Source organism: Marmota monax, unplaced genomic scaffold (genome assembly GCF_021218885.2).
Source record: "Marmota monax isolate L192 unplaced genomic scaffold, Marmota_monax_Labrador192_F-V1.1 WCK01_AAM20220418_F8-fsc00044, whole genome shotgun sequence".
NCBI classification, from domain to species: Eukaryota; Metazoa; Chordata; class Mammalia; order Rodentia; family Sciuridae; genus Marmota; species Marmota monax.
The window spans coordinates 9,585,437-9,646,384 of record NW_026695198.1 but is presented as its reverse complement, the minus strand read 5'-3'; the positions used below and the strand labels follow the sequence as shown (position 1 = coordinate 9,646,384).

The 60,948-nt window shown below is 38.4% G+C and overlaps 1 pseudogene; it reads left to right on the top strand.

Annotated features, from left to right (window-relative positions):
- Nucleotides 1-22,207: 22,207 nt before the first annotated feature.
- Nucleotides 22,208-23,270, top strand: LOC124082151 (small ribosomal subunit protein uS2-like; annotated as a pseudogene).
- The last annotated feature ends 37,678 nt before the right edge of the window (nt 23,271-60,948 follow it).

The window sequence follows — 60,948 nt, the reverse complement described above, 5'->3', positions numbered from 1 at the left end:
CAGATCTGGTGCCCCACTCCTACTCTCCACTTGGTATGTGGGCGTGTGATCAAGGCCCTGGATACTATAACAGTAACTACCCATTGGCAATCATTATTCCATGATTGAGAACCTGACCCCGAAAGCTATTCAGAATTCATTTTCTGGGCTGATATTTAGACAAAGACAAGAAGAAGAGAGAAAGTCCCTTTATACCGACAATGCCAGGTTGGGATGTTTTGAGTCTGAGGTTTTATCCTGGCTTAAATCCTGCCACAAAAAAGTAAGCATATCTTCAGGAAGAGAGAATCAGGCCAACATACAGAAGAAATTATGGGAAAAGGGAAAAACAGAAAAGCTGACTACATTGTTTGAGTTCATAGATCCAGCCTTGCTTGAAGATAAGGTTCACTTTTGGGCTTCCTAAGAACCCAAACCAAAGAATTTCCTTTTGGAGGTTGAGCTCATTTAAGAGTCTGTCTCTTGGGTGGCTCAATGGTAGAGCACTCACCTAGCACGTTCAAGGCCCTGGGTTTGATCCTCAGCCCCACACAAAGATAAACAAATAAAATAAAGGTATTGTGTCCAACTACAACTAAAAAATAAATATTTTTTAAAAGACAGTCTATCTCTTGCCATAATTTAAAAAAAAAAATTGACTCAGATGATTTAATACAGTGAAAAAAATTAGAAAGCCTAGAGGTAAATAAAAGCATATCAATAGATTAAACTTTATAAATTATAAGATGGTTCCATTCAAGACAAAATGAAAAATTGTATACTTATTTATTGCCAAGGAGGAACTACATTTTCTCCCTGGATGTTTCTGTAATTTCTAGTTAAAAACCAAACCAAGAGAGAGAAACAAACAACAAATAAAAAATAGCAACAAACTATAGGAGGAAAATACCAAAGTGTCAGACTATTTTAAAATGCTGTACATTCAGACAGATAAAGATTCTGTTTTTATTCTTACCACTAGCTTGAAGTCTGTAGAGAAGGACCGCCTGAGAGGGATTAATTATCATCCCCATACCCCAAAAGGCATAGCATAAAATATTCAGATTATTTTAGAAAGTGATTTAGTAGTGGGGGTTATGAGGACAAACTTCAAAACTCTGAAGGTGAGTTTGGATCTCATCTAAAATACAGCCAGAACAGCAGCTTGGTGAACCACATCAAATTAATAAGCAATTTCATACAGGTGATACAGGACCAATGTCTACATTTTAATTTTTGTTTCTTTTCCCACTGTAAAAAAATGCTATTAAGGAATGTTGGTAGCACCTAATGATGTAGATCTCGATCCTATAACCAGATAACAAAATCAGTCAGGAGACAATTTACCTTTTCTTTTTTTCTTTTTCTGTAAAAACTAGCTTTTTAAATAGATCAGACCTTAAAAAGAAAAACTGCTTTATGACATTCAGCCTTTTGCACAGCATTTACTTACCTAATATGTTTGAGATTTTGGTAGGCACATAGCAAGGATTCCAGATTTCCATTTTGAATATTTCATACTAGCTGTATTTTCCATTGGAGGGCTACTTTTAAGACTTGGGTAGTACAATGTAAAGATCAATAAATTTGGTCCAAAATAACCTGCTTTAGGTCAATTTGGACCAACTTGGTCTTCAACACCTGGCAGGAGAGCATTACCAAAGCATAGTCATACATGGATATTAAAAGGAAAGGCAATTTTTTAAAATGTTACTTAAGATGTATACTTGTGTCATTGCTACCAAAAGTAAGTAAAGCTGGAGGCCACGAAGAAAAAAGTTCCTTTATGGGAGTGCCTAATAATAATAACTATCACAAAGGACTCTAGAGTCACAAGTTTGTTCTGAGTCAATTTGAGCCTTATCTCCTAGACCTGCAAATCTTCCTAAACTCCTACATAGATAAACTTGATCTGTTTTTCATGGTATGATTATGAGTGACTATCTTCATGGTTTTCAGAGACTGGCTGAAATACTAATTGTTTTTATGCTAATTGTTTACAAAAAAAAGAATGCTTTACTGTCTTGTTTATTATGGTCCTAGCATGATCCTTGCCGTACTTATTCTTTGTCCAGTCACATGCCAATTGCCACCATACAGAATACTCTTAACTGTCCATGCCCCACCTGACAGAGAACAAGGACTTATCAACTTTGCCCTCTCAGCAGGAAGCAACTTGGAGATGGCGCCTGTTTTTCCATAGAAATGGATGTAGAAATTGACAGTGGGGAAACGTAACAGTGATCCACTGTATGCTTTGAATAGAGCCTTTGCTGTTCTGCCATTGCAACTTATTTATTTATTTGGTTTGGTACTGGAGATTGAATCCAGGGGCAGTTAACCACTGAGCCACATCCCCAGCCCTTTTTCTATTTAAAGACAGGGTCTTGCTGAGTTGCTTAGGACTTCACTAAGTTGCTGAGGCTGGCTTTGAACTCTCGGTCCTCCTGTCTTAGCCTCCAGAGTCACCAGGATAACAGATGTGCGTCACCATGCTCAGCCTGCAACTGATTTTCAAAACAGATATGTTTCTCTTTCTTTTCCCCTACTCCTCCCTAATCTCTCCCTCTCCCTAATCTCAGGAAACAGGATTATCTTTCTTCCCCATTCTAGGCAGAGTTATTTGTCTTCCAGCCCATAGGCACATACTTACCACAGGAAGGAAGTAATTCATACTTGGAAGACCTTAGAAATGACTATTTTTCAACTTAACAAGTAAATTACAATGGAGAACACCTTTGAATCACCTTTTAAAAAACACCCTTGTTCTTCCTGATGGGCAGAATCACAACCTTTGGGACAGGAGTCCTCTGTGTTTTTCCTTTGCTAACAAAGCAGTAAAACTTCTTTTTCCTTTTTCTCAAAAAAGAAAGAAAGAGAGAGACAGAGACAAAGGTGTGATCTTCACCTATAGCAGCTTCAGGTACTACATGTATAAAATTATAATAACATTGTATATTGTCTATAGAGTCTAGTTAAACTGTAACTTTCTACAAATACAAACACTACCATTAATCCCAAAGAAGATGTGTATTCTTGTTTGCGTAGAAGTTTCTCACTCTTTATTAACATTTCAGCATAGTTCCGGCATTTCATAAACATGAGTGGTTGTTTTCTTGGCCTAAAAAATTGTGATAGTATTTATAAAATGTGATTTTATAAAATATAAAATTTTACAAAATTTAAAAAATTGTGATTTGTTTTTATAAAATGTAATATACTTTTCCTGCCATCATTCCAAGGAGAAATGTTGACATCCACTGATTTGACTTAATGGCAAGACACACGAAGAAAACGGTAGACTTGAGCATATTTAAGTGCATTTACAGAAGCTCACTAAACTCTGATTAACATGGATGACTTTCTGCATGCTAATTATTTAGTAATGACTCTTACATACAGAAGTTAGTGGTTGGTACTTTAAAATCATAGGTAGAAGGGGATGCTGAAATATTCTACATCGTTTTTTTCCAGTGACTTTTGAGCTGAGGAAATATAAAAATTGCGAAGAAATTTTTTATCATGATCACAACCAGAAAGGGGAAGGTGAATCACAAAAAAAGTGAATTTGAGCAATTCATCTGTTAACTCCTTGGTGCTGGCAAGTTCCTAGTCAGTCAAAACCACTCTGAAAACCACAGATTTGGTATGTTTTGGAGATTTTTAAATAAGCTACATGCAAATGAGAATTTTTCATAGCTTAATTAATTTATATTTATATTTATTGTATTTGAACACATATGAAATCATGTGTTCCTCAAAGCAACCCTATGATTCAGACACTATTATCATTCTCGTGGTCCAGATAATTTAACTGAAGGAGAGAGACAATGTATAACTTTTAAAGGTCAGGAGTTTACAAGGGGCAAAACCCAACCATGAAGCCAGGATGGGCAGCTCTCATATCACGCAAGTAGCCCTGCATGGTGCCTCTCACTGTGAAAAGGACAAGGACTAAGATTTACTTTAGTGTCTTATATTCTTATTTCAGTTAGATCATAAGCACTTGTTATGGGTTGGACCTAGAAATGTTCTCCAAAATGTCCATGTAAGCAATGCAGCAACGTTCAGAGATGAAAATATTGTATTTTGAGAGCTGTAACCTCATCAGTGGATTAATCTGCTGAATGCATTAATAATTTGAATGGACTCCTGGGTCATAACTATAGGCAGGTGGGAATGATTGGAGGAGGTAATTCATTTCGGGGTGTGCCCTTGAGGACTCTGTCTTTTGCTTTGTTCCTTTCTGTGTCTCATCCCTCTCTGCTTTCTGGTTGCCCTTAGACGAGTAGCTTTCCTCCACCATGTCCTTCCACTGTGATGTTTTCCTCATCTCAGGCCCACAGCCATGGAATCTGCACTCCATGGACTAAGGTCTCTGAATCCATGAGACAAAAGGAAATTTTCCTCCTCTAAGTTGTTCTTATCAGGTGTTTTGGTCACAGCAATAAAAAGCTGATCAACACATTACTTTACAAGTTTTATATGAATAGATTAGAATGTTTCCATGGACGGCTGTTAACGGTGGAATAATGCCAGAGAGTTCTTGTTTTCTCACAGGAAGTCCTGCATGGAGGAGTATCGCGGAATCTGGGTAAAGACGTTCTTGTACGTGTAGGAACATTTGTGCTGCTCAGCTAATAGGTAGTAGGTAAACAAAGTATCCTAGTGACACTGGAGGACTCTGGTGGGTAGTAATTCATGTTTTAAATGTCAGTTTATGTGAGTCAAAGGTATAAATGTCTAGAGGTGGGGCATTCTGTGAGAAATTGTGCTATATTTGTTAGTTAAGAATAGAGAGTAAGTCAAAGGGGAATAGATGTCACATATACAGCTACATAAAGCTAAATTTTCCTTCACTAATAAAGAACTGAGAACAGTTAATGCACACTGCTTCCCAAGGGACAAGGTATCCAGTAAGCAGATCATGGTAGCAGAGAGTTGTACCACGATGGCGGTCCTGACCACAGAGGGGCTGCCAGGTCAGGTGAAGGTCTGAGATGTCATCTTAGATGTATAAGGTCTAGGATGTCAAGATACAGAAGAGCTAAATACCAACAGAATGCTGAGACCTGCGGTCAGTTTCGATTTGCCTCAGAGTTCATATGAATCTTTCTGGGCAATTTCACTAATCATTTGAGAGCTAATGCCTGTAAATAAACTGTTGGATGAGAGCAAAAACTGAAGCCTTGGGATGAACCAGTTCTACTTGCAACTTGTATGCTGATCCAGGTGTGAAGCTAATGTAAGACTGCGGATTCAATCAGTAGCCATTGCTGTAAAGTGAACTGAAAACACAGGAATCTTTACTGTACTTCTAAGTCTGGGGAAGGTAGAAGATAGATAGCAGCTGGACATGGGGCTATCAGAGAGGGTATGACTTTTCCTTTCTTTCTTTTCCATTTCTTCTTTTTGAAGAAGGCAGTATCAAAAATAGCAACAAGCTCAGCAAACAGCATCTACAGCTGCTAAGGAAAGAACAGCCTTCATTCAAATGCAATGCAGAAAGGACAGCTGGTCACATTGGTCTTTTCAGCCTTCCTCGTGCACATATTTAGCAACATAGTCAGTGGCCATTCCTTTGAGTATAAAAGACACTGATAGACATCTGGGATAACTCCAATTCAGTTACATCTTGCATAAAGAGAACTTACCAAGTCCTTTTCTATTAAGCTCACATTCAACTCTCTCTAGTTGTCCCCAATTCTTTGTTTTAATATGGAATGTCAGCCTTTAAAATAGAAAGAGGGGCTGGTAATAAAATATAGAAAAGTCAGAGCATTAAGAGTCAAGATCTTGGCTGGGTCAGTTTTGTGACTGCACCAAATAGATGGGTGACAGGATGTTTTGTGTATTGGTTCATAGTTAACATTCTGTTCTTTAAACATGAGGAATGTTCTTTCAGGGATATCAACTGACCATTCTTAACTTTTAAGTAGGATAGAGGATGAGATCCCCAGCCTTTTATAAATTTGACAAATAGACTCAGTGATTAGCAATTTAATGTCAAAAAGCTGTGCAACTTACAAGGTTAGGGTTTGCACAGGACAACAGATACTGGAGATATCCACCTTTCCCCTAAGAAGGTAGCAACACTCAGACACACACACAGAGCTGGTGCACAAAAAAACTTATACAAGGTGTAGTGGATTAGATGCATGCGCAAACACATAAACATCCTAGGTGTCTAGGAAGAGAAAGAATGTATATCAAGGAGAACTCAAGAATGACACACCTTGAAGAATTTCCAGAGTTTTTATAGGACAAGATTTTGGAGCAGGGGCATAAGTTACTGGGGAAACTATAATGCCATTCACTTTGGATATGAAAGAAGAGGCCGAAACAGAAGACGGAGCCTTGTAGAAAGGGATCTGCATTCCAGTTTGAAGGGATCTAAAGCAAAAAATTGATTCAACTGAAACTGTAGTTTCAGCAAATGCCCAATACACTTAGCTGACTTTCTATCAGTGTTGCCCTCTGTACCTAGGATGACCAGAGTTGTAAAATAGAACATATTTTATTATGATACTCATGTACATCCTGTCTTTTAGTTTTGAAATATGAGATTATGTTTCATCATCTCTTGGTAAAAAAGACAATAAATCACAAAATAAAGCCTTTCTTTTATGGCACGATAAACATATGGGCAGGAAAAAGAATTATGATTCCTTGGAGCAAGTCAATAATAATAATTAGTATAAACAATTCTGAAAAATGTGGGGAAGATTATTGTTGATCTTTCAGAATGGGAAACTCAAGTTTGGACTTCAGATGTTCCACCTCAGTCCGGGCCCTCTGCCTTTTGCTGACTTCCACATTCTCCATTTAAACTTCCCAATGCTCATTTATGTTCTTTCCCAGACTCATTTTGTGGTAGTTTTTCTACTGGGCTTTTGACATCTTAAAGAACTTCAACAGGTTAGGAAGCCCTTCACAGCCTTTATCTCTCTGTCTTCCTTCTTCCTGAGTCAAAAATATACCTCTCAAGGTGAACATCTCTTGTTAATGAAGAATATATTTTAAAATCATTTTAAAAATTTAAATATGATAGCAGAATGCATTACAATTCTTATTACACATATAGAGCACAATTTTTCATATTTCTGGTTGTACATAAAGTATGTTGACACCAATTCATGTCTTCATACATGTCCTTTGGATAATAATGTCCATCACATTCCAGCATCATTTCTAACCCCATGCCCCCTCCCTTCCCCTCCAACCCCTCTGCCCTATCTAGAGTTCATCTATTCCTCTCATGCTCCCTCTCCCTACCCCACTATGAATCAGCCCCCTTATATCAGAGAAAACATTCAGCATTTGATTTTTTGGGATTGGCTAACTTCACTTAGCATTATTTTATCTAACTCCATCCATTTACCTGCAAATGCCATGATTTTATTCTCCTATTGCTGAGTAATATTCCATTGTGTATATGTGCCCCATTTTTTTATCCATTAATGAAGAATATCTTGAAGGATTTTGGACACAATTAGTAATGTAATGGTAATGAAATGGGGAGGGAGAACAAGAAAATGACTCCAGGAGACTGTCACAGTGCTGTGCCCATCCTAGGCACAGTATCAGAATGGAAGTAGCAGGAGGAGAGAAGATATTAAAAGATTTTCGTTTGCATCTGAGGAATGAATCACCCCAATATCCTAACTTGATACTCAAAGTGTCTCCCTTTTCCTCCAGGCTTATCCTTTTCCTACTCCCAGGTAGATAATGATATGGAACGTACTCTGAGTCCTTAAATGGGGGAAAAGCTGCTGACGATAAACATCAAGTATTACAAAGATTTCCTTTCTATTAGAAGAGACAGTGTCTTTTGTGAATCGTGCTGGAGAGTTTAATACAACAGGCTTATCAAAACTCACCTTTCCTGTTTCAGAAGATCTGAGTGGTCCTGAGATGGGGAGCCACAGAGGCTCAGGTAGGCACCAGCATTGCTTCCTGTACCTGAGCATCGCCTGCATACCTTTTCTTTTAATGCTCCGACATACTGCTTGTCACCTGGGAGTTGACAATGATTTCAGCACGAGAGTCAGCTCTGGTTTTTGTCTGTTGTGTTTTGATTTTTGTTTGTTTTTGTTGTTTGTTTGTTTTTTTTTAATCAATAATGGAAGAGCTGAGACTTCTTTCTTGACTTTCAGGCTTATCGACATTCATAATGAACTTTCTGCCAAGTAAAACAATATAAAAATAAGTTTTGTCAGCACTTTAGAAAAACAGGTTTAACCCCGGTAACAAGATTGGAAGTTTGCCTTCTCTGCTCCCCTTGTTTTTCTGGGGGGATTACCCATTCACCCACCATGAGAAAAATGAACTCAAACTTACATTTCTAGACTTGGTAGATTTCATCCCTCACCTTCCTTGGCCAATTTGTCTAAGGAAAGGACTGGCTCTTGGCATGTGGGTGGCAGGAGGCACTGCTGTTTCTGCTCAGCTGTCAAGTTCAGAGTCCCCTCTGTCTCTTGAAGAAATATTCTTCTTGCTTTTCAAGCAGTGGCTAGCATCCTGGGCTCAGCATCTGTGTTCAGACTCCTACATGCTAAGGTAGGGATGATGGAGAAAGTACATTCTTTTTAGGACTATCTTGATTAAAAAAAATAATGCTCCGTAAAATAAGTGATTACTTGGAGCCTGTGCATCTTTCAATTGGAATTCCAAGCACAGGGTGCTAAGGTTGGGTAGGGTGCATGGGAGTAGAGGATCTCATGGGTAAGGTGGTGGTGGCGAGGTTTGGGGATTTCCTATTAGCCATAAATCACAGTGCCTCAGTTTATGATTAAGCCCAGCCCTCTAGAGACCCACAGAACTTGTTCATTCCTCGTTTTCCTTTCAAGGGGGGAATCTAGGAAGGAGATGAAGCAAGGGTCTGGAATTATGGGCATTTTCCAATCCAGCTCTTACCCTAACTGGCTCTCTGATTCAGTTTCTGGAACTGTAAAGGTAATACTTTTTGATGTAATCATGACAATGCAAATTCATGCAACTAGTTACACATTCTAATTCAGGTGGAAGTTCCAGTCCCCTGCCCACGCCACTGTGATCTTTCCTATCTATTCTGTCCCAGGTAAGAAGAGATCTGATACAGTTCAAGACCATGGTAAAGCCCTAATGTATTATTTCTGCCTAGAGGATTGTTTGGTGGATCTCAGCCCTTTTATATCTTGGGTTTTAAAAATTTTTAGTAAATTTCTTCTATAGTTAAAAAAGGGACTATAATGGAAAGAAGAGAGCTTTCCTACAAAACTTGTCCACCTTAAATAATGAGAAAGAAGAAAAACAAAGAAAAAGAGGCCAGTGAACAGTTTTTTTAGGTCTACTCTTAAATTTAGTGCCAGATTGTAAATAGGTTTCCTCTTCGGTGCCAAAAATTATGGAATGAGGAAGGCTCTGAAGCCACATCTAGGTCACAAAGGGTTATTCGTGTCTGCTATGCGTGCTTCAGGAGGATCCAGAGCAGGTAGGTCACGGTTGTCCCCTCCCTGATCTGTTTATAAGTTACTCAAACTCACAAGGGTAAGAGATCAGGTAGAAAAGTGAGGCCAAAGGTATAGGTTGGTAATATAGAACAAACTTTTGCTATTTGTGTCCCATAGTTTGGATATGTTTAATTATGTCACCCAAAAGTGCATATAATTGGACGTTTGGTCCCAGAATGGTGGTGTTTGGGGAGATGGTGGAGACTTTGAGAAGTAAGATCTAATGGGAGGTCCCCAGGTCATTGTAGACATGCTCTCAGAAGGTAGTTCTCTTGCAATCCCTTGAGTTCTCACTCTTCCCCCCCCCCCAGTGTATTTATACCTAAATAAAGCTTTTTTAAATCTAATTTGGAAACTTGCCAGGCACACATGAGACTATTCTTTCTAGTTGAAAAGTAATGTATAATCTTTAATGTCTGCTATAAACCTTTAAATGAATACCTAAGACAATGCCAAAATAAAAACTGATACTGACGCCCTTCATGAATGTCAAATATATCTTTTAAAACAATTATAAAACTGTTCAACCTAACTGGAATCTTGGTACTATCAAATGATAAACCAAGCGCTTTGACACTTGGAGCAAGATCCCTGATAGATGTCTACTACCACCCACAACACCACTTACTAATTACTATAAACAATTTTTTAAAAATTAAATCAAGTGTTCTATTAAGTTGACATAAATATTGACAGTTAACATAATTTTCTTTTGTCTCTCAAACAACCTTTTGACCTATATTTAAAATAGTTCCGACTAAAGGTACAACAGCTCACCCTAATTTACCAATATTGTATGTTAATGTTATATATGCAGAAAGAATTATGTAAATAATCATATAGTTTAATCACTTAAGTTTTGAGCCATAATTTATAGGCACTCAATGCTGGGGGTGGGAAGGATGGACTAATAAGGGGAGTGGAGAGAGATGGGAAATACCCAACACAAATGACAGAAATAGCATTAGTCTGAGAATCAGATACCATGTCCGACTCCCAGCTCCATCTTGGTTCTTTAGATAAATCATATGACCTCATTTTTTAACTCAATACTCAGTGTAGGCCTATGCTGTCCAAAACAGTCGCCAAGAGCCACATGTGGCCTTGAGCACTGGAGTGAGTTCTCACTCTTGAGAGTGTTGTTATTAAAAAAAAAAAGCCTGCATGTCCCTAAATACAATTACTTGTGTGCTCCTGCCATTGCCGCCATCATGAGATGATGCAGCCAACAGACAGCCCTCATCTTGGAGCCTGCACTATGCCTTTTGGACTGGAAACTCCAGAATCTATAGTCTAAATAAACCTCTGTTTCTTCATAAGCAGCCTGTGTTAGGTATTTGTTTTACTGATGAGAAGCTAATACAAATCCTATAGTCTCTCTTTCTTTCTTTCTGGAAATTTTGGGGCTGTGACTATGTATACTAGCCAAGGGTTTGGGATCCTGCCCAAGTCTCTTTTTCTTAACATAATCAATGTCTGCACACTGCTCAGCAAACTGAAGTTGGGTGGGTTTGCAGGAGACTGGGTCTCTCTAGAGCCTTATACTGAAGAGAATATACACAACCAAGGGACATATTTTTGTTCAAGAGAGCAAATATTGGGAGAGGCTTTTTTTGAAAGAGCAAGAGATCCTGAGAGACTTCAGCTAGGTCTTTTGGACACTGGTGGATGAAATAATGACTGTTCTTCCATTTCCACCCCTTCCTCGGAGGATGCAAAGGCCTGGGTATTGCTTGGAGAACTTGCTGTTACCAATGCTCACAGGCAGAAGAGTTGTCTTAGACCAGAATTCTTATTCAATACAGAATTAAGATTTCCGAAATGTAGAGTCTAAAGAGAAGGGAGAAAAAGCATTCTGTAAATATGCATTAAGGATGCTAAAAAGAATAAGAAAGCCTTGGGGAAGACCCAAGGGCTAGTGTTGGCAGTAGGTAAAGTTTCTAAAGTTAGAAAAGTAGTGTATCTGGAGGCATTCTCTAGAAAATAATATGATCTATATAGTTGTGGAACTCCTAGTTCTGCAGTTAACCTATTTATGGTTAACTTCCCCAAAATGTATGCTTAAAAGCACTGGTGATGGAATCCTGATAAATGGTATTAACAGAAATGCAGCATAAAATAGCTTTACCTTTTGCTCTTCTCCTTTTTCTCTATTTCCTTCTCTCTGTTGGAGAGAATCGCTGTCTCTGTTCTCTTGTGCAGTTAATAATGGCATATAGATCTAGATGACAGCATGGCTTGACTTCTGGGAATAGCCCTTTTGCTGGGGAGACATTACTGTAAAAGGCTTTTTTTTATGCACTGGGGATATTGGCTACTGCAGAGGTGTCATTAGGATCTGGGATTTGGTGCTTTTGACATCTTGTAGATGTGGCTGCAATCCACTGCTGTGTTAAGTTGGCTCCTGATCCTGAAACAATGAAGACATGCTGGTATCAGCACTGGCTTCTTTCCTCTTTGATGGCTCCAAAAGACCTGGATAAACTCCAGTGGAAGCTGACCTGAAATTCTGCAACTGGACAGAGACCCCAGATCACCCCTGGCTTCAGAATGGAACCCCTCTGCCAAGACTGAGCCAAAGGCAAACGGAAGCAAAGGAAGAAGCTCAGTGTGTGACTTGTGACTTTCATTTTTCTAAATTAATCAGAGAATCCAAAGATTGAGTTAACAAACAGAACTAAATATTTATCCAATGATAAAACCACTTATATTAAAGTTCTTCTACTTCGCGGACTGTGTTAATTAAAATCCAGTTCACATTATTTAATTGCATCTGCTGGACTTTGTTGATGCGAGTTAATATAATTCAAGATAACAGAGAACATGGTTCTCTCAGCTAGTATATGATGCAAGGGTATTTTTGACTCATCAATTTAATTTCTTACATAACCAAATGTAGTAATTGCACTGGATTTTACAGTTCTGTGAGTATTGGAAATATATGTGTCCATGTAATTGAAATATAGAATAGCAGCCTAGAAAGTTCTTTTGTTCAACTTACCCCCCACTAAAGCTCTCCTATAGAGGTGACCACCCTTCAACTTTTATTGCTATAAATTAGTTTTATCTCTTCTTGAAACTTCTCTGGGATGGAAACTTTTGTTTCTGTATTCTTTATTTGATTAGTATGGTGTTTTTGAGATGTATCCATGTTATTGTTTCTTTTTATTACTGAGAAATATTCCATGTGAATTTATCATATTTCTCCATACTCCTGTTGATGGACACCTGTGTTGTTTTCAACTCAGAAAACCATGATAAGAAAGGCAGTATGAACATTATTATGTAAGTCACTTGCAGATGGGGAGCATGTGGCCTTGTTAAACACAGGAGAGTACTGTGTCTAAATGTGTGAGGGTCTGGAAAATTGTTTTCTGAAATGGTTATATCATTGTACGCTAGCAACACCTGAGTTCCAATTACTCCACAGTTATTGGCATTGGCCTTTTTAATTAACTATTCTAGAGAGGTGCAGAAGCACCCCCATGCAATATTTATTTGCTTTCTCTAATGAACAATGACATTGAACACTTTTCAATATGCTTATAGGCCATTTATAGATCTTCTCTAAAGTCTAAGTCTTTTACCAATTTTTATTGATTTGCTTTTCTTGTACTTTTGATTTAAAGTTCTTTTTGTATGTTGTATTCAGGTCCTTTGTCAGGTAACAGAATTGCAAATATTTTCTCCATTCTATTAATTTTTGCCTTTATTTATTTATTTATCTATCTATCTATCTATCTATCTATTTATTTATTTATTGATACCAGGGATTGAGCTCAGGGCACTTGACCCATAAGCCACATGCCCAGTCCTATTTTGTATTTTTATTTAGAGACAGGATCTCACTCAGTTCCTTAGCACCTTGCTTTTTGCTGAGGCTGCCTTGAACTTGTGATCCCTCTGCCTCAGCCTCCGAGTCCCTGGGATTACAGGTATGCACCACTGTGCCCAGCACCTTTAATTTTTTAATGGTGTCTTTTGAAGAGCAAGTGCTTTGATTTTGATAGTCTAATACACACAGACAAACACAATACACACGTACATATGTGTGTGTGTGTATATCTTCCTTTTCAGTGTTCTAAAAAAAATTCTTGCCTACTCAACAGTTATGGATGTTGTATTTATTTCTTGAAACTATATTCCTTTTGCATTTATATTTAAATCTTATTGAACAATTTCTTATAATCCTTATTGAATTGATTTTTTTATTAAGCTGTGATATAGGTATTGAAATTGAGTTTTATTCATGTATTTAACCGGTGGTTCTAACACTTGTGTTTTAGGGGTAAAAAATTCCTTTCTGAATTGCTTTGATGTTTTTGTGACAATAACTCAAATAGAAGTTAGATTATGGAATCTCTTCTGTTCCACTTATATTTTTCCCTTTGTTACACCAATATGTGTATTGATTAATAAAGCTTTATGATAAATATTGAAATAAAGTAGTAGAGGGTCTCCAGCTTTGTAATCTTTTTTTACAAGTTCATTTTAACTGTTCCTATTTCTTTGCTTCCCATATAAATTTGATAGCCTGATTACAAATTTCTACAAAAACAATAAGTGTCTACTTGCTTTTTTGAATGAGATTTTATTGAAATTATAGGTTGATTTGAGGAGAACTGACAGCTCAGTAATATTGAATCTTCTAATCAATAAACACGCTATGTCTTCCCATTTATTTGTATCTTCCTCAATTTCTCTCACAAATGCTTTATAATTTTCAGAAGAGGTTTTACACATGCCCAGTCCTATTTTGTATTTTTATTTAGAGACAGGATCTCACTCAGTACCTTAGCATATATTTGACTCAATTTTTCCTATTTTATGTCTTTGATACTGTTATAAATTGTTTTACTTAAATCTCATTCACAAATTTGCTTGCTGCTAATATAGAAATATAGTGAGCTTGTTTATTGAGCTGATATCTCATGGACCTCCAAAATTCAAATTAATTATGATAGGTTTGTTCAATTTTTAGATAGATTTCTCTGAGTTTTCTGGGTAGTACAATTATCTGTAAATAAGGACAACTTTATTTCTTCCCTTCCGATCTTAAAAAGAAAAAAGAAGGCTCATCTTTGGTCTTGCTTTTTTAAAAATCCAGATTCATAGGATTTGGAACCAAATACCTGTGTAGTAGTACGATCTCTTTTGCCTGGAGAATTGTGAGATACTCTCCTTAAACATATGTGATGACTGGAGACAGCTAATCAAAATTCCTTGCTTTGGAATTTCAGCTGAATGTCTCTTTCCTATAACCTGTGACATTTATTCCCTGGGGTTGTTCATGAAAAGTGGATCAGCTAATATACACAAGAGGATTTTTTGAACTATAAAGTCCTCTAAAAACAATAGCTGTTTTTTATATTCATTATTATTATAACCTACATTTCTGTAAGGTGGGGGATCAGATGGGTCACATCCATTCGAGATTGTTCTCTCTGATAAAGGACAGAAAGCTGCCCTAGTAGCGTGCACTTCTTGTCATTGTGAATTTTATCTGGGCATTCAAATCGCTCATGGGTTTTGGTCACTAATCTATGAAAAAATAGAATAGATTCTCCAGGCAGGAGACGACTTGCAGCTCCAATTCCTTTTGCCATGGACTCTCTTAGGCAGGAGATGACTTGCAGCTCCAATTCTTTTTGCCACAAACTGTATCTCTTCTTTGGCTACACAGTCCTTACCAGTGAGAGTTGGTGATTGTCCCTGTCATTATGTGAGTCTTGTCTGGGCTTGGGGATGGAGGCATCTTTTCACCATGAAGATATGAAATACGCCCCGAATGGAAGAGTTTTGAGATCTCTGATGAAAATCAGATATTAATTCTACTACGTGTGAATAAAATATCATCTCTTGCCATTTTCCTGGAGGCCAAGAAGGATCCGCAGAGTTTGCAATCCCTGGAATCTCTCCATTATGTCTTGATAATATGAATGTGCTCTAATAAGGCAGCTGCTGGGTCTCTAAAGAGAACTATATTTATGAATGTAGAGGTGACAATTTTTAAAAGCTTTAATCCCTTTTATGCCCATTTTGTAAGTGGTCTGTATTAGTCTGTTTTTCACTGCTTTTACAACATGCTTAAGACTGGGTAATTTGTAAAGGAAAGTGGCTAATTGAGCTCAGATTTGGAGTTAAATGAACCTGGCCCCCAAGGTTCATGTCTGTCTCACAATGCAAACGCTTTCATTCTATCCCCAACAGTCCCAAAGTTTTAATTCATTCCCGCATCACTCAACAATCCAAGTCCAAAGTCATATCTGAGACTCAAAGCAAACATTCAGAAATCCCTACAAAATCAAAAACCAAGTTCCAAGATAAATGACAGGATAGGAGTAAGATAAGATTCCTATTTCAAAATGGAGAAATGAGCAAGAAGAAAGGAGTAACTGGCCCAAAGCAAGACTGAAACCCTGCAGAGAAGATAGTAAACCTTAAAGCTCCATGTCCAGCATCCCTTGCACACAGCCTGGGGGTGGCAGTAAGCCTGAAAGACCACAGGCAGCCTCACTCTTACACCTTAGCTGATCATGGAACACAGGGCTGCTTTCTCAGGATGCATGCTGATGCCCACAGCTTGTCAAGGTCAGCACTGTGCTCTGTTCAACCTTCCTGGATTCCCTCCCACTGAGACCAAAAACTTGGTCCTTGTTCCCACTAACAAGTGCAAAGTTTTAGAAAAGGCGAAGAAAAGTTTGATTCCTTGCTAGCTAAGGAGAAAGGTGGCAGACTCACATCATAGACTGCTGTTCTAACTGCCAGAGGGAACGGAGGACTTTAAAAAGAGCTACGAAAAGGCTCTTTTCCAAGTATCATTATCAGTAGATTAATCAATGTTTAACTTACATCTTTACAGGAGCTTTGGGTCTAGTTTCCCCATCTGGAGATTCCTCACTTTTATGGACAGTGAGTGAAAGGGTAGATAATGTGACTTAGGACAGGAAGAATGTTAATCTTGCTTCCCACAATTGGGAAGAGACAGAAGAGAAAAGAAAAATAAATCGTTTTAAAATAAGCCACCAGTGGTAGGACAGCGATATTCAAAACATGACATGGAATCTAGTTACACTGTGACTCTTCTAGGCATTGTAGTGGGCAATTTCTAGAATGGTTTCATGGGCTCCAACCCTGCAGTAGACTTCTGCCTGGTCTCCTAGACTTGTGAAATCTTGGCAGAAGTCATGACTTGTGCATTCTGTATGCCACGTAGAAACCACCAAGGTTTGCTCCTGACACAAGCTGCACCTGGCCTGCACCTGACCTGCACCTTGCTGGAGTGACCATAGAGCAGAGAGAAGAATCCAAGGCAATTCTGGGTGGTGAGCCTGGAGAGTGTCCTGAGGTTCCCTGAAAGCATTATTTCCTGAAGGTCCCCTGGGCCTGGATTAGGAGAAGGAGCCTCAAGGATTTCTGAGATTCCCTTGAGATCTTTTTGCTATTATTTTGCTGATTAGCACTCCCTTTTATCCTACTAATCTCTTTAACAGGCAACTGCTCAGCTGCACCCTCATTGTCTTCTCCAAAATACTCTTTTTCATTCTTTCCTTGCGCAGGCTGCAAATATTCCAAAATTTTCCACTTCTTTTTCCTTCCTAGTCTCACTGTACAGCTGACTAAATGCATCAAATAAAACCCAGGCTGTAGCCTGAATGCTTTGCTGTTTAGAAATTTCTTTTGCCAAATATTAACTAATCCACCATTGTTAAATTTGGCCTTTCATAAAATTCTAGTGCATGGATACAGTTCATCCAAATTCTTTACAATGGCATAAGAGGAGTAGTTTTACCTTGAATCCAATGTTCATTGCCATCTGAGACAATCTCTTCTTAAGAACCCTCACCAGAATCATTTCTCATGATCCACTTGCAGCATTCTAGGCCTTTTCCAGTTTGCTCCTACAGGTTTTTCCAACTTTTGCCCATTACCCAATTCCAAAGCTGATTCCAAATTTTCAGGAATAGCTATAGCAATAACCTCATTCCTCGAGACCTATTTTCCATATTAACCTGTTTTCTATTGCTATAACAAAATACTACAGTCTGAGTAATTTGTGAAGAAAAGAGGTTTATTTAGCTCACACTTTTGGAGGTTTAGGGGCATGTCACTGACATCTGCTTAACTCTAGTGAGGGTCTTCTTTTCTGCAACTTCATGGCAAGAGTGCAAGGGAGAGGAAGAGATCAAGGACCAGACAGAAAGCCGCAGAGAGACCAGGAAGAGGCCAGCTTTGCTCTTTTATATCATGAGAACTAACCGGAGATCCTCCGAGAACTACATCAATTCCTTCTGAAGGCAGTTCCTCCAATGACCTAAACATCTCCGCCAGGCCCCATCTCTTAAGGCCCCTATCACCACCCTGGGGATCAGGCTTTCAATACATCAACCCTTGGGGGATAATCTACATCCAAACTATAGTCAATGCATGCAGTGCAGCGATATATGTAGGAGTTACACGGTGAGCTTTGTGCACACATTTGACCCTTTGTTTAATAGTTTGATATTTTCTCACATAAGGGGGAGAATTAGAACTCTGCATATTTGCTAAAAATTTTCCCAAACTCCCTACACACCAGATTGCCTGGTAAGTTTAAAGGCTCAAACTTATTTATTCATTTTAAAATCACAAATGAGCTTTCTTCTCTGAGTTTCCAGATGTAGTGTTTTAATATCTAATTCATAGCCAACCAAACAAAAGAAAGTAAAGTAGCATTTACTTAAAAAGGATATCCAAGCTTCTTCTCGGAATGTGAGCTTTAATTGGATGTGTCTCGTGTTCCCAGGCCACCAGTGCAGGATCTACTTGTTTGTATTCTATCTTACATTTCCCCAACCACAAACTAATAAATATCAGCTACCCTTCTTCTTCTTCTTCTTCTTAATATTATAAAAATATACTTTGTTTACTGTATTTGATAGGTATGTTAATTGAGGTTAAACAATGTCCTAGAGGTCACAAGACTGCTAAGGGATAGAGATGAAATTCAATACACAGGGTCCATACCCTTTACCATTAAACACACTGCCTCCCTACAAGTAACTTTCCCAGGGTTACTGGTCAGTAATGAGGCCAGGATTCAGACTAAGGTCTTCTTGGCTCCAGCCTATCCTTTAGCCTTTGCCTGACCTTCTTTCCAGATCATTGAGAAGAAGAAAGGGAGCCTCCAGAGGGCGAGGAAAACAGATAGCTATGCTAATCCCTTCCTGGAAACTGACATTGTTAACATTTGGTTCATATTTTACACATAAGAAACACTTGTGCATGTTGGTGCTTTCAATACTCACAATGACCCTTAGAAGCATGGATTTTTTTTTTCATGTTTCAAGTGGTTTATGATTTATTTAAACTTTGGAAAGTACAATTGGTTATATCAAATACTACTGAATGTAACAATTATATGCAAACACATTTTTGTTTATTTCTAAAAATAGATTTAATTATGTTTACCTAAGTGCTACATTTATAGTCCCATGTGGAATAATGTTGCACTGTTTTCTTAGGAATTGTTTTTCTTTTTTGATATAGAGGTTTATCGCTTTGAACTTCCCTCTCAGAGTTGCTTTTGTTCATCCCACAGGTTTGGTGTGTGGTATTCTCATTGTCATTTGTCTTGAGTTATTTTTAAACTCCCCCTTCATTTCTTTCTTTGGCTTACTGGCTGTTTAGTAGCACGCTGTTTAATTTCCACATATTTGTGAGTTTTCCAAGATTCCTCCTGTTATTGATTGTTGGTTTCCTTTTACTGTAATCTGAAATGATACTAGATACTATGTCAATGTTCTTAAATGTGTGAAAATTTTGTTTGGTGGCCTAACATATGGTCTACCATGGAGAATCCTCCATGTGCGCCAGACAAATATGCTGCTGTGGATGGAATGTTCTACGTGCATCTGTCAGGTCTGTTTGGTCAAAAGTGCAATTCAAGTTCAATATTGGCATATTAATTTTCTGTCTGGCTGATCTGTCTGTAGTTAAAAGCTTGAATTCTTACTTTCATTTCCATTTCCGTGGCCGTTGCCTCAGACAATTTGTCCAAAGTCATGGGATTCGACTCTAATCTACCTCATATGACTTCACGGTCTTTGGATTTTCTAGCACACTATTCTACAAAATCATTTCCCCCTTAAAAAGCAGAGTCTTTCCTCACCTTTGATATGAATCCAGAGGTTATTGTAGCTTTTGTGCATGTGGGAATGTGATGTTTGCATTATGACCATTCCATCTTTAGCACTGTTATTTGGACTTTCTTGCCAAAGCAGAACTTCAACCCTTACATGAATTACCACAAAATATCCAATGGCATATGCTAGGCTGTATGTAAATGTGAATAAACACGTTATCTGCATAGTAATGCTTCTTCCTCTCCCTCGCTTATTGGAATTCTCCTTTTGCTAAGAATGCTATACATTCTGTTTCCAGACATGCTTTCCCAGATGATGGACAAGAAAATCCACCTAAGTGGGTCCTTTTTTGCATGGGGACTCACAATAGAGACCTTTATTCCTATTCTACTTCCCATTCTTTCCCTGGGGAGCAGGAGTGGAGTCCCAGGCATAGACTTAGCTCCCATGCCCACAGTGGATGTCTAGACCAAGATCTTCCTTCCTGACATTAAGCCTTCCCACATCTCCAGCAATCTGTATTGCACACATTTTCCTTCAATTCTTTTAGCTTACTTTAAGAATACATTTCATTTGTTAATACAAAAGAGAATGTGATGCAATTCTCCCAATTGAACCACCTCTAGAAAAAAGTACATGAGGAGTGATAACAAAAATATCCAGGATCATGATCAAGCTGTTGAAAAGAGAACTGAGAAAACATGATTAACTTAGACAAAGGAAAAGTGAATTGGATTTCCTAGAGAAAATGAAAGGTAGAATACCTTTCTGCCTTTTTCCAGATGAAGCTTCTGATTAGAGAGAAGAACACGTGCCTCTACTCCTTCCAACGATGAAAGTTTAGGGTGAACTAACTAAAATTCTGCTAGTCAGGAAAAAGGCTAGATATCAGTATCACTTGAATTTTACCACTGCCCCATAACAAAAAAAAAAAAAGTATAGGTTGCTATCCTAAGTTTAATACAGAAATTTATTCTAACAAAGAGGAATAAATGGAAGAGGGCATAGGATTAGGAAGAATAGTAGAATGTATCGAAAGTAACTTTCCTATGTTCTTATCTGAATACACAAGTGAAACTCCATATTATGTACCATCACAAGAATTGGATTCTAATTAAGTTAAACTTCATGTATATATCAAAATATACTCAACTGTCATGTATATCTAAAAAAACAAAAAATTTTTAAAAAACCACAATATCATCTTTTAATTTTAAAATAACAGCAAGGGGCTGCGGGTATTGATCAGTGGAAGAGCTCTTGCTTAGAATGTGCAAGACCATTCAATCCTATGAGAAAACAAATAAATAAAGTAACACAAGCAAATGAAACTTGAAAAAAAAATATACAGAAGAAGTAACATGAGTTCCAACTCGTTAGTACAACTTTATTGATTATAATATAGTAACAATGACTTAAATGAAATGTTTTATTTCAAAGACCTGTAATGTGATTTCAAACACACTTTGTGGAAAATATTTATAAGTTATTAGTTTCCATAATATGCAAACAACTTTTCCTTTTGGTAAGATATACATTGGTTCTTAAAGCTTTGAAGAACAAAATATTTGAGATAAATTCAGAGAAATAAGTGTAAGTTTAAAAGACTGCAACAGCAGAGCACTTGCCTAGCATGTGTGAGACACTGGGTTTGATCCTCAGCACCACATATAAATAAATAAATAAATAAATTCAGTTATTGAGTATTTAGTAAACCTAAAATTTATGCTACATTCTGTATTTGATGCTCTGGATACAGAGATAGCAAGTTGAAATTACATTGCTGTTTTCGTGAAATATAAATGGTTAATAGCAACTTAAACAGCAGTTTACCATGATGTAAACCTAAGTTAAACATGATTATTTTTCTTATGGGCTTTATTCTGATGAGGAAGACAAACTTATCCATAAATATGTTCAAGGGCAGGGTGAATAATTAGAGGCATTCTTTTAATGGTAGGTTATATTTTTCAAAAAGTAGGAGTAGTATGGGTGGGATGCTAACAGATGGAGTAGGTTGCAACGAACCAGAATATTTAATAGGAGTTGAAGGAGTGGAAATAGGAAATGTAATATATCATTTTTTAAAGTTTAGCTGAGAAGCTGAGGGTATCACTGTATGTGGGTATGACTCAGGACGTATTTGTGCATTTGTTTTCTTGTCTAATGGGAGAATGATGTTCATGTGCTGAGGACAGAGGGTCAGGAGAAAGATCAAAAGAGTGACCCTGAAGAGGTCAAATGGAGAGCTTCTGGCACTGAGTATTTATTTGAATCACGGAATTGCATGTACCGTGCACATGACTTAAGTAGGAGGCACACAACAAATGTTTCTTGAACTGAAATCAAAACAAAGTTAGATTTTTCCATCAGATTTTTGACAGTGCCTTGTTCTTCTCTGGGAACGTAGCTGATATGGAGTCTATTCCAGGGAAAAGATTTGGAATTTCAGTTTTAATTGCTGTAAGTAAATAATGTTATAAAAACGGTAAAAAAGAAAGAAGGGAACCTGATCTTTAAAAGGACTCTGTCCAACCTTCCCATCTTACCCAGGGAGAGCTCCAAACAGTGTTGTTCTCATTTCCCATCATAACTTAAATTGAAGCTCCCACAATGTGTGGAGCTCTTGATGTCCCGCAAACGAAGGAGGAGGATGTCCCCAAATGGCAGAGTTGGGAGGATGGGGGTCCGAAGCCAACCTCAGCAACTTAGCAAGGCCCTAAGCAACTTGGTGAGGCCCTAAGCAACTCAAAATAAAATGATAAAAAAGGCTGGAGATGTGGCCTAAGGATGAAGTTCCCCCTAGGTTCAAGCCCTGGTAGTTAAAAAAAAAAAATCCTTGCAACAAAAAACCACTTGGGCGACAACAACCATGATTTGCTGATGGAACAATGTATCTACAAAAGGAAAAAAGATGTTTTATACATCATAAATCTGAAGAGGGCCTGGGAGAAGCTTCTGCTGACAGCTCTTGCCAGTATTGCCAACCAAAACCCTGCTGATATCAGTGTCACGTCCTCCGGGAATATTGGCCAGCAGGATGTGCTGAATTTTGCTGCTGCCACGGGAGCCACTCCTGTGGCTTGCTGGCTGCTTTCCTCCTGCAGCCATCACTAACCGGATCCAGGCAGCCTTCCCAGAGCTACATCTTCCTATGGTTACTGATCCCAGGGTTGATCACCAGCCTCTCACAGAAACATCTTATGTCAACCCGCCTACCATTGCTCTGTGTAACACAGATTCTCCTCCACGCTGTGTGGACATTGTCATTATGAGCAACAACAGGGAGCACACTTTGTGGGTCTGAATGGTAGATGCTAGCCCGAGAAGTTCTGCACCTACGTGGCACCATTTCCTATGAGCCCCCCAGGTAAGTTATGCCTGATTTCTACTTCTATAGAGATACTGAAGAAGTTGAAAAGGAAGGAGGAGGCTGCTGCTGAAAAAAAATTGTGACTACAGGGGGAATTTCACAGTGAATGGACTGCACCAGCTCCCAAGTTCACGGTTACTCAACCCCCGGGGTGGCAGACTGTCCTGCAGGCATGCAGATGCGGACTGTGTCTACCCAGCAGTCCCTATGAAAGGCTGGAACACCCACATGGCCACTGAAGACTGGCCCACAGATCCCACTGCTCAGGACACTGAGTGCTTAGGAACAACCCCCTGGTCTTGAGCCATTCTTCTGCAGACATTTAAGCAAAATGGAAATAAGGTTATAAAAAAAAGAAACACACTAGTTTAGTGTTCTAAAAAAAAAAGTTAAATACTTAACAGAGCCCAAAGTTGAATAAAAGAACACTTTGGAGTCAAAGCAGGAAAGGGAACATTTTTTGGATACAGAGATAGTGAGACATGGATTAATGAATGAAGATGTGAACAGACAAAAAAATCTCAAAAATGAGAAAGGCATTTTGAAACTCAAAGAAAACTATTACTTTGTATTGGCAGAAAGAATGCTGTTATTAATTGACTGGGGCGATAGAATAGCTGAACCTTTCTGCATAGACAGAAAGCTAATCTATGCAGTGTGTGAATGGAGAATTAGCAACTGGTTAGAGTCATCTGTACTCAGCTAACAAGGAAGAAGGTTGAACAAGGCCCAGGGTCAAGATGAGTGTTAGAATCAAAGATTTCAATTTTCTTAGTAAACAATACTGGAGGGATGACCTGAGTAGTCCTGGAACATAACATTTTCTAAAATCCATTTCTACAGTTAGAATAAAATAATTTTTTTTAAATGGGGGGATGGGTCTTTCTATACTCTGTTGATTAGTTTACAAATATTTCAGATCATTTTTGTTCCCCATGAAGAATTCTCTTTAAGGGACAAAGCTTATACATAATTGACAATGTCAAATGAGAGAGGAGAAGAGCTGCTCTGTTCAAAGCCAGCTGACACCCAGGATGCTGATATTTCAATTCTCCTTCCTCTTCTCCACGTCCCTTTCTCCAGCCTCATGTCTATGAAGACATCTCAATGAATCTCAGTTCGAAGACCATTCTGAAATTTCCTTCAGCCTTTTAAAAATGAGCATTATTTTTGAATACTCAGTGTAGTTCGCTCTGTGTCAAAGAAACCCTCCTCATCTCAGGAACCTCACTCTGTGCAGCTTCCCTTGGATCAGTGGGTCAGTGAATGCAGTGTGCCCTGGGTTCTGGGGCGCCAAGGATATATTTCAATTATGTACATTTGTTACGACTTCACCAAGGGGGACTAGTATGCTGGAGCCATTTATTCCCAATGTCCCTCATCTTGTCACTAATGGGAGAACTGACTTTGTAAAAAGATGGAACTCAATTATCCACTCACTCACTGTCTGATACTCACTCCAGAAATATGATCAAGTAAGCTAGCCTCACTCCTTCAGTAATGTATTGACATATCTAAGAACAGCAGCCGCAACTCAGAAGGATCAAAGTTAAAATATTTTTAACAGCCACCATCGGCCACAAGCTGAGAAGAGCGACTTCGCCTTTCTAAGTCCCAGTTTCAACAAGTGTACAAAACAGATAATAGTTTCTTTGTGTAGCACTGCTATCTTCAAAATGATACAAGTCAAACTCCTGGCCCTGTGCCTGGCTCATGAAAACCACTTAATGCATAATTATTAAATTTATTTGTATATAAAGGTCTCTATTTTCTCAAATTTTCCAGAAAAATTAAAGTTCCTCCCAAAAGACTATCATTGTGCATTGTCAAGGGTCCTGATGAAATGACTTGTGGCGGGCAGTATATCAGTTAATGTGATGCATGCAGGAGAAGAGCCTGCTTGAGACTGTGCTTCAGGCTGGTCGATACTCCTAGCACGGATACTTCCCTGTCATAACATTCTACTTAAACAATCAATAGACAAATAGGAAGACCTTAATGATTTAGCATATTATTAGCATAATGCAGTGGCTACTTGCAAAGCGACTTTGAACTGCAGTTGGAAATGTAAAGCGGGTGATTCTTTTTTTTTTTTTTAAAGGCCACTCTGCTTTTTGGCAACTGTCCACTGACAGCATGTTACTTTTGATTTCTTTGTCAAGCACAGAAAAACAGGAAGCACAAAATCAATTTGGACTGGAGGTGGGGATGGGAGAGAGCTGGTAGAGAGGCAGCTGTTTCTGCGGGTGGGTTCTGATCCACATTGAGCAACAAGAGGCCACTCTATGCTCTCCTTGGGTCTCCTGCTGGGCTGCTCTTTTGGAGCATTTTTGGACACACAAAGAAATCCTTCTGTGCATGTTGAGTTTCTGGCTCTCTCTTCAGGACACAGCTTTTTTTTTTTTTCATGTCAGCTGGAATATACTGTGCAGTGGAGTGAGTGGGAACAAGAAGTCTGAAACATGGACATAGACCCAGTTTTGTAATTAGTTATCTATGTGATTTTTTTTTAACTTTTTTTATTATTTTTAAATACACGATAGTAGTGGAATGCATTACAATCCTTATTACACATGTATAGCACTATTTTTCGTATCACTGTATATTAAAGTATGTTCAGGCCAATTTATGCCATTAAACATGTACTTTTTTGCATAACAATGCTTAATATACACATCTCTGTTTGTATTTGAGGTATGTTGACACCCAATTCAAGTCTTCATACATGTACTTTGTATAATGATGACCATCACATTCCACCATCCTTGCTTCTCTACCCGTGAAGGTACTGAGAAAGAAGGAAGAATTCTTCCCTCAAATTCCAACAAAGTCTGGCTTGGGCTGTGGCCAATGGAAGAATCATACCCCACCTGAATTCCATTTTTAAAAGTCATGTTTCAATGATGCTGGAGAATAAATCTCTGGAAGAGTGTCCTTAAGAGTCCTTAGGAGCAGGGTACTTGGCACAAGACCAGCAGGGTCATTAGCATATGTGGTAAAAAAGAATTTCAGCATGAACCAGTTAGAGGCAAAAACAGATATTCATATAGGGAAGATGGTACACATTCAAGGGAGAATGGGGGTTATTTCAAAAGATGAATTTTGGAGGTTTGCAGCTCTTCTTTTAAAGGAAGCCTGGTGAAGGGTAGGTGTGGGAAGGTGTAAGGATGACACTGGTTTGGTGATCTCTGGACAGTTTATGATGGTCTGGTCTTTCTTGATGTCCTTAGACTGATGTGGCCTCCAATATTTGATCAATAGACAATGCTGGAACGTCTCCTAAATTATAGGTTTCTTAAAATTTCAAATCTCTTTTTACTTAATCTATTTATTGGTGTGCTAATTACTATGTACACACTAGGTTTATAGATTTCCCAAATATTTAAGAGTAACATGCCTGGGAAAGAGACTAGCTCCGGGTGTGACTTGTAAAAGTATGCACAACTTTGCGTTAAAATTATACTTCCTTATCCTTCCTTCCTTTCTACCTAACTTTTACTTCTATTCTGTTTCACCAAGAAAGAGCACATGGATTGACTGGCAGTTCTGAACCTCTGAACCAGATGATGTATAGAGTCTTTCCCAGTTCTCTGACTTGGGTACCATATAGTAGCACTGAAGTAGAATGAATGACATGGGAGTGACTTGCCAAGTTAACACTTAGTTATGCATTATGAGAGACGCTTGAGGTGTAGAAAAAAAAATAAACTTGTTTTAATTATACTAGCTCTAAAATAAAAACTAGATGAATTTGGGTTTAATTAGAATTAAGCCGAGGAAGTAATAAATGGCTTTCCAGGAATTTTAAACGAATACAAAATATAGTAATGTGACGAGAACGTCTGTTAGATGATATTAGCCTCCAGAATCATTTATCATCTTCAGTGCAGCTAGATATATACCTACCAGCCAGTGTTTCCCTTAATGGCTACTCAGCAGAGACTCAATCCATCTGTCTCCATTAAAAGGAAGAGGAAGTGTTTTATTTATAGAATGACTAAAAGTATCCATTGTTGCTTTATTCTGCATTTTAAAATGATGAAGAAACAACAGCTGTGTGGTTTTCCAAACTCTTCAGCCCAAGTGACACTTTATTGATCATCCCCAGGTGAAAGGGATAGGAACGTAAAAGGCAATGACACAAATTATCATCTCATGGGGAAAGCCTTTCAATAAACAAAGAAACAAACATAATTAATTTAAGTGCATAGCATTACTAGAGATGGCAAATAATGGCCAAACTTGGATTTAAAAAAGCAAGTTTAGGGTCAGGGGTGTACCTCAAGACCATGGGTTTGAACCCAGTATCATCATCCTTCCCCAAAATTGTTTTGAAATAATTGTAGGAAATACAAATTGGCACTGCATATCCTTCACCCAGTTTCTGTCGCTGGTTACCTCTCACAGAGGGGACCATAGCAAAACTAGGAAACCAACAGTAGTCTAAAGTATGTGCCTAGTTCTATATCATGTTAGCATATGCATAGATTCTGCAATCACTGCAGGGTGATTGTGCAACCGGGATGCATAACTCCATCCCACAAAGTACTTTGTGGTACACTTTACAGTCTGGGATACATGATGCAAAAAGAAAACTCAGGGAACTCACCTCCATGTTCTTCCTTAGATACTTGTACCTAAGTTTGATATTAAAAGTAGGAGATTCATCCAGACAGTGAGAGTAGTAATGATGCAAATGAAGCAGTTAATAATTAAAAATGAAAAATCATGAGGGTCGAGATCTAAAGCTTTTCAAACAAGTGCATTTGTTCTAGAACCAGTGGTAAAGTCAATGAAAGTCCTTTATGTTCTTGTAGTTTACAAGATACTCTTAGTTTTTCTTTCTCTCTCCACCTTTCAGTCTTTTCATGGTTGTCTCCATATCCAATCTCGAGGGTTCCCATTGTTCTTCATACCAGGACTATGAAAAATATATTTATTCCATCTTTCCTAAAGCAAATGCCCCCACTCCCATCAGACTGTTCAGATTCTCATAGTATGTCCAAATTTCTCATATTCTTGTATGGATTTTTCTTTAACCTTTAGGTATATTTTACACAAACTTTCTTTGTTACATAAGGACATAATAAACATCCAGTAAATATTGTTTTCATTATTTAAAAAACAGCGTTAGCCAAAAAATTTGGGAAAGGAAATAAACTTTCACTTTGTTTCAATCAAGCATTGATCTGAGCAGGACAATAGCCAATATAGTGCTCTTTCCAATGCTTCCATGTTTCTACTTTAAAACAGAAAGTCAGGCATTTAGGATAATTGAACTGTTTTGGAAAAAATCAATGTATCTCTTTGGGGACCAAAATTATACCAGACAGTAACTTAAGTACCAAAAAGAAATGGTTCTAATAAATAGAAGCTTGTATTTTGGCTGGCTGATACATTCTACAGTTATTCTCATTTTTGAGTAGCACAAGGAAAATTCAACAGGATTTTATTTGCAAAAGGCAATTTTCATATAGTATTAACAGCTCACACGTGACTAGATGCAATAGAGGTAGCAACCGCGTGGGCCTCACCTGATATCCAGTATTTGTATCTCAGTGACAAGACATTGCCATTTTTTTTTTGCTTTCCTTAACTGGAGATAGAAATCCAAATTAATATTTTGGCAAAACAGTATTTAAATGATAATGAGCATATGTATTCTTTAGTGGTTAGGCAGTTGAGTATCATTTAGATTAAGATTAAGCTGAGAAGCCTGCAATGTGATTTTCTACTTAGCTTTGCCTTCCTGGACTCTGCATAATGAGCTGGTTCTAGAACAAATGCACTTGTTTGAAAAGCTTTAGATCTCGACCCTCATGATTTTTTATTTTTAATTATTAACTGCTTCATTTGCATCGTTACTACTCTCACTGTCTGGATGAATCTCCTACTTTTAATATCAAACTAATTACTTATAACAAGTTATAATTGTAGGCAATAAAACACAACTTTTTCTCTTATGATTTTGTGGTAAAGTCAATGAAAGTCCTTTGTGTTCTTGTAGTTCACAAAGCACTTCGTACCAGAGTTTACAGTATCTACAGTTCTTCAGATTTACTCATTAAACAATGAAGACTTATTCAAGATTATTTTTACCTATTTTTTAATAAGATCTTTATACATAGTCGTTCATTGTTTTTGAATTGTGCTTCATAGATATACATAGAAATGGAGTTCACTTTGGTTTATTCATATATGTACATAGAATTATTTGGTCAATTTCATTTCTGCAGTTGCTCCCTCTTCTGATCCCCTCCCCTCCTCCAAGGTTTTTAGTGGCACATAGTATATAACTTAATTTGCTATAAGTGGATGACAATGATTCATTTCCTTTCAGAAAAGAAATAAAATTAAAACTAGATAATTAAAATTAGGTGTCAGCACACATATTAGTAAATACTCTTAGACCATACTGTAACCTCCTGGAAACAATGCAAAGGAAGCATCAAAAAAATTTCCTTTTTTTCTTTTTTGATATAATATAAATAAATCATAAGACCCGTAACAGGTAAGCAGTCTACAGTTTGCAATTGGGTCACACTGAGTATTTTGAGATCAGTATCAAAATGATCTAATAAATTCCTAGACTTATTTCACTTTCTGATTGTGTTTCCTAATTAAACAGATGAAATGCAGGAATGGTCTGTATTGTGCATGATGCTGGTTTTGTGATAAGTATTACATGCATGGATCCTCCTCCAGTTGAATCTCACGATCTCTCTCAGTTAATGTAGATCAGGGAATGTTAAGTTTTGGTGCTGATGAAGAGACTGCATTTTTCTTCTTTTTTCACATTCTTCCCATAAGTAAGTTCCAAATTGGGAAATCAAATCAAGTTCTGCCCACTCCAGCTTAATCTCTGATATTGGCCGGAAACTGAAAGCAGTCGTGGCGCTTTCTACCAAGAGCAGTAAGAAAAACACTTTACTATATCACGTCTCTTGCAAAACTACTTGCTGTGGTTTGGATATGATGTGTGCCCCCAAAACTCCTGTGTTAATGGAGGAATATTAGGAGATGAAATGATTGGATTGTGAGAGCTGTAACCCAATGAGTCCATCCCAGTTTGAATGGACTAACTGGGTAGTAACTGTATGCAGGTGCGGTGTGGCTGGAGGGGCTGGGTTACTGGGGACATGCCCTTCTTCCTGAGGCCCTTTCCTCTTCCTTCCTCTCCCCTGCCTCCTTCTTGATCCTACACAACTCGAGCAGCTTTCCACCCCTGAGCCTTTCCACTAGGGATGTGCTGCCTTATCTCAGGCCCAGAGCAATGGTGCTGGCCATCTATGGACTGAGACCTCCAATACTGTGAGCCCCAAATAAACTTTTCCTTCTCTAAGTTGTTCTAGTTGGGTATTTTAGTGACACCAAAGCTAACTGAAATGCTATTTTAGAAAATAAATGAACAAATCAATTATTATTATAAGAATAAATTAAAGAAGAAAAACAACCAAAGAACAAATCACTGGTGATTTTTTAATGTCTCCGGTGAATGTTCTGTTGAATTTATGAGCAGGTCCAGGCTCCAAATAGCAGTTCTTTGGTATTCATGGGTGCCTCCCTCACAGTAATCTTTTTCAAGTGTCAGTCAAGACCTTGCCCCCTTTTCAAATCCAATGTCTTCAGAAGAACAAAGGCAGCTGCTTCCACTGAACACATCCACCTGGCAAAGGTTACGTCATCGTTAGCAAGGGTGAAATCTTCCTCTGCACCCAGAGAAAAGTGTGAGAAAACTTTCAATCTCGGCAAACAGCTGACTCCTAACTGGGGCTGAGTCATCAACTCTAGCCTCCTGTGAGATCAACTTGAGAGCATGTATCATTTACATAGCCTGAATCTGTAAGGCTTTCCAGGACATACTTATCCAGCTCTCCCCAGTGTTAAAGGTTTTATGATTAATGCAAGAACCTCTCATCAGAAACTCCTTGGAAGAGACACTTTCAGAGTCAAGAAAACCACAAGTCAACCCATTAGTGGTTCTAAGTTTTAGAGGTCAATGATTTATCCCTGAAATAAAAATGTGAACACCCTTGCCAGCAAGTTTTTCCATCCAAAGTTCAATCTAAACTGGTCACTGATTCCTATTAACCAGACAATTTATTGGCAGGAGAAAATCATGAGAGGGAAATGAACCAACACATCTGGAATGTCCTCCTATGTATTTTTATCACTTAGTCCTCACAACAATCCTGAGAGGCTTGTTTGCCAAGGAGCATACAGAGACTCAGAGAGATGAAATAATTTGCCTCCATGTGCAAGTCTAGTAAGTGACACAACAAATAGAAAAACATTATTACTAACTTTAATCACTCTACTATTTGATAAAACCCCAGAACCCATCCTTCCTGCCTCACTATAACTTCATGCCTGTTGACCATCCTCTCCTCTCCATACCAGTCTCTAGTAACCACTGTTCTATCCTGTTCTGCTGAGAACTGCCTAGATAGAGAAAAGAAGATTTTTGAACATTCTCACCACAAAGATGTGAGGCATGTTTGAGGTCACAAATATGCTCATTACTACATTATATAATGTATGCATGTATCAAAACATCCCATCTTACCCCATCAATATGTGCAACTGTGTGTCGACTTAAATAAATAAGTAAAATACAGCAATAGCACTAAAAGTTTCTAATTAAGCATCTAGTACTGTGCAAGATGGTCTTTACATAATCCTATATGTTGTTTCTCATGTGACAGATCACGAAGTTAAGCCTCATAGGAATTAAGTGGTGTATCCAGGGTCACATGGCCCCAAGTCAGGACCCTAAGGGTTGTTCTACCTGACTCCAAGCTCATTCTTGTCGTTGGGTCCCACTTGCTTTCTGTCTGCATGGACTCAAGGCATATGTGTACCATTATGTCACTAAGCCTTCTGAAAACAGATGCCTATAATCAGAAATATCAAAATGTGGAACTTGTGTGTTCTTTGAAACCATGCAACTTTGGAAGCTATACATCATCCATAAAGGAATTTTGAGCAGTTTGCTGATAAACTGTAAGGGGAGAGAATGGGAAGAAGACAGTGTAGTTCCTGCTCTGTGTTATGCTTTATTTTTTCTGAGGCCATTTGAAAAAAGGATAGAATTGCAGGTTTGGAGTGGCTTATGCTAAACAATTCTCTGGACTGGTCTCAAGGGCTCAACTTTCTCATGTAAAATTATATGATTCGTGCATGCCTCCTAAGGGACCCCCCCACTTGGGGAGTTATGCTTTATTTTATTACTTTAATAAATTCTGTTACTTTGTTCTAAAAAAAGAAAGAAAGAAGAGGGAAAAGCATAAAATTATATGATTCAATTAACAAAAAACTAAACACCCTAAAATTCTTAAAAGTCTATGTATAATAGCTAATGAGGCAAAACTGTTGTTATACCATTTATAATAGGTTTCATTCTGAAATATATGAAGTATAACCACACCAGAATTCCTTAACAAATAAATTTACCACTTTGCTCCAAAAAAAGTAAAAGGAGAATCTAAGTACCCTTATAAATTTTAAAGCACCTTAAGAAATTACTGGAAACTTGTGTTTATATGTGTATGTGTTGCGGAGGGGTGTCATTATTCATAAAACCAAAGGTGCCATAAACATAAATTGGAGAAAAGAGAGCCTCTTTCACAAATGGTTCTGGGAAAACTGGAAATACATATGTAGCAGAATGAAATTGAACCCCTGTCTTTCACCCTGCCCAAAACTCAAAGTGGATCAAAGACATGGGCATTAGACCAGAGACCCAGTGCCTACTAGAATAAAATGTAGGCTCAAGTTTCCATCATGATGGCTTAGGACCCAACTTCCTCAACAAGACTCCTATAGAGCAAGAAGTCATGTCAAAGATCAATAAATGGAGGTGGCACAGTGGTGCACACCTGTAATCCCATCGGCTCTGGAGGCCGAAGCAGGAAGATGGAGAGTTCAAAGCCAGCCTCAGCAAAAGCAAAGCACTGAGCAACTCAGTGAGACCCTGTCTCTAAATAAAATACTAAATAGGGCTGAGGATGTGGCTCAGTGGTGGAGTGCCCCTAAGTTTAATCCCTGGTACCCCCACTGCAAAAAAAAAATCAATAAATGACATGAAACTAAAAAGCTTATTCACAGAAAAGGAAACAATCGAGAATGTGAAGAGAGAGCCAACAGAATGGGAGGAAATCTTTGCAACCTGCACCTCAGATAGAACATTAATCTCTTTTTTTTTAATTTTTTTATTGTTGGTTGTTCAAAACATTACAAATTTCTTGATATATCATATTTCACACTTTGATTCAAGTGGGTTATGAACTCCCATTTTTACCCCATATACAGATTGCAGAATCACATCAGTTACACATCCATTGATTTACATATTGCCATACTAGTGTCTGTTGTGTTCTGCTGCCTTTCCTATCCTCTACTATCCCCCCTCCCCTTCCCTCCCCTCCCCTCTTCTCTCTCTACCCCCTCTACTGTCATTCATTTCTCCCCCTTGTATTATTTTTCCCTTTCCCCTCACTTCCTCTTGTATGTACTTTTGTATAACCCTGAGGGTCTCCTTCCATTTCCATGCAATTTCCCTTCTCTCTCCCTTTCCCTCCCACCTCTCATCCCTATTTAATGTTAATCTTCTTCTCCTGCTCTTTGTCCCTACTCTGTTCTTAGTTACTCTCCTTATATCAAAGAAGACATTTGGCATTTGTTTTTAGGGATTGGCTACATTAATCTCTATGACATAAAAAGAACTCAAAAAACTTAACACCAAAAATACAAATAAGTTAATAAATGGGCACAGGAACTCAACAGACACTTCACAGTAGAAGTGTGAATGGTCAACAAATATATGAAAAAATGTTCAACATCTCTAGCAATTATAGAAATGCAAATCAAAACTACACTGAGATTCTGTCTCACTCTAGTCAGAATGGCAATCATCAAGAATACAAGTAACAATAAATGTTGGCGAGGATGTGGAGAAAATGTACACTCATAGATTTGGTGGTGGGACTGCAAATTGGTGCAATCACTATGAAAAGCAATATGGAGATTCCTCAGAACACTTGGAATGGAACCACCATTTGATCAAGTTATCCCACACCTCAGTAGGAGGACTTAAAATCAGCATACTGCAGGGATGCAGCCACATCAATGTTTATGGCAGCTCAATTCACAATAGCTAAATCATGAAACTGACCTAAATGCCCTTCAATAGATTAATGGATAAAGAAAATGTGAGCTATGTACACAATGCAATATTACTCAGCCATAAAGAAAAATGGCTTTATGATTTTGCCATGGATGGATCTGGAGAGTATCATGCTCAATGAAATAAGCCAATCACCCACAACCAAAGACCAAATGTTCTATCTGATATGGGGATGAGATGAGAGGGAAGAATAAAAGTTCATTGGATTATACAAAACGGGAATGAGGAAAGGGAGGGGAGATGGGAATAGGAAAGAGTAGAATGAATTGGACATAACTTGCCTATATTCATATATGAATAGACCACCAATGAAACTCCACATCACATACAACCACAGGAATGGGATCCTAATTAGAATAAGTTATGTTCCGTGTATGTGTTTTATGTGTGTGTGTATATATATATATATATATATATATATATATATATATATATAAAGAACAAATAAAAAAGTAAAAAATAAAAAGAATATTATAAGCCTAATGCAGAGGGACACTATCACTTGACATAGTTTCTGAAGTCTTCGGGCTGGGTGACCAAAGACATTTTATCAATTTGAGATATTTGTACGGTGATGATTTTCCATTCCATTTAAAGAATTTCAAGGTTAAGTATGAGTCGTTTCGTAACCTTGTTTTATCTCAAGGTTCTTGGTTGCCCAGAAACTGATGCCAGGTGACAAGGAGTCTTAATGGCAGTTTATCCTTGAGCACAGAAAATTAAGCAGTAGACACCAGAAATTATGCACAACTAGATGTGCCCACCCATGTGGATATCACACATAATTACTTAGGCAACCGAAAGTAAATACAACAAATATAATGAACATACTCTCTACACATTCATTTGTGACATTTTAATAGAGAACATTTTAGAAAGTCATAGAAAAAAGTGATAGACATTTGATCCTTTTATTTATTTTTATTCTCTTGTGGGTACTTATTTACTCCGAATACTATTTATTAAGTGTCTGAAGGCTACTGTGAGGTTTCCCCAAAGAACCTGGCAATAACAGAATTCTGAATGTCTTCTGGAGAATTGAAGTATAAAATCAAAATATGATTGATTAGATAAGAGATCCACCAAGTCACCTTGGGGAGAGACGATGGCTGGTGTACCACCCTGGCTTGGCTGTAACTGACTGACTGAGAGAACAACATATGCACTGGGCAACAGGAAGAGGGCTTGGTCCAAAAGGAAGCCATCCCCCCCATGATTGCTCTTCCTAGGTTGTCTGCAGCCAAGTTCACAATCCAGGTGTGTGCGGCATAATGAAAAACAATAGACAATACATATTTGGTCTTCGTTCTCAGCTTCTGGCACAGACTTTGAACCCACTAGACTTACTTGAAAGATGAAGATCATAAGATTATCTTTTCTTATTCATAATGAGTCCTTTTTTAAAAAATCTTTATTTATTTTTTATGTGGTACTGATGATTGAACCCAGTGCCTCACACGTGCAAAGCAGGCACTCTGCCACTGAGCCACAACCCCAGCCTCTCATAATGATCCATTTTTAACCATACTGGAGTTTTTGCTAAATGAGGTGACGTTTAGTGAACCTGTAAGTAACTTTGGGGTGGGGTCTGGTCACCAGAAAGATCATGGTGTGATTGGAGAACTAAGACTTTCAACCATCTACCTGATCTCTGAGGTAATGTGGAGGCTGGGGACTGAATTATTAACGGATGGACAATGATTTACTAAATCATATTTATGTAATATAATGCAACTCCATAAACCCCCTAATGAGGTTCAGAAATCTGGCTTTGTGAACACAGAGAGATGCTGAGAGGGTGGCACTCCTGGAGAGAGTGAAAAATCTGTAGACCCTGCCCACCCCCCACACCAATGCAACTCTTCCATTTGGCTACTCCTGTCTTGTCTTCTTCAAAGAGATCAGTAAATCTAAGTGTTTACCTACATTCTGTGAGTTGTTCTAGAGAGACCATGGGAGGCTCTGAGTTTGGAGCCATGTCAGATACAAGTTTGTGTACCCTGGGGATCTGGGACATGTGATGGGCATCTAAAAGTAAGAGCAGTTTTGAACAGAGCCTGTTAAGCTGTGGTTTGCACGAACTCTGCATAGTTAGTATATTAATCTACTTAGGCTGTTATAACAAAATACCATAAGTTGTTGACTCAACAAAAGGAATTTATTTTCTCATGTTTCTTGAAGCTCAAGACCAAGATATTATCATGTGTAATTTCTAGTGAGGGGTTTCTTCCTTGCTTGCAGATCACCGCCTTCTTGCTGTGACCTTACATGGCCTTTTTTTGGTGTATGCATGGGGGGGAGAAAGAATGTGAGAGTGACCCTTATATTAAATCAGGATTCCACTTTTATAAATTTATTTAATGTTAATTATTTCCTTATTCCTAAGAGAGCTACACTGGGTAGAAGGGAAGAGAAGTCCATAAAATTTAGTATGTGAGAACTAGAGAATAAGTATTGGAAAAGATGCAATATATTGAATGTCAGAGGGAAAAAACACTCAGGATATAAAGAAAAATTATCTTTGGAAAAAGGAAGCATACACATGGACCATTCTGGTTTATGAATTCATGGTCCAGAATTTAACTGGGGGAAATAAGGTGATATAATGAGAAGCTTAATTGTTCTTCAGCTCCTGTTAAGATGACCCATCCAATATTTTAGTCTCTCTGTTCCTTGACCAGAAAGACTGTCTTCTCTCTATCTTAGCTATATATGCACAAATCACAACCTGGAGATATCAGCATTAGAACATGATCCACCCACAAGAATCTACATTCTCACCACAGATTCTTCACCTCCCACTCCTTTCACTTATTCTTACTATATGGCATTCAGCCTCCATAAGGCCACGGAGAGTATTTCCACTGCATCCCAATCATCTAGCCTTTCCTTCGGTTTTTTGATTTGTTTGTTTCATTATTTGACTTTTTTCCATACTCTTGCATTTTAGAGACAGTGTTGCCAATACCTTATAATATTTTTATTTTTAATCTATTCCTTGTACCTATCCAGAAAACACTTAAATTAGCCATTCCACCTGTTATCTTCTTACCTACTTTACTCCATACCTACAACACCACGAGGCAGATTGTGGAATCACCATAGGCTCAAGACCACCATCAAGTAAATAGACCTGACATATTGAATCTCTCTAATGATCACTTCAAAATTTCTCTACCTTTCTCCAATCTACAACTCCATTCAACTTCCCTCTCAGCAAAGAAAGATTAATCTTTCCATTTAACTGAAAAGTAGAGGTCATGGTTTTCTACATTCTTCAGTTTCCAAAACTGTCACCATGTCTGTATCCAGAATCACAATCTTCTTCCTATTCTATTTCAACAGTGACCTACCTATCCATAGAGAATTCCTATACCAGAATTTTGAGTCTCAGAAACCTCAAATTATCATATATATATATATATATATATATATATATATATATATATCTCACATTTTCTTTATCCATTCATCCACTGGTTCCATAGTTTTGCTATTATGAATTTTGCTGCTATATACATACGTATGCTACTGTCTTCCTAGGCAATCTCACTTACCCTTAACTACATCATCAAACCAAATGTTGCTTAAATAATTATAACCCTTATCTCTCTTCTGACTGTCGTCTAGTCAATCTAGCCAAAAACTTGCATGAACATCTCAAACGCACCTCAAAGTCCTGACCAGACTGAACTCATGGCTTTAGCTTCCAAATTCTACTATCCTTCTAGGGTTTGCTATTTCAATTTAGGAGACTTCCATCTTTTCAGATATATAATCTCATCTTTGGGTCACATTTTGACTTTCCTCTTATTTTGCTTTCATTTACTACTAATATCTAATCTATCACTCCTTCTTAGTGATATTCCCCATAATAAATCTCAGATTCTTTCTCCTGTCTCCACTTCCAACAGCCATCATCTCTGTATTGGACTATCTTCCTGTTCAGACTTTGATCCACATCCAATTCATTCACCATGCTGCAGGCAACTTTTTAAAAATAACTTAAATCTGAGTCTTAAAATCTTCTAAATCCCTGCATGATTAACCTCTCTCTCCAGTCTCATACCACTGTTTTCCTTGCTCACACTGGATTCATTTAACCTCCTGTGTGGCGCTCTCTCTGTCTAGAAGGCTGTGTCTCTCCACCTATCTCCTCCTTCTGCCTTCTTATCTTTCTTGTTCATTGATTGGTGTTTGCCTGATTCCCTGACTAGGGCTCACAGTGAGGTCAGATGCAATTGCTAAAAAGTCCCACATTGCCATGTTTATTTCTCAGTCACTTACCTCACTTTGTAATTATATACTCACTTGGGCAATTATTTTGACTAACACTTTCTGAGAACATAGACCTTTTTTTCCATTGTATCCTGAGGTCTATCAAAGTGGTGTCACATAGTTGGCATTAATAAACATTTTATGGAAATAATAATATACTCATGTATGGGTGGGGTTGTGATTATCTTAGATAGGAAATTTTACTATTGTCTTTCCGTGTGGGATGAAGAAGTTAGCTTGAGAGTTTTGGGGCTAAAGAGATCAGGAAAGAAGATAAAAAAAGATCATCAATCTTAAGAGTTTAAAAAACATAGTGGGGGAGCCAGGCATGGTGGTGCAGGCCTAAAATCCCAGTGGCTTGGAAGGCTGAGGCAGGAGGATTGTGAGTTCAAAGCCAGCTTCAGCAACTTATTGAGGCCCTAAGCAATTCAGGGACACCCTATCTCTAAATAAAATACAAAAAAGAGCTGGGGATGTGGCTCAGCAGTTAAATGCCCCTAGGTTCAATCCCCAGTACCAAAAAGAAAGAAAGAAACATGGTGGAGGAGAAATCGCAACTGTGGGGTGGTCTATCATAGGCCATGATCAATAATCGCAGAAAGCAGTGATAGTTAGTTGACCTTTTGGTTTTCCTTTCCTGTTTTGAAATCCCCTTATGACGCTGATTCCTGGCACAGCACTTAACTAGTATAGTCAAGTGATTCTTTTGTTCTAGGGAGAAGGACAAGGTTATATACAAGTGAAGAGATGAAATGGAGTAGTGAGAACAAAAACAACACACAGAGATAGCTACAAGATGGCAAGTAGTAACCGAGGGACTTGCAAGAAATAGCTTAGAGTGAGAGATAGTATATCACACTATCTAAGTAAGATGAGCAGGACAGGAAACTCAGAAATATTTGAGAGGTGGCTGAATTGTTTACAGACATGCATATGTGAGCCAAAACGTATTTTATTTGTTTATTAAAACGAAGATATGATCCCAGAAGACTATAAAACTAGGAATGATCATGTTACACAATGAGAAGGAATAACTCAAGGCTCAAACATTGCTAGTGCCCATTCACTTAGCCAAATAAGCTCATGAACGTTATTCTATTGGCAAGATAATCATAACGATGGAGAGGAATGCATCAGATCAGCTTGGATTGATGATATCAAATATTCAAATCACTGATTGATTTTCTCTGATCTAACTCCTCTCTCTAGCAGCCAACTTCTGTTTATATCAGGCTTCCACATAGGAATAACCAGGAGACACTGCCCTTCAGTGTTTATGACAGTTCATTTCTCATTGTGAGTTAATAAATCAATGTACTGATTTTATCCATCCACCTTATACATGAGTTTCTCTTTAGATGGAACCACTATTCTTTTGCAGTAGGAACTGATTTCCAAAGTTACTAAGGTGAAAAAAGGCCTTTGGACCATGAAGGGTCCTCCAAGGAGAGTTATTCTTTGGAACTCCAAAGAACAGCTGAGTAGGTCTCTCCTACTGAGAGACCTACTGAGTAGATCCTCTCCTCTCCCACTTGAGTGTTTTCTCTGTTTTTCTATCCTAGGCTCAAGGATCTGTGTCTTTAAAAATTGTAAAAAAAAATAAAATAAAAAATAAAGAAAGAAAGAAGGAAAAAAATATTTAACAGGATCTCTTATTTTGAAAGTTTTCAGCCCAGTTAGGAACAAGAAACAATTTTTACAAACACCTTCCTTCATTCAAGATATTTATTGACTGAGTAGTATTTCAAGATAAAATAATTACTAAAATAATTCAAATCATTTTTAAAATAAAGGAAAATAACTGCATTTAGGATTTAAAATAAAAATAAAATAGTCTTAACTCCAGCCAGAGAAATCAGGAGAAGATGAGCATTGAGTTAGATTTGATGAGATTTCTTAGATGAGGTGAGGAAGATTTCAATAGGAAGAGATTTTAGGACTGAAACAGCAAGAGAAAATGAGAGACAAACAGGGTGTGTTCAGATACTGCCAGTAAAACAAGACCCTTTGTGGCAGGTTGAATTGTTTCCCAGATTTATGTGCTGAAGTCTGTTATGATTTGGATATAAAACATCCCCAGGAACTCCTGTGTTAATGCAGGAATATTCAGAGGAAAATGATGGATTATAAGGACTGTAGCTAGCCTAATCAGTCCATTCTAGATTGGATGGACTGATTGGTTGCTGACTATAGGCAGGTGGGAGGTAGATGGAGAAAAGGTGGGTCACTGGGGACAGTCCCCTGCAGGGCTATTCTTTCCTATGGCTCCTTTTCTCTCCTTCTCTCTGATTCCTGGCTTTCATTTCCTTTGCTGTACCTTTCTACCATGATGTTCTCCCTGACCTTGGTCCCAGAGCAACAGAGTGGACCATCTATCAACTAAGACCTCCGAAACCATGAGCCCCAAAGAAACTTGACCTCTAAATTGTTCTTGTTGGGTATTTTGGTCACAGTGACAAAAACATGACCAAAGTAATGTCCTGACTTTCAGTACCGCACAATGTAAACTTATTTGGAAATACTGTAGTTGCAGATGTGATGATGTAAGTTAAAATGATATCACTTAGATGGGCCCTAATTCTATAGGGCTGGCATGTTTATTTTGAAAAAGTCAAGTTGAACATAGAAAGATACATACAGGGAGAATACCATGAGAACATGAAATTGTCCATCCACAAGCCAAGAAGATGTACTCAGAACACATCCTTCCCTCAGCCTTCAGAAGGAACCAACCCTGCCAATACCTTGCTTTTGGACTTGTAGTTTCCAGAAGGCTTGCTGTTTATGCCAGGTACTTGGTTATGTAGCCCTGGAAAATGAATGTGTTACTGTACAAGGAATTCCAGACAAAAATGTCATAAGAAAGGTATGTGGGACAACACACACACACACACACACACATCAAAATAGGTATGTGGAAATACGTATATAGAGAGATATATGTGTATATGTGTGTGTGTATGTGTGTGTGTATGTTACAAAGAATTTAGTATTTTATCCTGAAAAGTATAAAAAGGGGCAGTAAAATAATATTTACCAGTCTCCTAGACATTAACAAGTAAACAACTTTATCCCGTCTATTTCTCACAAGAAACCCATTTGAAATTGTTACCAACACAGATATTAACTGGAGTACCTGTTATCAAAACAAATTTATCCAGTGATGCTCAATCAATGTGCACAGAATAAATGACCAAGTAAAGGTATTTAACCTTTACTTGAATTTCACCACTCCAAAACCTTAGCATAACATTATTCACTTGTTAGATATGTCACAATATCTCTTGAGCAGGTTGTCAAATGTCCCAACTCTCTCCATTTTTACTATCAAAATGTGAGGAAGAAAAATTTCCCATTATTTTAAGGTCAGTATCTCAGTGATGAAGATGCACTTCCTTCTTTCTGTCATATGACACAAAACAATTTATATTTTAGCTTGAAAAACATTTCCACCACTATCAGTTCCATATGCGTGCCTTATCCTTTCTGTAAAGAAAATTGTTTTTGGTTTTTCCTTTTATATTTTCCATTTGGATAGAGACTATGGCTGAATGAGACATCAAAGAAAACATTTGTCTTTGGTACAATCCTTACTCTCCTATAGATTTCTCATTCTTGTGAGAAGGCTGGGTAGAAATTGGGTGAAGTATCAAAAGAGACCCTTTCTTTTGACAGTCAAGTATTTTCTGGGGGGTTCTGAGGATTGAACTCAGGGGCACTTGACCTCTGAGTCACATCCTCAGCCCTATTTTGTATTTTATTTAGAGACAGGCTCTCACAGAGTTGCTTAGGGCCTTGCTGTTGCTGAGGCTGGCTTTGAACATGTGATCCTCTTGCCTCTGCCTTCCAAACTGCTCGGATTACAGGCGTGCTCCACTGCGCCCAGCACAGTCAAGTGTTTCCTAAGAACTTTTCCATTCTTCTGAAGCCCGCTCCACTGGATGTCAAGGTAACATTGTGCTACCTAGATCATTGTGAATTCTGTTTTAATCCAACAAGAAGAGAAAGCCCTCACACCAGGAAAGAAAAACCTCCGACTTTCTGTTTCTTTCTGAGAAGCATTAAGGAACTCTGGGTCTCATCTGCATGGCTCTCCCAAATGAGGGGCATTTATGAATAGTGCTGAGAGAGGAGTATTTGTGGCCGATTAACACGTCAGTAGTCTTTGGAAGAACCAGCTTGAACCCATGCTAGGTTACTTCTCAGATGTAGGTTAATCTGTACCTGTGGATGTTTGGCAAGGCTAGTTACTATCACATAAGATACCAAGGAGGCTCATAGAAAAGGAGGAAATAATTTACCCCAAAGGAAGAAAAACTTGAGGTACCCCATGCTAATTCAAAAGGTCCATGGGGGCTGAGGGTGTGGCTCCGTGGTAGAGTGCTTGTCTACTATGTGTGAGGCACCCAACCCATGAGTTAGGTTCGATCCTCAGCACCACATAAAAAAGTAAATAAATAAATTTAAAAAGATATTTTGTCCACTTACAAACTAAAAAATATTTAAAAAAAACAAAACAAAAAAAGTGTCCAGGGTGAAGTAGAATTTTAAGCTGGGTATGTTGCCCATCGCTCAATTTTCTCCATGTATGGTCACCAAACAAACACTCTTGACTGAGTCCTGGGAAAAGAAGCTCACCATAGAAGCACAGTGGGAGTGAAGAACTTTTCCATCATCACCTGGCATTGGCAGAAACCCCCCCTGTGGGGCTGGGGCAGCCCAGTGCCTACAGGCAGGAAATAAAGGCTGAAGAAACCACCTGAATCACGGAACCATGAGTTGTCTGTAAAACCAGAGTGCAGCTCTTGATCCAGGAGCAACCCCCTGGTTACTCACGGGGATCCTTGGGGACTTGAGCTGCTGCGCAAGCCTTGCTGGGTTGCATTCTAGCTGCAGGGAGCTGGAGTTCTGAGGAAAGAAGGAAAGCGGTCCACTTTGCTGGGAGACAGGAGCTCTTCTTCCAGAGTGTATGGGAGACTTCTGGGCACTCCCAGACCTGTTGGAGGGCTGCATGGAGATGCAGGCATTCCTAAGGAGCACGTGTGACAGACTAGACAAGGGCGATTTTACACTTGTCTGGCACTTGTTACTCTCCTGCCACTCTAGAATGGCATTTGTGGAATACCATAGGTCATTTTCTCCACTTGGTCTCCTCCTCTCAAAGCACTTTCCCATCTCCTAGGTGGCTAATCGGCTTTTCAGAACCACCCTCCCCAGTTCTCCTTCAGAAGGAAGCAACCCTGCCAATACCCGCTCCTTCATATAAAAACTGCCTTACTTGAGACTCTTCACGTCTCTTATAAATATGGCATTTAAACATGTAGGACTTTTATATATGTGTTATTGTTATTCATATTGTGTTTTATCATGCGTCTCTCTATCACAGTGATTTGAAGCCTGGAAAAGGCAAAGATCTGCTGCCTTTTCACTTTCTAAAGCCCAATGCCTAAAACAGTCCCAGACCAGGAAAACACTCACTAAAAACTTGTTGGCCATTTGCATTCTTATCATGAGTAGTTGTGCTAAAATAACATGGGATAGAACACCAGGAAATAAACTTATTTTATCCATAGCTTAATATAAAGTGAGCATGTGGAATAGTTAGGTCACTCGTGGTGAGGCCAAGGGAGCATTGTTGGGGATCAAGGACCAGCCGGGGATTGAGGGGAGGCATCTAATGGCTTAGGAACCCATTTGCATTTTCCTTCCTTATTTAATGGACATCAAGGATTCAGGGGTGACCATGGTGCTCAGATGGCCCACCTTCCCTGCTATGCTGGGGCAGGAGCAAAGAGCACACACAGCCTTGGCCAGCCTGTATCTTTATTGACACACAGTTGACAGACACTAAGTAAGCCCCTCCCCAGAGCACATGTGCCCCTCCCTTGCTAACATTTCTTCATGCAGCAGTTACCATGGCACCGACCTGCCTGGTTGATGTCTAAATATAGTGATAAAAGATTTCATCTGCTTCCAACTACTAAAAGACAAAATTGAGGAGCAAAAGAAAAAACAAGTGTTCTCATGACATTATTTTTTTTTTGAGGGGGGAAGGAGACAAGGATACATTTTAATCTATTTGCTTTCTGATATAAAGAACAGAGTGGTTTTGTTTTGTATTTATATTTGAGGGGTTATTTGTTGTATTATCATCTTGATGTCATATTAAATATTTTTTAAAATATCATAAGCATCTTTGGGGGGGGGAGAATAAGCAATTCTTTAGTAAGTGACATATATGGAAATAACCTGGGAGAAACACCCTAGGATACTCCAAAACGTTTTAGAATAAGGGAACAAGGTAGACATTAAGAGGAAAGACAACAAAACAAATCAGGGTTTTTCCATCCAAAGCCACAATCCAAAGATAAAGGAGACATGGCATTGCTTCATGGCCACAGAAAAACCTTGTATATGTTATAGAACATTGTCGACTAGAGGCAGCCAGGAAGAGGTCCTTGGATGCAATATAAGAATGCACTCCTTCCCTTTTCCAGAATACTGAACAATAAATTGAACTTTGAGAGAATTCATAAAATATGAAACATTCAGTGGGAAAAGTAGTGTGCACATGATGAAATTAAGTACCAGTTAGACCTGGAGGCACTCATGATTTGTTCATGTAAAGCAGATTGTTTAAAACAGCCTCCTTGAATAAAACAACAATAATTTGACCATTTATCTTGGAAGAATCCTTCCAGTCTACCTGTGGAGCTGGTGTGGTTTTTGCAGGAGCTCTGGGCTGGGATCAAGACCCTCTGCTGTAGATGTGGGATTTGTCTGCTCATCTGTTTTTCCAGGCTTCCCAAGCCTGGCAGGTATGGTTAGCCTGTGGTCAGGTGAAGTGCCTTGGTGAATGTTGAAAGAATCTGGACAGTTTTTTGTCTGAGGTGTCTCCCCTGACTGTGAAATGGAGTTTGGCCAATGCTCTATCTCAGCATTGTGCAGCAAGAACATTAGTGAGCTCTACACACAGGGACTAGTTCACTTAGATTGCATGACCTGGGGAGCCCAATTCTACTACCCTGGAATGGGACTCTTAAGCAGGACCCACCAACAGGGCAGAGGTGTGAGGAGTCCTGAGATGAAGCTGCCTCCTTTGTGGGTCATGATGCCCAGGACCAATGTCCTTGGCCACCGTGGTTACAGAGTCAGGACAGGGTGCTGTCCACAGAGTGACCTTGGTGTTTCATGCATCAAATACCATCCTTCTGATGTTGATGACGCAACATCTGTTTAATTTGTCTCTCTCCTCAGAGATGAGGTGGGTGGACACAGTGAGTATCCTGTGTTTATTTCTTATCTAATTCATCTTTTTCATGAGGTCCTTCTCATTTCCCTTACACCAACCAAAATTCAGTGCCCTGAAACATCAAAGTTTCCACTACTGAAAAATAATCTGATCAGATATAAAAAGAACAAGTTTTTTTTTTTTTTGTACTGAGGATTGAACTCAGGGGCACTCAACCACTGAGCCACATCCCCAGCATTATTTTGTATTTTATTCAGAGACAGGGTCTCACTGAGTTGCTTAGTGCCTTGCCAGTGTTGAGGCTGGCTTTGAACTCCTGATACTCCTGTTTCAGCCTTCCGAGCTGCTAGGATTAAAGGCATGTGCCACCACATCTGGCAAGCACAAATTCTGAGAATGTAATGTAGCTCATGAATGGTGATGGATGTGCTAATTAAATTGATTGTAGCGATCACTGCACAATGTGCATATTGATCAAGTCACCATGTTGTATATCATGAATACATAAATCCTTGTCAATCACGCAGTTTAAAATTTAAAACTCTGAAAAGTCAGCTTCCACTAAGAGGTTGATCACTTGGTGGATTTCAACATCAAGGAGTATGTTCTTTGGAAAAGTTAACAGCATATAGGGCAATTTTAATCCCAAAGACTTAAATCACTAATGAATTCCCTCTGTAGCTGTTGCTCAGCATATCCACATGGCTATTAAATGAAGAAATTTGAATAGGGTGAGTGAAGCCATATTGATTTGGTCAAAGGAAAGTTGTGCAGGGGAAGAAGAGTGGTGCCATTGGACTTGGTCAAGACTGCACCTGAATATTTTGGGGGATATTGCAATGATCACCATCCTTGACTCCATTTTTGTTAGTTTTTCTTTCTGTGAACCCAGTGTTACATAAATACAGTACCAATTTATGATTTAGTGTTAAGGTCTGTAAACAAGTCAGGATGGCGCCTGGCACATGTTAGAGTCTGTAAACAAGTCTGGATGGCGCCTGGCATTTTGCCAGAGGGAGTGGTTTGTGAAGTAACGCCAGCGAGCCAGTAAGTGTGGAAATTCCTTATTGGTTGACTGCTGTATCTATTTTATGTTAATTAAGATAAGCTGTGTGGAATGTATAAATACCTCTGTTGTCCTACAATAAACGGCTCCCTCTCCTGCTGTATCAATCTACACAAGTTGCTCGTCAGCCCCCGGTTATTTTGCTGCGGCAATTTAGTACATCATAAACTGAGTTTCTGTTTCTTTGGGGGTAGGAGGAGAAGAGGGAAGATACATTCAAATCATGTATTGAAATTTTTAAAAATCCCTCTGCCAAATCTATCCCTCTCCCCCTTTTTTGGCAACTATGATTATTTTCTCATCAAGTGCATTCACTTGGTAACTCCAGTCCTGGCCTCTCCATTATTATCTTGTCTTACATTTTAAAGGCCTTGCTATAGTTTGAATGTTATATGTCCCCCAAAGGCTCATATGTTGGGGTTTACTGCCTAGGGAGGTATTATTAGGAGACGGTAGAACCTTCAAGAGGTGAGATCTAGTGGGAGGTGTTTAGGTCATTGAGGGTGTGCCCTTAAAAGGGATGGTGGAGGGCTGGGGTTGTGGCTCAGTGGTAGAGTATTTGCCTGGCAGGTGTGAGGCACTGGGTTCGATTCTCAGACCACATATAAATAAATAAGTAGAATAAAAGTCCATCAACAACTAAAGAAATATTTAAAAAGGGGAGAGGGTGGATGGTGGAATCCTACCCCCTTCTTCTTTCCCTTTCCACTTCCTGGCCACAAGGCAAATAGTGTTGCACTGCCATTTACTTCCACCATGATGGGCTGCTTTATCACAGGCCTTAAAGAATAAGGGGGCCAGTTGGTTATGGACTGGGACCTCTGAGACCATGAATGAGGGATATGGAAAATAACATCCTTAAGAAAAAGGAAATGACAGTCCCCAGGGATAAAAGCAGGGCAGTGTTACCCAAGAGGAGAGGAGGGGACGGCAGACAATGTGCTCTCCACTATGGGCTTCCATCCTTTCCCAGGACCAATGAGTCCTGGGTGGAGAAGGCAAAGGATGAGCTGTGGGCCCTGGACTTTAATCCCTGTATCTGTGGGTTTCCAGCTTTGACAACTGATTTACGCTTTGAACCTTCACAACTAGTTTCCTGACTGCCCAACCAGCACGTTCTAAGTCTCTAATGATTAACTCACACTCAACATTCTAGTATGATTAACTCTCATTGAGACCTACAAAACACAGACCCCTCTTGTAACCAGTCGCCCTTTTATCCTCTGTAAGTGCCATTGTGCCATTCCACTGCCACCTAATAAAGACGGCTTGCTGATCCGAGGTCTGCTCCCATGTTTGGTTATTTTTGTTTACAAAGAACAAAAGTAACCTCTTCTCTGCAGAAGTTTAATTATCTGAAGTATGTGTTACAGTGATGGAAAGCTAACACAGGCCTCAAGGGGGTTTCTACTTGTGTACCTTACCATCATCCTAAAGTCAAGTGAGCTTAAAACCTACCTAGTAATTACTATCCTATGTGATATTGCCATTTTTCTCAACAATCTTAACCCTACCATAATATTTTTCCCTTCAAAATTTATCACAACTTGGCCATTTTCTTTCCGGTTTCCTAGCCGTTTCGTGGAATGTCTTCATGAATCCCCAAAGGGATCTCACCTCTCTTCCATTCCAGCCTGTGGACTCCACTACTCCCTGCTCAGCACCATAGAAGCAATTGGCACACAGTAGGTGTGTGACATTTACTGAATGAATGAATACATGTGGGTCTTCTGGCCTCCAATTTAGATTTTCGAAGTTATCTCCACATGCAGAAGAGGTTCCTCAAACAAATTTAAGCTTTTATAACAGTGTTGAACGCATCTCTAATAGTTATAGTTTTTACCCCACAAACCCTTCTATTTTCTAACTAACACAAGTATATAGCATTGTAATCTTTTGGTGCTAAATGTGTTATGGTAAATGGACATGTTTTCAATATATCATACTTTTTATAAGTTCGTATTGATTTTTTTTTCATTTTTGTAGGTTTGTTTTGTTGTTGTTGTTGTTGTTGGTTTGTTTGGGTACTCAGAATTGAATCCCTGAGACATTTTGCCACTGATCTATATCCCCCATCTCTTTTGTTTATTTGCTTGCTTGTTTGTTTGGAGATAGAGTCTCACTAGGTTGCTGAGGCTGGCCTTGACATTCTGATCCTCCTGCCTCAGCCTCCCAAACAGCTGGGATAACAGGAGTATTTCACCACACCTGGCACTTTTTTGTTTGTTTGTTTGTTGTATACACTGTGAATCTCCAAAATGAAGAAGGAAGAGAAGGAAGAGATGCAGAAGAAGAACAAAAAGTAAAAAGGGCCAGGATGTGGGCAGGGGTGAGGAGGAGGAGGAGAAGGAGAAGGAGAAGGAAAAAGAGAAGGAAGACATTGACCACAAAGATCTCTTCCAAGAGTAGGAAGGATTGGGATGAACTGGAAGAAGAAAAAGCCCAAAAAGCAGACTGTAAAAGCCGTTGTGAGGAAGAAGAAGAACAGAGTTGAAGTATGGCTGGGAAGAGGAAGGCATCTCTACACAGTTCAGGCAGTGGCTCCAGACACCGCTCTGTATCCTCCAAGAAAAAGAGGAAGCAACATCTGAACTTGGCTCCATTCTTCCTCCAGCCAACTCCTGAAAATTTTACAGAACATAGAAACTGCATTTTTTCTTTTGTTTTCTTGATTTTGCCATTTCTGTTTATGGGTTTAGGGGGCCATTTGCATGGACCACTCTATTCAGGGAATCTCAGGTCCACTAGGACCTGTGCCAGTGGCCCCAGTTCAAGGGAAGAGGTTCTGGAAGAAGGGTGGAGGCTTCAGCCGTTAATAAACACCCTTTGTCCCTCTCCTCCTATCCCTTCTACCAGGATACTGCAGACTTCTGGCATCTTATCTTTTGGTGTCTCCAAGCTATACTTCTAAGACATAATGGTTCTTGAGCAGCAGAGTCAACCCTCCACTCCCATGACCTTCTTCACATCTAAATCCCATCTTTACAATACTCAAGAAGAGATTCTTGGAATTTGCTAACACTTGTGAGGCAACTTGATCTATTGAGGTGGTTGGGATGGTGCCTTGGGCCCTGAGCCCAGGGTTTGCAGCAGTTTTATACACTCTTTGGAGAAGGCAGGGACTTCACATACATCATAGCATCTCTTAGCAAATCATCACACACCTCGGGAAAAATCATAAAACAACTCTAAAACATGATTAGCACATTCACTGGTGGGAAAAAGTTGGGTAGGGGTGATTGGTTAGTACAAGAGGGGGATTCATTTGATTTAGGCCACCAGGGGTGTACGTGCTGAACCACATGGTTTCCCAACATGTTATCAACCACCATAAACTACTGGGAGGGTCATCTGGCATCTCAGGTATTTTCCCTGTCTCATGCTGATTGGTGGTTGCTAGGGGGTCCTCACCTAGCCTGACTGAGTCAGGGACACCTGGCACAGTAGATCTCTCTTGTTGTTTGTAGACAAACAACTCAGCAAGGTGGATATGTGCCTAGGAGTGCTCTATGGGTCTTTCCAAGGACAAGGATCACGCCCCCTTCCTTGGTCAGGCTTTGCTCTGAGGTAGAGGCTGGCTTTTCAGGGGCAGTTTATCTTGCCTTCTCCCCTCCTCATTCTTTCCACCCACCTGTCCCACTGCACTTCCTTCTGTGTTCTGTGACTAAGAGGAGCACGAGAAGGGGTTTCAAATTTTATGTTTGGTTTGGTTGTTTTCTCCTTAACAGTAGGACTTGATATTTTCTATTTCGGAAGAACAAAAAGATAAATGAACAGTGGAGTTTTTGTTTGTTTGTTTGTTTGTTTTTGTTGTTGTTGTTATTTGTTTTATTTACATAAATTTTAAAAAAAAAAGATCTCTTCCATTGTTTGGGAGACTCTAACCTCAGCTGCTCTCTTGGGTGTCAACATACCTTATACAAACAGAGATATGAAAAATTGTGGTATATATGTGTATTAAAAATCGTAATGCAAAAATAAATAAATAAATAGGTTTAAAAAAAAGGTTCTGGTAGTTGTGTGCGACTCCTATGTACACCTTCCTACTTGTGTTGTGGTCTACAATCCTGGAAAAGTTAAAAAAAATCAGAGTATCCAAGTGTCCTGTAAGCCCCAAGGTGGATCTGGCCAAATCCATTTTCTGTTTTGGTCAACTCACCAGATCCCTCACAGGAAATTCTTATTCCTTCCTCAGAGCCATTGCCTATGCCACTTCCCACCTAAATGACCTCTCCCCACCAGTCTTGCCATACTAATTCAGGTTTAATTCCCATTCAGACCTTCTTCTCAAAGGTCACTGCTGACACTCATTTTCCTTAACTTTGGCTTAGATAGTTATCTGCTTTATGTTTACAGTTTTGCTCCACAGAGCCTTCCAAGTGTCCTTGAAGTTGGGGTCATTCCTTCACTCATTGAACAAGCACACACCCTCAGCCACTGGTCTCCCTGGTCAAGTGGGAAAAAAAGGCACTGAATAAATCAACATGACTATGGATATAAGGTTATAAATTTTGATAAGCAAAAAGAACCAGTATTACGAACAGAAATATTGGCTGAAACTGTGATCAAGATGGAAATTGATCAAAACATAATTAGTCAGGGGAACATTCATGGGAGGTCTTGGAAATAATTGTGAAGAGACTAACTTCACTCTGAGGACAAAGGAGGCCAATGAAAGATTGAGGCAAGAGAGTGATATGATCTTTTATATAGTCTTTGACATATTCCTGTGAAAGAAACAACATGACTTAAGATGGAAAAGTTTACTCTTTAGTCTCTGTGAATGTTTGGGAAAAAAAAAACAGAGAACTGATGATGGGTGGCATTGGTCAGCACTGAGTACTTTTAGAAGGACAAGCTCAGTAGTGACCCTCTACCATTACATGGGGCCAGGCTACAGAGGTCTAGAGTTGCTGTTCTAAATTCCTTTTTTTCCTTCTACTAGAACATCTTACCAACTTAAATTATCGGGTCAATTTACAAAGACAACTACAAGGTAACAAATTTAGAGTTCAGTCACTATTCCTAAAATTTTCTTTCGAAGACAACATTTTTATGAGAGTGATTTTTTAACTCCTTTATACTTTTAATGAGTTGAATCTACTTATGTCTATTTCAGTTAAGAAAAAAATTACCTAAACACATAAACAGTTGATTAAATTCCTCTCCACATGCTCTGTTGTTGTTGTGGGTTTTTATTTTTTTGTAATTTATTTATTTATTTATTTGTTCCAATTTGTTATACATGACAGCAGAATGCATTTTGATTCATAGTACACATATGGAGCACAAATTTTCATTTCTCTGGTTGTACACAAAGTAGAGTCACACCATTCATGTCTGCATACATGTACTTAGGGTAATGATGTCCATCTCATTCCGCTATCTTTCCTTCTCCCATCCCTATCCCTTCCCCTCCCTCCACTTTGCCTTATCCAAAGCACCCCCATTCCTCCCATTCTTTCCCACACCCTCATTATGAATCAGCACCCACTTATGGGACAACACAGTTGGCCTTTATTTTGGGGGATTGGTTTACTTCACTTAGCTTTATATTCTCCAACTCCATCCATTTACCTGAAAATGCAATGGTTTTATTCTCTTTAATTTCTGAGTAATATTCCATTGTGTATATATACCCCAGTTTCTTTATCCATTCATCTATTGAGCAGCATCTAGGTTGGTTCCACAGTTTAGCTATTGTGAATTGTGCTGCTATAAACATTGATGTGGCTGTATCACTATACTATGCTGTTTGTAAGTTCTTTGGGTATAAACCGAGGAGTGGGATAGCTGGGTCAAATGGTGGTTCCATTCCACGTTTTCTAAGGAATCTCCATACTGCTTTCCAGACTGGTTGTACCAATTTGCAGTCCCATCAGCAATGTAAGAGTGTGCCTTTTCCCCCATCTTCGCCAACACTTATTGTTGCTTGTATACGTATAGCTGCCATTTTGACTAGCATGAGATGAAATATTAGAGTAGTTTTGATTTGCATTTGTCTAATTGCTAGAAATGTTGAACATTTTTTCATATATTTGTTGATCCATTGTGTATCTTTGTCTGAGAAGTGTCTGTTCAGTTCATTTGTCCATTTGTTAATTGGGTTATTTGCTTTTTTGGTGTTAAGATATTGAGTTATTTATATTTCCTGTAGATTAGTGCTCTATCTGCTGTGCGTGTGGTAAAAATTTTCTCCCATTCTGCAGGATCTCTCTTCAACTCACTGATCATTTCTTTTACTGAGAGAAACTTTTTAACTTGAATCCATTCCATTTATTGATTCTTGATTTTATTTTTTTGCACTTTAGGAGTCTAGTTAAGGAAATCAAAGCCAATTCGACATGGTGAAGATTTGGGCCTACTTTTTTCTCTATTAGATGCAGGGTCTCTGATCTAATTCCCAGGTCCTTGATCCACATTGAGTTGAGTTTTGTGCATGGTGACAGATACAGGCTTAATTTCATTTTGCTGCATATGGATTTCTAGTTTTCCCAAAACAATTTGTTGAAGAGGCTATCTTTTCTCCCATATATGTTTGTGGTATCTTTGTCTATTATGAGATAACTGTATTTATGTGGGTTTTTCTCTGTGTCCTCTATTCTGTACCATTTGTCTATAAGTCTATTTTGGTGTCAATACCATGCTGGTTTTGTTACTATTGCTCTGTAGTATTTAAGGTCTGGTATTGTGATGTCACCTGCTTCTCTCTGTTTTGCTAAAGATTGGTTTGGCTATTCTGGGTATCTTATTTTTCCAGATGAATTTCATGATTGCTTTTTCTATTTCTATGAGGAAGGTCATTGGGAATTGCATTAAATCTGAATGATGCTTTTGGTATTATGGCTATTTTGACAATATTAATTTTGCCTATCCAAGAACAAGGAAGATCTTTCCATCTTCTAAGGTCTTCTTTAATTTCTTTCATTAGCATTCTATAGTTTTCATTGTAGAGGTCTTCCACCTCTTTCATTAAGTTGATTCCCAAGTATTTTATTTTATTTTATTGACACTATTGTAAATGTGGTAGTTTTCCTAATTTCTTTCAGAGGATTCGTCACTGATGTACAGATATACATTTGATGTATGGATGTTGATTTTACATCCTGCTACTTTACTGAATTTATTTATTAGTTCTAGGAGTTTTCTGGTGGAATTCTCTGGATCCTCTAAGTATAGAATCATGTTGTCAGCAAATACTGATAGTTTGATTTCTTCTTCACCTATTGATATCCCTTTCATTTTTTTTTTCTAATTGTTCTGGCTAGAGTTTCCAAAACTCTGTTAAACAGAAGTGGTGAAAGAGGGCATCCCTGTCTTGTTCCAGTTTTTAGAGGGAAAGCATTCAATTTTTCTCCATTTAGAATGATGTTGGCCTGGGGCTTAGCATAGATAGCATTTACAATGTTGAGATATGTTCCTGTTATCTTTAGTTTTTCTAGTGTTTAGAATTGAAGGGATGCTGTATTTTGTTGAATGCTTTTTCTGCATCTATTGAGATGATCATATGATTCTTTTCTTTAAGACTATACATTTATTGATTTCTGTATTTTGAACCAACTTTGCATCCCTGGAATGAACCCTGCTTGATCAGGGTGTACAATCTTTTTGATATATTTTTGTATTCAACTTGCCAGAATTTTATTGAGAATTTTTGCACCTATGTTCATTAGAGATATTGGTCTGAAGTTTTCTTTCCTTGATGTTTCTTTGTCTGGTTTTGGAATTAGGGTGATATTGGCCTCACAGAATGAGTCTGGAAGTGCTCCTTCTTTTTCTATTTCACGGAATAGTTTGAGGAATATAGGTGTTAGTTCTTTTTTTAAGGGCTTGTAGATCTCAGCTGTGAATCTGTCTGGTTCTGGGCTTTTCTTGGTAGATAGGTTTTTGATGGCATCTTCTATTTCACTGTTTGAAAGTGATCTGTTTAACTTGTGTATATCATCCTGATTCAGTTTGATTAAATCATGACTCTAGAAATATGTTGATGTCTTCAATATTTTCTGTTTTATTGGAGTACAAATTTTTTAAATAATTTCTAATTATCTTAGGCATTTCTATAGTGTCCAGTGTGATATTTCCTTTTTCATCATGGATTTGAGTAATTCAAATTTTCTCTCTTCTTCTCTTCATTAGCATGGCTAAGGGTTTCTCAATTTTATTTATTTTTTTCAAAGAACCAACCATTCGTTTTGTCAAATTTTTGCTGTTGTTTCTTTAGTTCAATTTCATTGATTTCATCCCTGATTTTAATTATTTCCTGTCTTCTACTACTTTTGGTGTTTGTTATTTTTCTATGGCTTTGAGATATAATGTTAGGTCATTTATTTGTTCACTTTTTCTTCTTTTAAGAAATGAACTCCATTCAGTGAACTTTCCTCTTAGTACTGCCATCAGATTGTCCCAGAGATTTTGATATGTTGTGATATGTTGTATCAGTGTTCTCATTTACCTCTAAGAATTTTTTAATCTCCTTTCTGATGTCTTCTGTAATCCATTGTCCATTCAGTAGCATATTATTTAGTCTCCAGGTATTAGAATACGTTCTATTTTTTATTTTATCATTGATTTCTAATTTCATTCCATTAAGGTCACATAGAATTCAGGGTAGTATCTCTATTTTTCTGTATTTGCTAAGACTTGCTTTGTGGCATAACATATGGTATATTTTGGAGAAGGATCTATGTGCTCCTGCGAAAAAAAGTGTATATGCTGGATGAAATATTCTATATATGTCAGTTAAGTCTAAGTTATCGATTGTATTATTGAGTTCTGTATTTTCTTTGTTTAGCTTTTGTTTGGAAGATCTATCCAGTGATGAAAGAGATGTGTTGAAGTCACCTAATATTGTTGTGTTGCGGTCTATCTGACTCTTGAAATTGAGAAGAGTTTGTTTGATGAACATAGATTCTCCATTGTTTTGGGCACACATATTTGTAATTGTTAAATCTTGTTGATGTATATTTCCCTTGAGCAGTATGAGATGTCTTTCTGTATCCCTTTTGATTAACTTTAGCTTGAAGTCTACTTTATTTGATATGAGGATGGAGACCTTTTCTTGTAGATGTAGACCATGTGAGTGGTATGATTTTTCCCAGCCTTTCACCTTCAGTCTGTGGGCATCTTTTCCTATGAGATGAGTCTCTTGAAGACAGCATATTATTGGGTCTTTTTTTAAAAAATTCAATCTGCCAGTATATGTCTTTTGATTGGTGAGTTTAGGTCATTAACATTCAGGGTTATTATTGAGACATGATTTAAATTCCTGATCATCTGTGCTTATTTTTGATTTTTAACTTGACTTTGTTTCTTCTTTGGTTAGTTTTTCCTTTAGTGCAATACTTCCCTTTGCTGATTTTCATTTTTGTTTTTCATTTCCTCCTCATGGACTATTTTTCTGAGGATGTTCTGAAATGTAGGTTTTCTAGTTGTAAATTCTTTTAACTTTTGTGTATCATGGAAGGTTTTTATTTCATCATCAAATCTAAAGCTGAATTTTGCTGTATAAGATTCTTGGTTGGCATCATTTTCTTTCAGAGCTTGGTATATGTTGTTCCAGGATCTTCTAGCTTTCAGGGTCTTGGTTGAAAAATCTGCAGATATCCTACTTGCTTTCCCTCTATATGTAATCTGATTCCTTTCTTTTGTGGTTTTTAAAATTCTCTCCTTATTTTGTATGCTTAGGCATTTTCATTATAATGTTCCTTGGTGTAGATATATTGTAACTTTGTACAATTAGTATTCTAAAGTCTCTTGTATTTGATTTTCAAACTCATTTTTCGGGTTTGAAAAAATTTATGATATTCTTTCATTGAAAGATTATTCATTCCTTTGGTTTGTAACTCTATGCCTTCCTCTATCCCAATAATTCTTAAATTTGGTCTTTTCATGTCATCCCATAGTTCTTGGGTGTTCTTTTCATGGTTTCTCATCATCTTCACTGTGCAGTCAACTTTATTTTCAAGATAATATATTTTCATTGTCTGAGGTCCTGTCTTCCAAGTGATATAATTGGTTGGTGATGCTTTCTATTTAGTTTTTAATTTGACTTATTGTTTACTTCATTTCAAGGATTTCTGTTTTGTTTTTTTCAGAACCTCTATCACTTTATTGAAGTAATCTTTTGCTTCCTGTATTTGCTTATGTAGCTCTTTATCAAAATGATCTTTTGCTGCCTGTGTTTGCTCTCTTATAGGGTTCTTTCAATCACAGAACATTTTAATTATGTGCATCTTGAACTCCTTCTCTGAAATTTCTTCTGCTATGCTGGCCATGGATTCTAATAATGTACTATCTTGGTTTGTTTGGGGTACTTTCATCCCTCGTTTTTTCATGTTGTTCGTGTGTCTTTCCCTTCTAGCAGTGAAGATCCGAAGTGTTAGAGTTTTTACCCTGTAGACTTAGAGTGTCCCTGCAGGGTTCCAGTACCTCTCCTTTAAGTAGGAGATCAATATTAACATATCCCAATACAAACAATATACAGACTTAAATAGCTCCTAGTAAGACTTTTTTTTTTTTTTTGGTTTTGTTCCAATAGACAGAAATGGTGAGTTCAATTTATCTATATATAAACAGTAAGTTTGCAAAAGGGTCTTCAGTTTTTGATGGTGGACAAAGACAGAACTGGGGTGGGGTGTAGGATGAGATGTTAAGGAGGTAGAAGATGAAGATATAGAGTTACTTGATCTTAGGAAGCATGAAAGAGGAATCAAAAGAAGTTGGCTAGTAGCAGGAAAAAAAGAGAGAGAGATTTGGGGGAGACAAGTAAGTGGGAAGACAATACAGAGAGTACATTAACAAACATAAAAATTAAGAAAAAGAAACAATGTAAAATAGAAGACAAAATAGAAGATAAAAGAATATATAACACAACTGTGTATACTATTCAGACATCCCAGTCCTCAGTAGCTTAATCCATGAAAAGTACTTCATTTCACAAGTTTTAGAGATGTAAGGGTGGCAGAAGAGAGAGAGAGAGAAAAGAAAAAAGAAAAGAAAAAAAACCTCTTGAAGGAAAATTAAAGGATTGTTTCTTCTGGAGTTCAAAAAGTTTCCTGCTTCCTTCTTCATCCAGTGTGTGTGTGCGTGGGGGTGAGGGGTTTGTCTGTTGTTTGCTGGTGTCTCCACCCTCAGCAGGGTGAAGGTTATTGGTGTGGGAGTGTTGGTCTTGGGGGTGAAGCTCCTGGAGATGGGGCATAGCACTTTCCATTCTCAATGGGAGACTGCACCCCAAGGATCTCCTTTGGGGCTCGCTTGTGTGATGTGGGTGCCTTATATTGCCTGTAGACCTCACAATTTCTGGTCCGTAATTTAGTCTCTAAACAGTATCTCACTCATCCCCTGCCTTTCTCCTTCCCAATCAGGAACCTCTCTCTTTGGAGGTCTTGTGGGCTGTGCTCTGGGGCCTAAGAACCTATCCTGGAGAGCTGTTTTGTATTGGGCAGATCAGGTATGAACTGGCCACATAGCTGCAAGCACTATGCCAAGATAGTGGCTGTGGGGGTTGGCGAATTGGGGGACTATAGGTACCTTGATATGCCTCAAGGCCCAGCTGGTGTCCCAAGCTGCGAGTTGCCCCAACTAAAGACAGTGATGGCAATAACAAGGATGGCAACAAAGGTGTCCCAAGGTGGAGGCGGCCACTTTCAGAGATGGGGCATTGGGGTGGGCTGGGCAGTTGTGTTGGGCAGTGTGTTTGGAGATGCAGCTCTGTGGCGTGTAGTGCTGTGGCAGGCGGCTATCTCCAGACCCTATCCTGTGTCCCTAGGTGCAGGCTAGTGTGTGAAGGGGACTATAGCAATGGTTGCAGTGTCCCAAGATGGAGGCTATGGGGTAGGGGGGAGTCCCACACTGGTAGATGGGGGTCCACATGGGAGTATTGGTGGGGATCCTGAGTGGTGGAACATCCAGGGGCTCCACGTGCTCTTGGAAAATGCAGCAGAGCTAAAATGATATGATGCTGCTGACTGGTGTCCTGATACGTCAATCCACTCACACATACATCAGCCGTGGTTACTTATTTTCTTCATTTAATCCACAAATACCTACTAAGTATCTATGCGAGGACTGAGGACCATTTTGACTTGGGAGCTAGTTCCCGGGGATGGACCCTATCACAAAAAGGTGATTCTTCTGTTTTCTCTGTGTCTGATTTACCTGGCCTCTTTGTGGAACCTGAATTTGGTTTTCATTGTTACTGTCTTTGATTATAAAATTGAAATTTAATACCCATTGTCCCTACAGCTCATGTTTGGTTTACCAAGGGGAAGAATATATCATTTTCTAAGTGATCTTTCCATCCATAGAAAATCCATTTGAATTTTGATGTTTTCTCTTTTCGGTACCTTTCTAGTCTTTGGAGTAGAACAGATTTGATATTTGTGTTCCCAGTAGCCAGATTGTTAGAGAAATAATTTAATACGTTGACAGTACTTTACCTCTATGGTAAAACATAGATTCTGTTTACTAGTATCTTTGAGACAGGATGAAGTCTTATAAAAGAAAGAAAATTTTCTTTTTAAAAATGCCAAATGCAGGTTTCAAAAGGAAATTCCATTTCCGTTATGTTTACGAATGATTCACCTTCCAGACTTCAAGCATTTTTTCTACTTGAAAGCTACAAGGAACTTAGGTATAAATGTCAAATACGTATTTTAAATAGTAACAAAGTAAAAGTTATTTTACCAAGGTTTGAACCCCAATCTTTAACCTAATCCTAAACTCAATCCTAACTCTAAACCTCAGTTGAAAACAAACCCTAACCCTAACCACATCCCGAATCTGAACTATAAGTCTTAAACTAAATCTAAATACAATCCTATCCCTAATCCCAAAGTGTATGGGCCATTCATGGAAACCATCAATCTATTTAATGAAATTAAAATTGTTTTTATCAAGTTTATATATGCAGTTTGTTTTGTATCAAACAATTTTACTAGCACCCCCAAAAATATTGATCACTATGTAATAGTTCATTATAATATAGTGGTCAAGAGTGTGGTTTCTAAAGATAATAGATTTTGTTAAGGCTAGGATTGTATTTAGATTTAGTTGAAGACTTACAGTTCAGATTTGGGGTGAGGTTAGGGTTAGGGTTTGTTTCCAAATGAGGTTTAGAGTTAGGATTGAATTTAAGATTAGGTTAAAGATTGGGGTTCAAACCTTGGTAATATATCTTATAGCCAAACTTTGTCACTAAGAACAAGGTATTTAACTTAATTGTACCTGGGCCTATCCATTTACAAGAGAGGAGTAATCGTGCTTAAATTATATAATTGTTCCAAATTTTAAATGCTTCACACATACTAAGTACTTCAAAGAGCACTTGACACAATGGGAGAACTCAATGAATTTGTTTTCCTTCTAACAACAATGAGAGGCCTAGGTTTTGTTTGTTTGTTTATTTTTTATAACAAATGCTTGCTCTAAGTCTTGGTAATGGCTGAGAAAGAAGAGCACCTAGTCATTCCTGGCACCCCTGTCTCCTGGGTCCCTGTTCACCCTTGTTCAGACTTCACAGTGTGTTGTCCCTTCAGTTTCCCAGGTTTGGAAGTACATTACTGATACCCAGAGGCACCTCACTCACACACACACACACACACACACACACACACAGCCACTTAAGTGACTTGAGATTCTGCTCAGAAGCAGGAGCTTACAATTTAAAGCCCACCACGTGCCCTTTAAAAGTCCATTATCTCAGAGAGCTTAGAAGTCAAAAGGGTTTTTTTGTCCCCGCTGAACTCCATCACTCTGAAGTATGACAGGATTTGAACTAAAACCTGTCTTCAAATTTCAGTCATTTCTTTCATCAGAAATCACCAGCCAGGTTGATAGGTCAGGTAGGGCAGAGATTTGGAAATGTGTCCCTAGGCTACGGCAATGCCCTGAGGTCCCAATGATGTCTCTAGAAGTAAGTACCCATCACTTCAAATCAGCCAGAGAGCCCAAAGAAACGAGAAACTGAAAGTTAAGCAAACACACACACACACACACACACACACACACACATACAAAGATAGAGAAACATCACAGGTATATTCTTGTCAAAACTTTCCTAGCTGGAGGATCTCTATCCTCACAGTACTCTGTTGAGTCCTGCAGTTGTTAATAAAATTGCTCCCCTCAAGTTTACACTGACTTATTAATATGTTTTGATACAGTTTGGGTGTCCCACAAGGGTTTGTGTGTTGAAGGCTTG